The sequence below is a fragment of the Stenella coeruleoalba genome (assembly GCF_951394435.1).
Source record: "Stenella coeruleoalba genome assembly, chromosome: 2".
In the NCBI taxonomy this organism is placed as follows: Eukaryota; Metazoa; Chordata; class Mammalia; order Artiodactyla; family Delphinidae; genus Stenella; species Stenella coeruleoalba.
The window spans coordinates 133190535-133260169 of NC_137147.1; the positions used below are offsets into that span (position 1 = coordinate 133190535).

Below are 69635 nucleotides of genomic sequence, written 5' to 3' on the forward strand. Positions count from 1 at the left end.
ATCTCCAGTCGGGGAGAGCCCACTGGACCAAGGTGTGAGGTGAGCCTCTCCCACCTCTGCTTGTCACCTGTCAAGGTGAGCCATTGCCAGCCAGAGGGAGCAGGTCTCACAGGCTGAGAGGAGTGATGCTGTGGCTGCCTCATATCCACTTTCTTGGAAGGAAAGGACAGAAGTAAGAGAGGACAGAGAGAGAAGTAGAGAGATTTCAGGAGAGGGAAAGGGACAAAGAGGAAAGAGAAAGTGGTGCGGGAAAAGGGACAAGGGGAGGGGGAAAGCATTGCCTGAATGAGGGTACTGAGGCCCCCAGGGGCCAGGAAGGCAGACTTAACCAAACGTGGTGACGCTGAAACAAGAGGTTCAGGCGGCCGCTTGTCACCACAGGGTAGCTGCGTTCAGTGGTTCCAGAGGTGCCCAGATCCTCTCCTGGGAAGGGGACAATAGTCTCTTCGTGGTGTCACCACAAATTATGTTACTGATCAGGGTTCTTGGCCCACAAAGTATGTTACCGATCAGGGTTCTTGGCCTCCTTAATCAATAGAAGTTGATCAGAGGCCAAACAAGAAATTCAGGCAAGGCTTTATTGGGGCTCCTGCCACAGCAGGGGGGGAGCGAGAACAAACAACAGGTTCCCTTACTTGCTCACTCTGAGGTGGAGCGAGCAGGTTTCTAATATGGGGTGAGGGTAGGGGTGTGACAAGGGGTCGGGCCAGAGGGGTGGCTTAGGAGGTTTGCCCATCCCTTTGGTGGTGTTGTGTGCAGGGGGCATGTGCAGTCCCCTGCTTTTGCTGTCAGCTCTTCAGAAGTGGCAGTTGGGCTTTTTGGTCTTTTGTATCTCGTTGTCCAGAATTTGCCCCAACTGTGCATGCATGCAGTTATTTTTAGTCCCTTATATTGATACTTCCTTTGCATTTTGTTGCTCGAGGAGATGTGTGTCCAGGTGCAAGCACTGCAGCACTGAGCAAAGGGGCCCAGGTCCCATATATATATGTGTGTGTGTGTGGTGTGTGTGTATATATATATATATTCTTTTCCATTATGGTTTGTCACAGGATATTTCTTTTCCATTATGTTTTTTTTCATATTCTTTTCCATTATGGTTTGTCACAGGATATTGAATATAGTTCCCTGTGCTCTACAGTAGGACCTTGTTGTTTATCCATCCTGTATATAACAGTTTGCCTCTGCTAATCCCAAACTCCCAATTCTTCCTTCTCCTACCCACCCCACTTCAGCAACCACAAGTCTGTTCTTTATATCTGTGAGTGTCTTTTTGTTTTGTAGATATGTTGATTTGTATCATATTTTAGATTCCACATATAAGTGATATCGTATGGTATTTGTCTTTCTCTGTCTGACTTACTTCACTTAGTGTGATAATCTCCAGGTCCATCCATGTTGCTGCAAATGGCATTATTTCATCCTTTTTTATGGCTGAGTAATATTCCATTGTGTATATGTACCACATCTTCTTTATCCATTCATCTGTCGATGGACATTTAGGTTGTTTCCATGTCTTGGCTATTGTAAATAGTGCTGCTATGAACATAGGGGTGCATGTTTTTCAAATTATAGTTTTCTCTGGATATATGCCCAGGAGTGGGATGGCTGGATCATATGGCAATTCTGTTTTTTGAGGAACCTCCATGCTGTTTTCCATAGTGGCTGCACCAATTTACATTCCTAGGGGTACTGCTGCACCTGTTCCAGGATAAGCTGCATGGCCGGGTCATTCATTATCTGCTGCACCTCAAGGCAGCCACGGCCCATCACTTCACATCTTCAGGCTGTCGTGTTGGTTGTACTGGGCCATGAGGTAGCATTGGTAACCATCTGCTGCTTCCTTTACAGTTGGAGTCCAGGTCTGATGCCTTCTGGTAGACATCTGTGGCCTTTGGGTAGTCTTTCGTCACTTCTAGGGCAGCTGCTTTCCATGTATAGCCCTTGATGAACGTTGGCTCTAGCCGGATACATTCCTCACAGTCCTTGAGTGCCATCTGAAACTCCAAGAGTTTGCTATAGCAGGAAGCTTGACTGCTGTACCATTTACCATCTTTTGAGTTCTGTTTGATGGCTTCCATTTAATGCTTCCTGGCCTGGGGATAGTTCCTTTTCTGAAAACATGCATTGCCTTTATTCTTCTCCTCTAAAGCCCACTCAGGGTTTATGTAGGCCAGTCACTCTTGCTCCTGCAGGATTTTCTCTTCCTGTTGGCATTTCTTGAGCACATCTGGGGTTCAGTGCTCTGCCAGAGACTTGTTGTAGAAATGGATGGCACCCTTGTACTTTTCTTTGAAATAGGCGTTGCCAATTTGAGCATAAGCTCTGGTAGTCTGTCGGTAGTCTTCTGGGCCAACTTCAATGGCCTTCTCAAAAAGCTCCCGGAATTCACTGTAGTTGCCCTTTTCAATGTACACGGCTGCTTGGTTGGTCACAAAAGTAATGTTGGTGGGGTCCAGGCCTGTGGCTGTGTCATAGAGCTTCAAGGTTGCGTCAGAATCTTTCTTCTTACAAGCATCATTCCCCAATTCTTTTCCTTTCAGTGCCTGCTTCTTACTCTCCTGAAGATCTTTTTCCATTGGCTCTGGCTTGGTCTCCTTTCTGGGAGGAGGTGATGGTGGAGGTATTGTCCTGGGATCACGCTCCAACTTCTGGTACAGACTGGACATGTTGGAAGGGGTCATGACTTTCCTGTCTGCCGGCCATGCCTCCATATACTCTGTAAACACTCTTTGAGCTGAGGATTGTTTGCTTTGTGTTTTAAACCCTCCTCATACGTTCGCTTGGCTTCTTCAAATGGGTTTAAGAACTCAAGAGCTTCTGCTTTTCATGAATAGCACTTGCCCCAGTCAGGCTTGAAGGCAAGAGTTTTGCAACCATCCTCTGAGAGTGTTTCTATTTTTTTTTTTTTTTTTTTTTTGTGGTACGCGGGCCTCTCACTGCTGTGGCCTCTCCCGTTGCGGAGCACAGGCTCCAGACGCACAGGTTCAGCGGCCACGGCTCACGGGCCCAGCCGCTCTGCGGCATGTGGGATCTTCCCGGACCAGGGCACGAACCCGCGTCCCCTGCATCGGCAGGCGGACTCTCAACCACTGCACCACCAGGGAAGCCCTCTCCTCCTGTATCTTGCTCTAGGAATTCTTCACTATTGTGTTGACCCTCTGACAGCTTCAAGCAGATTTTTGTTTCTCTGCAGCCAGAGTTTTTATTAAAGGTAAAAATTGCACTTTTTCCAATTTCTTCCTTGGTTAATGGGCAGTTCATACTGCCTACTCCTTCTTGAGACAGGAGCAAAAGCATGGAGTTGGAAATGAACCTGGAAAGGATGAGGGTTCCCACTTAGCCCAAGTGGAGGGTGCTTGCTGGGGAGACATGGAGAAGGGTGAAGAGAGGAAAATCATGAAGGGCTAAGAGCGCCTAAAAGACTGGGCTGCCTGAAAGAGATGCACGCCCCAAAGACGTCCACTGCCCCCACTGAGGGAGCCCCGCTCAGGTTGGCTGAGTTGGGGGCTGCTGAGTCAGAGAAGGGAGGCCGTGCAAAGTTTCTACCCAACACAGGTGTAAAGTCAAGGCTAGGACAGTAAAAAAAAAAAAAAACAACCCAGGAAACCCCAAATAACAGTGGTTTGAATAAGACAGACATTTATTTCTCTCTCACACAAAACAAGTTTGGAGGTGGTGAGTCCACGGTCGGTCAGGTGACTTTACAAGGATGTCTAGGACCTTCCTTTTTTGTTCCACCATCTTCCACTCACAGCCTCTACTTCATGGTCCAAGAGCTTGAGTTTCACATTTCAGTCGGAAAGAAGGAGAAGGACAAAGAGTAACACCTTTTCCTTTTGGGGACACTTACCGTACATCCCTCACGGCACTCATCCTATTGGCCAGAACGGGGTCACATGGTCACACCCACTACAAGGGAGGCTAGGAAATACAGTCCTTATTCTGGACCACCCCATGCCCAGCTAAGAATAAGGGATAGTGGGGACTTCCCTAGTGGTCCAGTGGTTAAGACTCCACGCTCCCAATGCAGGGGGCACGGGTTCGATCCCTGGTCGGGGAACTGAGAAACTAAGATCCCACATGCTGCACGGCACAGCCAAAAAATAAATTAAAAAAAATAAGGGATTGTATTAGTAATGAAGAACGGGAGGAGGAATATTCAGGGACAACTAGTGGTCTCTGCTAGTGCCCTCCCCTTTCCTATCCTGTCCTCCCCCCTCTCCTCCAGGAAGCCTTCCCTGACATCTCCAGTACTTACAGGTGTAAAGTCACTCCCCCATACTCTTCTCTCTGTTCCTCCTGTGAGCCCCCTATTCTGTCCTGGTCAAGTGGCTGGAGCCCTTGGGCCATAATAGCAACACTTCTCTGAGGAGCAAGGTAACAGACAGGGTGGTGGGGGGCGGGAATAAGGTCTGGATCGGGCAGGCACATGACAAGGGGCACATGAGGAGTGTAAGCTGATCCCTCACCCCACCCCCACTCCTCCACCAGAGGGCTGGGAGCCCGGGAGAGAGAGCCAGGAAGGGGAGGCCCACCTTCGAAGCTGGCGAGGCCTTACCTCCGGAAGGTACATAGGCGAAGCTGAGCATCTGCCAGCCCCACTGCCGCTGTGTCTAGGCAAATGTCTGCCTGGTCAGCCCTGGGACCACCTGTCCTGTTCCTCTCTTTGGGGTCCCACCTTGCCCACTGCTGTCATGTTCTCCAGGACTCTTTGGGTCTCCACACACTCTCTCTTCTGGTGCTGGACTAGGGTCACAGGATGACCCCCAGTGCAGACCCTCCTCCTGCCCCAGGAAGCCACCACTCCTGATGATCACAGAGGGAGAGGGCTCCCCTCTGGACTCCGCTGTGTTAGGAATGGGGCATGGGGGCGGTGCAGAGCGCTTACGCAGAACAGTCAGACTATAATCGCGCTAGACTGTGGTCCTCTCAGGGCTGTGGAACTCAGGAGGAGGAGGGAGGCACTGGCACCGGCTGCAGTGCCAGGGAAGGGCCTGGTTGAGGGGCTTGAGCTGCTCCACAAGAAGAGGAATACTAACCAGCCCTTGGTACCAGATCCCCATCCTGCCCCAGACGCTGTGAATCTTCTAAAAGTTCTTGTATTGAAATCCTTGATCTCAAGCTAGAATTCCCACTCAATTTATTTCAGGTACGAGGAACAGTTTATTTCAGGTGTTGGGATGGACATCCTGTTGGAGCGCAAGGGAAGAGCAGCGAGACCCCAGGTCTAGCCCAGCTCAAGTGCAAATTCCAGTACCAGCCCTGTCATAGACTGAGCCCCATCCTTGTGCATAACCTAAGCCCTGATCCTAGACGCAGGCTGAGCCCTGATCTCTAGCTCTTGATTGAGCTTTCTCTGTAAAATTGTTCTTGATCAGCAGGGGTTTGAATGGGGAGAGTGAGCACGTGCTCATCTCCCACCACTGGAGCCTGAACCCAGAGCCCTTGCCCGGTGGTGTGCAGTGGTCTTCAGGCATGTTTCTGTCCGTCATCCCTCTCCTGTCCCTGGGAGCTCCTGCTTTGACCATCGCTGCGAAGCCGGCCTCAGAGCTGAGAGAATCTTCAGCCCTGCCCCCAGCTTTGGCCCCAGCCTCGCCTAGACTGGCCTGGCCTGGCCAGGAGGGGCGCTGAAGGGGCCGGGAGATGAGGACCCAGTGTCCTGGGGTGTGAGTGGCCTTTGCTCTTGGACTGGAGCCATCAGAAATCAAATCTTCCTGGCCCTGAGGGTGCCTGGGAAGGGGGCGGACCTGCCAGCCTGCGCAGAGGTTGGGGTTTCTGCAATCACTCCCTCCTTTGTGGAACACTGACATCTCTGGAGACAGAGGCTTCCTGGCATCACCAGGTAAGACCTGGGCATCCTGGGAGCACAGGCAAGGGAGATGGAATGGGGGTGCCAGAGTGGGTTGGCTGGCCTGGGAGATGGGGTCACAGGCCAGAGTTGGGGCGGGGGGGCCGCTTATGGAAGGGCAGGTGGGAGAATGGGGGCAATGGAACTAGGACTGGAGGTATAAGTTGTCAAAGACCAAAGCCTGCCCTAAGGAGGGCATCCACCTCACAACCTGGCCAGGCCTGGACTCTTAACCTCTTCACCCCGAAGGGGCTGGGGTGCAGACGGCAGCCTCTGGGTGTGCAGACACAGGAGTGCAGGTTTACAAAGCAGTTGAGCTGTGATTGAGCAGAGGGAAAGGGCTGGGCTGAGGGGTTTGCCTGATCCTGGGATGATATATGTGTTAGGGCTGGGTCGGACCGTGGGAGGATTTTTCCCTTAGAGGAAGGCGTGCCTCCAGGTAGGAGTTGCTGGGTGGTGGCAAGAGGCAGGCGAGGAGGGTACGAGTTTCCAGCCTGATTTCCTGCTGTGAAGGGTTCTAGGGATTATCTCCCCTTAAGGGGTTTCTGCGGTCTGCCTGTCATGAGTGACCTGGGACAGACAGGTCACTGACCCTCTCGGAGGTCACACACAGGCCAGGAGCCTGGTGGGAGAGGTTTGAAAGAGCTGAAAACTTCCTCGGGCTGCTGGGGGTGGGATTGGCGGGGGAGGGATGCAGAGCACGGTCTGAGCCCCAAGCCGGGCTGGCTCCCGTGAAGGCACCAGACCCCTGCCCTTCCTGCCCTCCGCAGCTCAAAGCTTCTTAGGGCCGCCCTGGTCCTTCTCCTCCTGTGTCTGCAGGGGCAGGGGGAGGAAGGTGGGTGGCGGGCGGAAAGCAGGAATGACTGCAGCAACCAGGAGGAGGCTCTGGTTGAGACTCCGCACCGTTCTGGGTCTGCCCAGAATGCCAGGTCTGCGGGGGTACCAGGGAAGGACCCCTCAACCTAAAGTCCACCCATCTCCACACCCAACATCCCCAGTCCAGGTCTCTGGCCAGGATTCCACAGGGGCCCAGTGGGGGCGGGCAAGATGGGGACTGTTCTCTGATCTGCCCTCCTCCAGACTCCCCTCCTAGCCTAAGGTGGTGGGAGCAGGGACCAAAGTGCCTCAGGAGCTGGGGCAGGGGATGGGGCATGGCTGTCAGTGTCACTGCCCTCCCCTAAGTCCCATTCTACCTGGACACCAGCAGAGCTCCCACCACGGTTAGCACCTCTGCCATCATCACAGCTCTACCGTGACTGCCACTGTCGCCATAGCCACCCCACCCCACCGTCAGCACCACTAACACCCCCACCCGCGCCCGGATCATCTGCACCACTGAGACCCTCACCACGTCCACGAAGAGCACCCACCTCACATTTGAAGACTGGACAGAACTTTTCATTCTTCTTCAATAGGTTTTCAGGCCTATAACCTCTCGGGCTGTGGGGCTGGCACGTTCAACAGAGTCTGCAGCCCAAAGGGAGAAGGACTTTGCTGGAGGGTCAGGCAGCAGCGGCTGGCAGCTGAGCTGCAGGGCAGAAGTGTGGAAAGGGGCCGGGCAGACGCAGCTCAGGGAGTGGCTGGAGGCTTCAGCTAACCAGAGCTCACAGCTGGGCAACCTTCCTTTTCTGAAGGGGGATCCGAGCGGAGTCTTCCCTCTGCCACCTTGCTTCTGGTCCTGGAGGCTTGGCAGCCTGAGCCGGAGCCATCAGCATGAACGGGCAGTGGCTTCCAGCCGCTGGGCTTCTCCTGGCTGGTAAGTGAAGGTGCGGCCCCTGGGGGTGGGGGGCCTGTCCTAGACCCCGCCCGCTCACCTGGGGGACTTCCATGGCTCCCACATCAGGGCTGACCTTCCTTGTCTTCATGTCAGCCTGGCTTTGGTCAGCTCGGAGGATCCTGAGAGGGGGCCAGGATCCCCTGCTCAGTCCCCCACACTTGGGGCTCCATGAGGGCACTCAGCGTCACCCACTTGGGGGAACCTGGCATGGGGCTGGCCCCCAAGGGGCTCAGTGCACCCTTGTAGCCAGGTGTGGTATTACAGCTTTCAAAGATGGGTCCCCTCCCCATCCCCCCACCCCCCTTCAGCCCTCCAGAAGCATCCTGTGTTCTGGGAATGGAATAAGGTAATTGCCTTGTTTCCTTGCTGGAGGTTGAACAGCACTTCCCAGCATCCTCAAGCAGCCTGGGTCTCACCAGAAAAGACTCCTTTGAGGAGGGGTCCTGCCATGGGGTGGAGCTGGGATGGGAGAGAAGAGAGGGACCCTTGAGGTATGCCCCTTTACCCTCACTGTCCCCCTTTCTGGTGGCAGGGCAGAGTTCCCGTGTCTCTGGTGGGCTAGGGCCAGAGAAAGGAAGTTTCTCCAGAGGTAGCCCAGTGGTTTGGGGCAGAGCCGGGGCCAGGGTTTGGGTCTCCTCAGGCGCCCTAAAGGAGGGAGGAGGCAGGGAGGGCCGGCATCTAAGAGGCTGTGGGCCAATCCCACCCCCTAGCGGCTGGCAAAACGGGCCTCTCCTGTTTTGCAGCTGTCCCGGTGGTCTCGGCTTCCGCCCTGCCCCGTCTTCCTCCTCACAAAGACCTGGGTCCATCTCCCTTGGCTTCTGGCACATCTGCTTTGCAGGGGGACAGCAAGAAGATAGTCCTCCCATCATTAAACGCCTTGGTGACAGTCCTCGCTGGAGTTTTTCCCGCAGCCAAGAGGCCAGGGGAGGCTGCTGGCAGGAAGGGAGGAGCCCTTTCTCCAGAGGCACCTGGGGACCAGCAGGCTCTTCTAGGCTCGCTCCTGGACTTGCCTCTCCACTCGGACCAGCCTGCCCCTTTGGGAACCACTGGGGTCTCAGGCAGGGCCACACCCAGACCAGCTCCATCAGCAGTGGCTGAGCCTGCAGCCCACAGGGCCCCTGAGTCCCAGCCAGTGTCCTACGTGGCTGGACCTGGAGAGGAGATCTTGGTCACCTAGTTCCACAGGCTGCCCTGCCGTGCCCAGCCCCACCAAGGCCAGCAACTTCAGCCCAGGGGCCGCCCCACTTCTGACATTGACTCCAAAGGCCCCAGAGAAGGCCGTGTCCTCAGCACCCCAGGGCCCACTTGCATTTACATCGATCAGTAACACGTTGGCTGCCACAGAGCCTCTTCTCCCTGTAGCAACAGTGTGGTCAGGGCTGGACACGGCCTCCACAGCGCTCACAGCGGGCTCAGGCTCACCCAGAAGTGGTCTGGCGTCCAGTCTGGGCCCAGCACCCAGTGGTCCTTCAATGTTGCCATTGCCCTCAGCGGTACCCTCTTCACAGTCGTCATCAGCATCGCTGCCACTGTCGTCCCCACCCTCATCCCCGTCACCTGCACTAACCTCACCATCACCAGTCCTGGCCCCAGTTTCCCCCTTCACCACCGGAGCCAGAACCTCTCCGGAGATGCTTCTGCATCTGAGCTCCCACCTCCAACCTCAGGCCTTATCTTCAGTGTTTCCAGTGTCCCACCTTCCCTGCCACCTCTGGTGGTTACAGGGATGGCTGCTCTTCAGTGGACAGTCCAGCCTGGGCCGGTGGTCCCTGCCAACCCAGCCCCCTTGACCACCCGCTCCCTCGGATGTGTCTCTGGCCTTCCCACCGGCTGCCCCAGCGTCCCTGGAGGTGCCGCCTCCTCCCAGTTGTCTTTCCTGCCTCACCCCGGCCAGGCTGTCTCATTGCAGGACTCAGGCTCCCCCTCCCCAGGACCCAGTCGAGTGACTCACTCTGTGACCTTCACGATCACCAATGAAGCCTTCTCAGCGGCACTCGGGAACCCTGCCTCCCTGGAGTACCAGCTGCTGAGTGAAAACATCCGACATCAGGTGCGGGCTTCTTCCTCCGTCTGCTCAGGCGTGCTGACCCCAGCCCACCCCCTACCCCACTTACCTCTGAGCACCCAGGCCCGTCCCACCTCTGTGCTTTGGCATGGGCTGTTCCTCCACCCTGGGCCACCTCGCGCCCTCCGCTGCCCTTGCTGCCTGGCGAAGGCTGCCTCCTTGGAGAGGCCTCCCCTGGTGACTCAGAGCCCCTGCCCCGCAGAATTGGCATCCCTCCCTCTGTGAGCTGCCTTTCCCACACCATCCCACCCCAACCTGTGTGGCTCTCCATAGACCTCAGCTCCCTGAGGGCAGCCGGGCACAGGGCTGGGTGCCCACAGGGGCTCTGGAAGTGTGGAGTCAATGAAACTCACCCTGTGCCTCTCCTCAGTGTGGGGAGGAGCATGTGGGGTGCAAGGTGGGAGCCCAAAAGGTAGAAAACTGACCCTGTCCCGTGAGTGACTCCAGCAGGAAGGGAGAGCCAGGCAGAGACCCTTAGAGAGAGTGGGTGTGGAGAAAGCACTCTCCCAGGAGGGCGGGGAGCTGTTACGGAATAAACAGAAGACTGATTTAGATTGCCAGGGTTAAGGGGTTGCCCAGAGAACACCTTTCTTTCTTTTTTTTTTTTTTAGTATAAATTTATTTATTTATTGGCTGCATTGGGTCTTCGTTGCTGCGCGTGGGCTTTCTCTAGTTGCGGCGAGTGGGGGCTGCTCTTCTTGTGGTGCACGGGCTTCTCACTGCAGTGGCTTCTCTTGTTGTAGAGCATGGGCTCTTGGCACGTGGGCTTCAGTAGTTGTAGCACGCGGGCTTAGTTGCTCCGCGGCATGTAGGACCTTCCCAGACCAGGGCTCGAACCCGTGTCCCCTGCATTGGCAGGCAGATTCTTAACCACTGTGCCACCAGGGAAGTCCAGGAACACCTTTCTGAGAAAGGGGAATTTTAACTGGGATGGAGAGAAGGCAGCCAGATAAAATGGGGAGGGGCTTTCTAGACAGAGGGAACAGCGTGTGTGAGGACCCTGAGGTGAAAAGGTGGGCAGATGCTGAGGCCCAGGGCCACGGGACAGAGGGGCTGCATGGAGAAGACAAGAAACCCAGGGTGGGAGGGGGAGAATTAGGAGGAGGGGCTGTCGTCCAGGTGTGATGGCAGGGTGGTGGCTGTAGGGATACAGGACAATTGGATTGGAGAGTGATTTTCAATAAAACGACAAAGAAGGAAAGGCCTGGGGAGGCTGTGTGTTTGCTGGACAGCTGGAGGCGCCCTGCGGTTCTCAGTAGAGGGTGATGGGCAGGTGGTCCCTGGCAGCCACGCGGGAAAGTCTTGGGTGGCCCCCGGCAGTCCAGGTGGCCAGTGGGGCCATTGCAGGGGCCAGACCAGAGATAATGAGAGTGGACGAGGGTGGGCTGATGCTGTGGAGAAGTGGGGGGCCACGATGACCCTCAAATGCCTCTGTCTGTCCTCAGCTCCAGTCCGTCTGTCACGAGGCCTTCTCCAGCTTCGAGGGTGTCGGTGTCCTGCTCTTTAGGTAAGTGAGCGAGTCTTTCAGGGTCCACCACCTGCCTGCCAGCCGGTCTGTGTCTTCTCAGGCCGCAAGAGCACTTGCCCAGGCTGCCCCGCCGTGCCCAGCCCCACCAAGGCCAGAAGCACCTTAGGGGCCAGGAAAAGCCCTGAGCGGGCCGGCAGGAGGCCCACATCTGGTTCTGCCCCTGGCTGCGTGACCTCAGGTGACCTCCTGCCTGCTCTGAGCCCCAATTCCAGCTGCAGAATTTGGGCAGGGGTGCCAGGCATTGCCTGAATGTGGTGGGAAAGGCAGAGGACTTCCCTGGGGCCAGGAGCCCATAAATGACATGTAAACAGATGCAAATCCCCTCTCTGGTTCTGAGCCCCTGGGGATACTGGGGGGACCTAAAGCCAGATTTGCAAGCCGATGCCAGCCCTGCAATCTCATAAAAAAGGTTGAGAAGGTCCAAATCATCACATGTGAACTGTGAGCTCGGTGTAGACCTTGATAGAGGCTTGACTATACCTAGTGACGGGATTTAGATCGCCAGGGTTAAGGGGTTGCCCAGAGAACACCACCACTATCTTTCCAGGCCTTGAGCCAAGTTGGTTAGAAAGTTTCCCCTTTTAATGCACTGAAATCTCTCTCTGAATTCCCTGCCCTGGGTCTGAACAGAAGCTTTGTCTCCCCAGCCCCAGGACGGCACAGCAGAAAACGGGTCCTCAGGGGAAGGATGAAGGAAATCTGGATCCCGAGGCTGCTCGTTTTCAGATCTCTCCCCACAAACCCCTTCAACCCCATGCTCAGGCCAGGCTGCCTCCTCAGGACATGGCCAGCTGGTCCACCTCCTACAGTCTTTCAGAGATTCCTCAGGCCTGTCACCTCCCTCTCTCCAGATCCCCTGCTCCTGTGATGCCACCAAAGATGTTTTTCTCAGTCTGGCTCAGGTTGACGTCCTGATTGCTCACAGCGGCCATCTCCCTGGGCGGGATTCCCAGTGTTCCCATTAGAGCCAGTTTGTTGGGGTGTCCGAGGGAACCTGCTTTCCCGAGCACCTGCTTTGTGCTCTGCCGGCTGCACCATTAGTCGTCACACAACCCTACAGCAAAGGAATCATTCTCCGCATTTTAGCGAGGAGGCAGCTGAGACCCAGAGGGGTGCTGTCACACAGGGACTCAGTCCACGGCTCCCCCGGTGGATTCCCCTTCCTCGGGACACTGGCCTACCTGTGCACCAGCCAGGTCCTCATCCAGCCCCCAGGGCCCTCCCTGCTCCCACTGGACCCCTGGTAAGGATGTGTCTCTGTCCCCAGGCCTGACTCTGCAGCTGTGAATGCCTCCCTTGTGTTTGGGGGCCTCGCCCCGGGCCCCTCTGCCCGTGAAGTCCTCTGGACTCTGTACCGCAAAGTGAAGGCCGCAGGGAAGTTGTTGGGGAACCTGTCCCTGGATGAGAGCAGTCTCGCCTTTGAGGGTGAGTCTCCGCCCGCCCCCCGCAACCCGCTACCTCAGCGCCTCCTCGCCTGCCCACAGATGGCTGGGGGTGCTCCCTAGAGGGGCCCAGCTCCTGCCCTGGCCATGAGGCAGCGCATGGTGGGTCAGGAGGCTCCTGGGGCCTCCTGAAGTCCCAGCCATGGCTCTGCAGGGTCTGACCTGACCGACCTGGCTCTGGAGACCACCAGCATCCATCCCACGGCCATGAGGCCCTTCCAGCCCCCGCTCCTCCTGCCTGGCTCTGCCCGCTTTGTCCTGCTGGAAAAGATGATCCTCCGACAGGTGAGGTGGCCTCTTGCCCTCCCTCCGAAGCCTGGGACACCCACGTTGCCTTCCTTGACTGCAGGCCTCCATGGCTTGGGGGTGAGGCGTGGGGCGGCACCCAGCCACGGCCCTGTGGGGGGACGCAGGCATGGAGGGCACACAGCCCTGCCTGATGGGCCCCCGTTTGAGGGGTGACACCCCGCCCGGGGGTGGAGAGGTTGCCTGAGGGAGGTGACAGCTCTGTCCCAGGGGCATATGGTCAGGCTCTGTAACCAGACACCCCTATCCAGGGCCAGCACTAGGGTAGGAAGTGAGACACCCAGGACGCAATATTTAAGGAGACGCTCAGTTGCCTCACCCCAGCCCTGCCCCCACCCCATCCCACGCTGGGTCTCAGGAGTGACAGTCCCCAGGCCTGCTCTGACCTCCAGGACTCCCCACAGGTCATACTCGTGCTGTCAGGATTCTATACAGCGCGTCCCCAGGAAGAGCCCCTGCTCCTCTTCAGGTGGGTTGGGGTCTTCCCCTGCTGCCCAGCCTGCCCTGCTCCTCTCCTGGGGGCCACCCTGGGGCAGAGGGGGGCATGACTCCGAGCCAGGCCATGGGAGCCATGGGCTGGGGGCCACCAGGGGAGGGCTTTGTCCCAGATAGCTCCAGCTGGCCCTATAACACTCTGCCCTAGGAGGTAGGGAGCCCTAGTGCCTGAGGGTGTGCTGGGGTGGGAGGGTGGATACCTGCTTCTAGAAACATGTGCTGGCGGAGCCTGTAACCCCTGCACTCCCCTCTTGTACTCGCCCTAGTAATGCGGACCAGTGGGCGGGCGTTTACCTCGAATACAAGTTCCAGACCCCCATCGGTACCCACCTCCCAGGCTTGGCCAATCACCTGGCCCGGAACATAATGGATCCTGCTGTCCAGAAATCCAGCATCATGGCCAATGGTGAGTCAAGGCTGGGATCCCTGTGTGTCTCTGGCCAGCAGCCTCTTAATCTCTCTGAGTCTCAATGTTCCTCCTCTGGAGAATGGACAGAATTTCATTTCAACCACGAATACTCTTGTGCTGGGGCCACCGAGAAGAATCAGTTACGGAGCCTCAGATGGGGAGCTGGATAGATAAGCTCTGTGGGCCATCGTAACTGTCACAGCTACTCGACTGCTCCCTTAGAGCTAGAAGGCAGCCCCAGACACTATGTAGACAGATGGGCATGGCTGTGTGCAATACAACTTGATGGATACAGAAACCTGTATATCACGTAACTTTGATGTGCCACAAAATACTATCCTTTTGATGTTTTTCAACTATTTAAAAATGTAAAAACTATTCTTAGCTCGTGGGCTGTACGTAAACAGGCAGCGGGAGGGACTGAGCCTCGGACTGGATGGGGCTGACTGCTGGCTGAGAGCACAGAGGTCGGGGTGAGCAGCCCTGCGGCAGGGCTTGGGCCTCTCCCAGGGCTCCCGGGAGAGGGGGCTTAGGCTGATGCCCACCCACCTCTCCGCCCCTCTAGCGGGGGAAGCAGAGCTGGTGCAGTGTGAAGTGTGGCTGCAGATCCTGGACCAACCCCTCGCCAAGGGCTCGCGGGACCAAAGCAGCCCTAAGTCCCAGAAACTTCGGGGGATGCGGATGAGATGGGTGAAGTGGGGGCGGGGGGAGGGAAGGGAGGAGCAGGAGGCTGGAGGCTTCACGTGTGGGGACCCAACAAGGCTGCAGTACAGCTGTGACCCTCTTCCTCTCCTCTGCTCCCCAGCTGACCACCATCCTCAGGCCTCTGCAGAACTCCGGCCAAGTGGTGGTGGAGAAGCTCCAGTAAGGCCGTGGTGGCTCTGGGGGACCTGGGGCCCAGGGCTGAACTCTAGCGGTGGGGCCAGTGGCTCAGAGAAACGGCCTTCCTGAGACCCCCGGGCTGTCTAGCCTCCTGACACTGGTGAAGATCTTCCCACCAGGCCCGACCCACTGACTGCCAGGGTGGGTGCCACCTTCTTCAGGGCCGCGCCGGCCCGAGCCCTCGTGCAGAACTGCGTGCTCTGGGGTCTGCATGACCTGCAGGAAGCTGAGGGCCTCTCCGTGGAGATGGTCAGCCCAGACCTCGGTCAGTGCCTCTCTCCCGGCTTCCCTCTCTGTATCTGTGTCATCCCGCCGTTTGCATCCTGCCTCAGGCTCGTTGCCTTGCTGCCCCCGCTCCCCCTGCTCCCCGCTCCTGCCCTCCCTTCCTCCTGGACTAGCCCCCAGCGGGCTGCTCTTTAGGGTCCAGGCCCGGCTCCTCCTCTGCCCGGGAGCCCTCCAAGGTGGCCCCAGCTCTACAGCGCTATTCCTGTAGCTCCTTCTGGGCCAGGACCCCTCGCCTGGGACTCCTCTGCAGGCCTGGCTTTGCCTTCTCAGGGGTCTGTGGTATGGAAGAACGGGGACCCACCCAGCCATCATCTGCGCACTTTGTTCTGAAGCCCCAGGTCAGCTTCACACCCCCACCCCCAGCTATGCTGTGGCGCTCATCGTCCTGGGGCTTCTGCTTCTTGCGCTCACCCTCGTCCTGGTGAGTGTCTGACTGGGCCAGGGTCTCTTTCCCGGGAGACAGGCTGGGCCGTTGACCCTCTGAGTCAGGCTGAGGGGTCACTCCCCACCCCAGGAACTGAGGGGCTTCCAGCCAGGGAGCTTGGCCTGACCCCACCCTTCCCGTCCCAGGTGCTGACGCGGAAGGCCTGCTTCGGAGTGTCCAGGTACAGAGGTCAGTTCTCCCTGCTCCCCGGGACGTTTACTCTGGATGGGGTCGGCCTCCCAGCCACCAAGGCCTCGTGCAAACATTTCCCAGTGGGTGTTGACAGAGCCTGAGCGGTACAGTCACTGTGCCCCCAAAGCTCACCCCTCTGTCATGGGGGGGGGTGAACCCGGGGTGGTCAAGCAGAACCCTCTAAATGCGCTCCACTGAGCCCCAGAAATGCTGCAGAGGGTGGGTGGACAGAGGCAGAACTTAGGGCCCCCCATGGCCGGGAGAGCTGGAGCAGGGAAGGAGAGCTGGGGAGGGGAGCGTGCCTCTACCACCGGAGGACCAGGCAGCGACTCCTCCACGCCCCGGAGGAAGTGGGGACACGTGCCCCAACTCAGTGTCCCCTTTGACCCCAAAGCCAGGAGGACGTGGGGGAGGGCAGGTAGCACCATTCTGGGTACACTGTTGCTCCTGACGCCTGGCTTTTGTCCTTTCCCCACCCGGCAGGCGCCCCTCCCCGATGCTGCTCCTGCCACTGAAACTGCACCCCAAACCTCTCCTCCTCCCGGCCCCGCCCCCAGCCTTCCACAGTCAGCGCCTCAACCCTGACAACGAGAGCCAGAGCAGCAAGGCACCACCTGAGGTCACACAGCAAGGGGGGCTTCTTCCCTCCTAGCTCATCCAAGGACTAGACTCCCAGGGCCATGACAGAGGCAGGGTGCGGGGGACAGCACCTCACCACCCCACACCAGGGACACCAGGCATGCTCTAACCACGGCGGCACCCACCCCCCCCCGGAAGGTCTGGAAAACTACTCGATACCATCGTCATACTCAGGTCAGGCTCTGGGGAGCGGAACAGGGCAAGATGAAGGCCTGCAGAAGATGCGGGCAGGGGAAGAGAGCTGGCGCCCTCACACTTGACCTGACACGGTGGTGGGGCTGGAGGTATCATTGGTCTCAAGCCAAACTCCGGTCTTTTTGGGGTACGGAAAATTAAATGACGCAGCGCAATCAGAAGCTGGTACAAAAGACCGCTTTTGTTTCTAGGCAGTCATCCAACAGGAGAGGTTCAGAGCAGAGCCCACAGGAGCAGGAGGCGGGGGCGGAAGACTGACAGGGTCAAGGGTGGGAATGGGGACTCTTGGGGGCAAGGCCTGGTCCCAGCCCCACCTCCGCCTTAGGCCCGGCCACCCTCAGACCAAAGGCCTTGGGGTGCTGGTGGCCGAGGTGAGGCCCGGCTGTGTGCCGGGGAAGGTTGGCGCCGCGGGGCAAGCCGGGCTCAAAGAACAGACCGCCTGGCTGGGGAAGGTCTAGGACGGAAGCTAAGCTGACCACCTCTCAGGGGCGGAGGGTGGGGCTTTGGTGGGGGAGGCAGCTTTCCTGGACCACAGCCAGGGAGGGGAAGGCCTTGGCCCACAAAGCTCCAGCGACTGCTGGGCCCGCTGGGACGTGAGCGATGTGGTGGCACAGGGCCATGGCCTTTGAAATCATGACTTAGAAGGGAAGGGGACTCAAGTGTAGTCTTACCCCAAAGGCTCCCTCGACCTACAGAAGAGCCGGCAGCCCCGGTGAGGGGACCCAGGAGCCCAGGGCCCAGACCATGGGCTTGCCTGGCCGAAGATAACAGCCAGCACCAAGATGCCAGAGAGGGTCAGCAGGAAGGTCACCACGTAGAGGTTGACTGCAGCTGGCGGCCGATTCCTCTGCACTTCTGGAATACGTAAGCTTTCATTCCTACCCCTGAAGGGCCCCTGCCCCCCAAGCCTCTACCCCTTGGTACCCGGAAAGTAGCCTGCTATCTGCACCTATCTTGGGTCAGCCCCCTCTCTCCACGACTTCTGACTCAAGGGCCACGGCAGGCCAGGGACTAGGAGGCAGCCCTGCAAGGTGCTCCCCCAGCCGTCAGGATGCCGAAAACAGCCCTGCTAGTGTTTTTCTTAGGGAGGGAGGGTTATGCCAGCCTTCTTCTCCCGAGCTGCCCCCCTTACCATGAGAGTCCCTGTAGGTGATACAGGAGAGAAGGGGGTGGGATAAGCAGGAAAGAGCCTGAGGGCCAAGGCTGGCCAGTGAACACTGAGCCCCTCTTCTCTTCAGGCTTTGGTCGCCTGGCCCTCCACAAGCCAGGCTGTCGAGCATCACGTGAGGCCTCGCGTGAAGATACAGTTCAGACACACCTGGTGACCTCTGTGGGTTTGAAGGAGAAGGTACAGGGAAGGAAACCCACACGTGGGGACCTAGCATGGTCTCTCTGGAGGTGAAGTGACAGTATACCTGCAACACATAAGGAGAAAGGGTCCACCTGGCAAGGTGAGCCAGCCGTGCGGACACCAGGCTGGACAGACATCACCAGGGTCTACAGGAGGCGGAGGGGCCTGGCAAACCAGCACCCTCACGCAGACGAGTCTTTCCTAAGCAGGTCTTCCCCATGGGCCAGATGGGGCCTGCAGGACACTTCCCACGGCCCACCGTTACGCGGACTTTAATTCTCAGCAGCTCTGGAACTGCGCAGTCCCATTCTCCAGCTGAATAAACAGAAGCTCAGAGATGAACACGCAGTGCTACCTTGATCGCTCCGCCTGCTGCCTCCTCCAGAACTCAGTTCATTCTAAAAACCTAACACTCATCAAGCACCTGTGACTAGGTGCTATTCTCCCCATCTCGCAGCCGAGGAGAGGGAAGCAGAGGAGTTAAGTGACTTGCCCAAGGTCACAGTCACAGGGCCCCAGAGCCTGCATTCCTGACGACCACATGCCCACAGCAGGGCGGTGCTAGCATCTGCACCTGAAAGGTGGGAACTCTGCTGCCTTCTTGGACAGGGCGTGCAGCCCCAGGTTTTGGGAGGTGGCAGTGCAGGAAACAAGCCGGCCCATTGGGCCAGTGGTTCTCCAGGGTCTGAGGGGCAGGGAGAGTGCTGTGAGCCACTCCCCCACCCACCCCAGCGACACTCACTGGGAACCTTGAATCAGCACCTGCCAGAGGGCGGGGAAGGGGCTCAGCCCCCGCTGCACCTGGAGTGGGAGGTGGGCAGGGATGGGCACTCTGCCCCCAGGCAGCCTCAGGCGGATGAGAGAGGACCAGACCTCTTGCCTCACCCTTTCCGCCCACCCCAAGGTGCCCTGCAGGGGAGAAGGGGCAGCTGCCCACCAGGCCATTGCGCAGATGGAGAAGAGCCTATGGGAACCATGGGGGCTGTATTCTAGAAGGAGAGCATGACCTCCTGGTTACTCCAAGGCCAGGCCCAGGCCTACCAAGGTGGCCACGTCTCCAAGGAGGGCCTGGTAGATAAGAGACGCAATGTCCCTGAGCGGTTCCATAAACTTCCTGTTAAGGACAGATGAGGAAATGGGCAAGACAGTCATGTTTGGTGAGAGCCTGGCAGGTAAAGGAGGGGCCAGAAGCAGACAGAGGTCAGCTGGGCCCAGGCCTGGCCCCTGGAGGGACAGCAGGCTGGGGGAGGGGTGTCACTCACCAGCCACAGCGAGGGAGCTCAGGTCCATGAGCAGCTGGGTAAGGCCATCAGCACCTGGGGACCGTCTGCCGGACCTGGCTCTGCACTCGGGCTTCTGCCTGGAACCACAGGCGCCTGACACTGGCCTGAGGTAGGGAGGGTGGTAGGAGAGGCACCTGTGGCCAAATGCAGGCACCTCAGCACGGGGGCGGGGGGATGATGGGCCCAAAAGAGACTACCGGGGTCACGAGCTTAAGCGAGTGTCATCCTGGGACATCTTGTCCACGTAAGTCAGACCTTATCCCCACCCTCAGCTCACAGTCTGGTTGGGGCTTGACAAACAGATGTCAGTGCTGTGGAGAGGGGGCCTAGCCAGCGTGGGACATCCAGCAAAGATGTGTTTTGAATCTGCCAAGAAGATCCATCCACAACAGGACCCTCAGGTCCAAGTCCACGGCCCAAGAGCTACGGGCTAGGTGTTCACCAAGGGGCTGGAAGGTGGCAAGGCGATGGCCCAAGGCTCCAGCAGGAAACTGCAGCGGCCAGAGCCTGTCTTGGTGGGGCAGCCCTGGGGATGACCGTGCCCGGCATCCCCCAGGGCTGGGATAGGGGACTCCTCCAGGGGAGGAGTCTGAGGACCTCTAGGGAGACAGACTCAAGGTGTCCTGGGCACCTGGATCAGGAAGCATGTGAGGGCATCCTGCCCAAGGCCAGCTAAGAACCCGGGAAATGCCTTTCTAGTCTAAGCCACTCATGCTGCAGCCCAGATGCCATCTCTCCTCAAATAGGAGATGAGTTGGCCGGGAAGGCACCCTATTCCCTCCCTCCCCCCTCCCCCCTCCCCCCAACCAGATGTGAAGGAAGGTGAGAGGCTGTTGCAGGACCCAGCCCGCCTGGGTTCTCTAGCACCTGGAGTGGGTGGGGAGAGAAAGTGCAGCTGAGTGAGAAGAGCCAAGGTCCCACCGCCCCCTCTCTGCAGGGTGACCTTGGACAAGCTGCTTGCTATCTCTGGGGTCAGGAGACTCCCAGGGGAAGGGCCAGGTTTGGAGGTCCCGATCCTGGAGCCCAGAGCTACCCCTAGAGAGGACAGCCTACGGAGCCCTGTCCTCCCGATTCTGCCCCCGCCCCTGGGAACAGCATCCTCCCAGCTCAGAGGCCCTGGAGGTGGAGGGGCTGCACCTGCTTTCAGATTGCTCCATAGTGTGAGTTGGCCTTCGTCCTGAGCAGGGGGCTGATCCCACCGTCACCCAGGTGATGGGCAGCTTCTCAGGCTACAGGTGCTCCGAGGTATACCCTGCAGGGCACAACACCGGGAGGGTGTAGGTACATTGAACAGGGCCCCCAGGCCACTCTGGGCCAAGACCTGAGCTCTGTTTGTCCATGGAGACTCTGACCTGCGGCAACCCCTGCTGGGCCTCAGTCTTCCCCGCTATCTCATGAGGATGTCAGTATTGCCTTGGAAGGCAAACAAGGGCAACCTTAGCTCCCAGCAGGCCCAAGACCAAAGGAAGCAGGGTTCTGGGTTGTTCTAGAAGGTGAGGCTGGGGCAGATGAGGGCCTTGCTCCGAGGGAATCACAGCCATCTGGGTCCTAGTCTAGACCCTCATAGGCCATCTCATAAAACCCAACCCTAATATGAACCCCTACGGAAAGCGTTAAAGTGTGGGGTCAGGAGGGTGGGGGGTAACCCTCCAGGAAAAGGTTCTTAGGCCTAGGGGAAGGTTTGAGCTGGCCCACAGGGCAGTCAGAAGGGTAGGTGACAGGCATCCTCACAAGATCAGCCAGGGAACCCAGGAGGGACAAAGGTGTGGTGGTGGGCATGTTCCAGAAGAGAGCGGGCATCCCCCCACTCACCGCTGGGGCTGAGTGAGGCCAGGCCCGTGCACCAGGGGCAGCAGGTACCCTTGCGCTGGCGTGCCTTGGCTACCACGGTGCTCGGGAAGTCTGCGTTGGCGAGCAGAATCTGCCTCCAGCCTCCAGCTGGCTCTGCACCCACACCGACCTCTGGCTGCAGGGAGCCGGTGCAGTGGGGACTCAGCTGGCGCACTAGCCACCACCGGAGGCCGGGGCCCCTCCCCAGCCTGGAAGGGGCCTGAGAGGCGGGCAGGGCCCCTAGGCTTAGCAGCCCACGCAACACCATGGAGCTGAAAAGACTTACTAGAAACAGACTGGATTTTAGGAAGCAGGCATGGAGGACAGCAAGCACCTGAACCGAGGAGAGGGAAGCCTCTAAGCGTGGACTCCATCGGGCATGACCACCCGGGAAGGGCTGGGCTCCACTCCACCATTAAGAGCTGGGGCCGTGGGGGAACCGTCCACTTCGCTGCCTCAGTTGGCCCCCTTTGCTGAGGAAAGGAGGGATAATTGCCTCTCACGTGGACCCTAGGACAAAACAAAGCGTCAGTCCCACATGGGTACATTCTAGGGAGGGAGAGGCCAGGGGCAGCATTGTGTGTGCTTGGGGCAGGGTAGGAGATACGGAGAAAACTGCCTTCTTTGAGGGCCTAGGAGAAAGGAAGGTAAGCAGAGAGGAACTCCCAGACATTCTGCCTCAGGCCCTTTTCCAGCCACCCTCTAAGCAGCTCCGCCGTAACTTGGGTGGCACTATTCTTACCGTCAGTATGATTTCCAGGCTGAGCCGGGGGTGAGGGAGAAGCAGTGCATAGGTGACGTGCGTGAGACAGAAGTGGAGAGGAGCATGGCTGCCTTGGAGGCCTGGCCTGGGGCTTCCGCCACGGTACCTGCCTTGCCCGTGCTGGAGCAACCTGCCAGCTGTGGCCTCCCACTCAAAGGTACCCAAGTGCCAGGACCGGAGCCAGACTCCCCTCAGGGGCAAGAGACAGAGTGGGATGGGACACAGGCCACCCAGCCATTATTGGGGTTTAGGGCCTGCTTGCCAGCTGGAAAGACAGAGGGACTCTGCTTGAGGGAAGGACTGGGCCTGGGCCACTCAGACCTACCTCTGCGACAGGGGCAGTCCCATCCTCCGGTTAGACTCATAAGCTGACCAGAGGGGACCTGTAGTCCCCCCAGAGTCCCTACCCCTCCCGCCCAAGTGTTCACCATAAAAAGGGGTGCAGAAACACCAGGCACTCCTCCCAGCTGGCTGTGGCTTCCTGGGTCAGGACCCCTGAGTGAGTCGAGTTGGGGGTCCCAGCAGCCAAGGTGGGAGGAGAGCCGGGTCCCCCCGATGGATACCGGATAGGAACACAGCAGAAGCTGTGAGAGCTGGTTCCTCAGGACTGAGCACCTCTGCCCAGATGTCCTCAGAGACACTCCCGCTGCCCAGTTCAGCCCAGAGAGCCAGGGCCCGGTGCCACGTAGGCTCTCTGCTTGAGAGGAACGTCCCGGGAGTCATTACACCTCTCTACCCAGAGGCTCAGGTATCCAGGCTCTGGGTGGGCCAGCAGGCAAAAAGAAGGGGGCTGTGGGTCCCCCAGCAGTCAGAGGCCTTGGTGGCCATAGAGCCAATGGGTAAGGGAGAAGGGGGACTGGGCTCTGCCCCACTGAAGTCGGTGGCACCAGGCTCCCGAAGGGTCCCTGGGAGGAAGACCAGCGTGAGAGGAAGTATTGCAGAAACCTCAGGCACCTCCTCTGCAGGGTGGGCCCAGCTGGAGGGCCCAGATCAGGGAGGCGGGCCTTGGGGCTACAACAGAAAGGAGTGGCTGGTGCCGCATGGAAGGCAAGTCTAATGCAGGGCGAGGTCTCCCTGAGACAGGCTTGCACCTGGACACAAGCCTCCTCCAGCAAGAAAATACAAAGGAAGTATCAATATAAGGGACTAAAGATAACTGCGTGCATGCGCAGTTGGGGCAAATGCTGGACAACGAGATACAAAGAGACCAAGGTGTGGGCACACCACCTGAGCCACCCCTCCGCCCGACCCCTGGACACACCCCCACATAAGGAACTGGCTCACCCCACCTCAGCTAGCGAGCAAGCAATGGAACCTGTTACTTGTCACTTGTTCTCGCTCCCCGCTGCTACAACAGGGGCCCGAATAAAGCCTTGCCTGAATCTCTTTTCTGGCCTCTGATCCATTTTTACTGATTAAGGAGGCCAAGGACCCAGTCGGCAACATCCCCACCAGTCCTGAGGAACGCTGGAAGAGCCCGGGATGCCAGGGGCTGGGGCCAGAGGTGCCCGCGACCAGGAGAGGGGTCTGAGCTACCTCCAGATGGAGCAGCCCCAGGTCCGGAGAGGCTCCAAGCTGGACAACCGGCCAGGGCTGGGGCACCAGAAGCTGGGGGCCTGGGATGCACACTGGGCTGGAAGGCAGTGTTGGGGAAGCACCAGGCAGATCTGGTGGGGACCTGGTTTAGTGGCTGGGACTCGTGCCACCTGCTAGGCTTGGCTTTACCAGGGTGGTGACGGACAGGGCTGGGGAAGATGCCCCTGGAAGCTGGCGTCCTCAGGACCAACAGGTGGCAAGCTGAGGGGTGGCAGGCAAGGCTGGTCAGGGCTACCCTGGCTCTCCCACACTGAGGAGGCGCCAAGTTTTGCGGAAAGGCAGGCAGGGCCCAGGACTGCCGGGGCACCCAGGCCTCCCCGAGCAGGGTCTCTTGCTCACTCACGGCAGAAGGGAGCCCAGGCCTCACTGAGGACACTTCAGAAGGAAGGGCCAAGGCCTCAGCAGGCAAGAGGCTGGCGGAAGCCCCTAGCTTCTCTGCCGTGAGGCCCCAAGCCAAAGCCCCAGTCCCTCTGACAGCGGGGCTTGGGGAAGGGAGGTCGGTAGGGTCTGAGGACAAACAGCCGCCACGGTTGGAATCGCAGGCTGTGAACTATGGGGAGGAGACAAGACCGCCCCGGGCTCACCACCCGCACCTGAGAAGGAGAGGGGCTTGTAGATGATTTTATCTGATGGCTGGTGGAGAAAGGAGCAAGGGACACCCCCTGCCAGGCCTAGTAATCATTGGAGAGGCCTCTTGAGGTCCTTCCACGGAGCACAGGGGCTCAGCACATCATTCCCAGGAGCCCAGGTTCTCGCTGCCCTGAGAAGGCACAGGGGCCTGGGGGTGGGGTCCCTAGAGGACAGAGGCAGCGGTGCAGGAGGCAGAGTGACCAGTTCAGGCTGAGGCTGGGGAGGGGTGGAGGGGGTGTCAGATGGGGTGGATAGCGCCGTCGACCGACGTACGAGCCTCTGGGTGGGCAGCGGCTAGGACGCCCAGAGTTGGGATCCCCAAGGAGGCAGCAGTGTACCCAAGGAGCCCCCCATCTACCTGCCAACCTCAGTCCAGCCAGGGGAGCGAGAGGAGGCACTCTGCAGCACCTCCCCTGCCCTGGGGCCTGGAAGGGCTGCATTAGACTGGGCTGCGGCACCCCCTGGGCCGGGGGCTGGGGGAGCTGCCCGAGGACAACAGCCAGAGCAGAGCCCAGCGCCCACCGGCCGGAGCGCCCCTGCAGCCTTCCTCACACCCACACCCTCCCCAGGCTTCTTCAGCTGGGGCCGGGCCTAAGGGGCAGCAGGCACCACTCCCACTTCCAGAGGGGCCTGGGGGGGTCAGAAGAGGCACATTCAGTCAGGTGGGAGTTGGGCCCTCCTCCATTTCTCCTGCAAGGGGCGGAGGGAGAGCAGCCCGGTCACTCCAACCCCCTCAGTGACAAGCCAGGGAGGAAGCCGTGGAGGTTACCGAGGGGAAGGGGGTGTCCTCGTACCCCTCAACCCCTGCATAGCCTCGCTCTCCTCCTCCCCACGACACCCGCTCGAGACAGAGCTTCCCCCTCACTCACCTCTTTGCAGGCTTAACTCCTGGCAGCAAAACTAGCTGGTTGGGCCGCTCAGCCTTTTGTACTGGGCTGGGGAGCCAGGTGGGGCAGCCAGGGGGCAGGGCCTCACTCAAGCTGGAGGCTCACCTGAGCGCCCTCCTCCATTTATTAGGGCAAGAGGTGCACGTGATGTCTAGAAAGCCCACCTGGGTGAGGAGAGAAGCCCAGCCAGGGCAGGTCTGAGCCAGGCCAACAGGGGGCGGAGCGGAGCCAGGTACAAAGGCTCCTGGCCTCCCCGCTGGCCCAGAACCCTCAGGACTGGCTCTAGGTGTTAACACAGGCCCCGACTTGATGTGACCATCAGCAAGTTCCTGTACCAGTTTCCCCATCTGTAATCTAGTGGGAGTAGTAGTCCGTGTTACTGGAACACCTGACTCAGCATCACCTTCAATTAAAACCCAGGTTCCTGGGGGCTTCCCTGGTGGCGCAGTGGTTGAGAGGCCGCCTGCCAACGCAGGGGACACGGGTTCGTGCCCCGGTCTGGGAAGATCCCACATGCCGCAGAGCAGCTGGGCCCATGAGCCATGGCCGCTGAGCCTGCGCGTCTGGAGCCTGTGCTCTGCAACGGGAGAGGCCACAACAGGGAGAGGCCCGCGTACCGCAAAAAAAAACCAAAAAAAAGCCCCAGGTTCCTGGGCTCTGCCCAAGACCCTTCTCAGTGGGGCCCGGGAAACCATTTCCCAGGTGATTGTTTGAAAAGCCCTGCCTGGGCACAGCCCAGCCCAGGAGCCTTAGCCGGTTACAGGGAACGGTGGGGTCAGAACCAAAGCAGAGTGGGCCCCACTCCAGTTTCCTTGAGGGCTGGGGGGCACCCAGCACACTCAGCTCCACACCCCACCGCCCCCTTCCTTGCCCTCAGCTCTTAGCCGTCGATATCCCCACCAAAGAATGGAACAGGCGTTCTGAAAATCTGTAAGGGGTGACAGCACTGCCTCCCTGACAAGAGTCCTGGGGCAGAGTTCTGTTCCCGTCCCCTCCACCTTAGGCTGGGCTCCTCCTTTAACAGACCCCTCAGGCCAGGGCCAGGTCTCTCCCCTCAGACTGGGCTCTCAGGACACAGTTGTCCCAAGGGACGCAGCCGCCTCCCCCTACCAGCTCCAGCTCTGCACTGCTCTCATCCAGCCTCTGCACCATTACGGCCCTCTAGGGCCCCAGGCGGACTCGGGTGCGGAGTCCTATCTCGAGGCCTCAGATCCTGCCAGGTAACTGTGAGCAAGATGCACGCCTGGCACGTGACAGGGACACAGCAGGTGTACAAGGCAGGCAGGAAAGGAGGGAAGAGGGCAGAGGAAAGAAGGAAGGAAGGAAAAGAAAATTAAAAGCAAAGAAGGAAAGATCACAGCCAAATCCAGCAAGGCCCTGGTAGCCGGGTGGGTGAGGCTGGCAGGCTGCAGAAGCCCAGGGCCCGGGGGTTCGGAGTGACCTCGCCTACGATGCAATCGTGTCTCTCCCTGCCTACGCTAGTAGCCCGGAGTGATTCAAACTCTCCAACACTTCAGCTTTCTGTAAACATGAACCACACCCCAGCTCTTCAGGTTGCAAGACAGAGTTGACGTGGTAGGAGCAGACTGGATCTGAGCCTTGTTTCCGGGCCCCGCCTCCTCCCATCTCATTCCGGCACTCCAGCCACACCTGTTTCCTCTGGGACCCTGCACATGCTGTTCACCTGACTCAGGAAGCACTTGGCACTCATTTACCCACATCTTCCTACTTGGCTCCAAGGCCCACTTCAGGCAGCACCTCTTCTGGGACCCAAGGACACCTCCTCACACCCCGGTTAGGCCAGGTCCCTTCTGAGCTTCCATGGCACCCTTCCCCCAGGTTCTGCACTGCAGTCACCACATGTGTTGGAGTTACCTATCTCCTGGCCTGTCCCCTTCCCAGGCCAGGGGACTCCAAGGGCCTGTGTGGATAGAGTACTGGGGGCAACGGGTCTCCACAAATAGTGTAGCTGAGCTCAGTGAAGACCCACAGATATTAGGATAGATGCTGGTAGGTGTGACCAGCCCTCACAGACTGGCTCTGCCCAGACTGAGTGGGAAACCACGGCCAGGAGGCAACCTCAGCAGCCCTGAGAACAAACCTCTATGGGAATACATGCCAGCAAAGGCAGGGCGTCTGGAGGGAACCTAAGCCCAGCTAAGGTTGTAAGAGGGGCCGGCCCTCAGTGGAGAGATGGGGACAGCTCTGTTTTACCCAGCCCTTGGCAGGCACATCCTCGGTCCTGGCAGAGGGGCACACAATAGGGTCTGGTGACCAGCATTCCTCACTGGGCAGTGGGCTACATACCAGCGACCACCAGGACCCACATGGGTCTCAGGAGGGAGAGGCTTTGCCTGAGCAGGGAAACGGCTGCACCGTGGGCATGTGGTGAGGGCCCGTGTGGCCGGAGCTAGCGGGCACAGCGTGCTTGTCGGCCTCAGCATCTTCTGGGCTGGGAGCAGGGAGAGCTGCAGCCTCTGAGTGAAGGGCTAGCGAGGACATCACCTGGCGATGACATATGAAATCTATGACCTCCCCCCAAGACACAGTCAGGCCCCAGGTCCAAACACAACCCAAATGCTTTTATGTTTAATGGCCTGCCTCCAGGGCCCACAGCCTTATTACAGACCTTAACTGGGCCAAGGGCCTGGCTTGCCAGCCTCTGGCTCAGTTCAGCACTCTGCAAGAAGGTACCCCACAGCAGGCCTGGCTGATGCGGCCCTGGCTTGGGGAGGGCCAAGGTCCTTAGTCGACATCTTCGGAGACCTCCCAGGACCGAGTTGTCACTCAGCCTGTTCCTTTTTTAGTCCCTGAGTCCCTGCAGCTGCTTGGCTTCCGGCAAACACACAACTTTCCTGGGAAAATGCACCAGGTTGGGGCGGCACCTCAGGGAAGTCACTGGTGTCAATTCAGCACAGGCTGGGGCCTCCCAGGGGTGAAAGCAGCAGGCCCAGGACAAGGATGCCAGCCCCAGGCTGTATCCCTGCACCCCCTGTAGCAGGGGATGGGAGGGGAAGGCTCCCTCAAGGAGCTCCAGACTCGGGGGTTAGGGCCCAACCCCAAATGCTGGGGCTGTATGTAGCCCTAGGCTTTCCTGGGAAATGACTCTAGAAAGTGTGTGAGCCATATACACTGGACAACATACCACTCTAAGATGACCAAGTCCTATGACACATCAAGACTTTCTAGAGGAAGGTTCTGCGGGCCTCAGCCTCCTATTCCAGGCCCTGGCTGAGATCTAGGCTCCTGTCCTGGGCAGGAAGCAGAGAGCAAACCGTGATGGGTGTGTGTCAGGCATCACCCCACAACAACCCTGTGAGGTAGGCTGTGTTGTCCTATTTTACAAATGGGGAACTGAGGGCGCAAGAGAGGAAGTGGCCTGCCCGTTTACACAGCAAGGAACAGGAGCCAGGATTCAAGCCCAAGTCTGTCGGGCTCCAAAGCCCACACGTTTTCTCTAAGGAAGAAATAGGAAGTAGTCCTTTCTGATAAAGGCCCTCAAGTTAAAAGTTCAGGGGCTCTCAGCCCAGCCTGGGGTGGGGGGCGGGGGCAGGGTAAGAGCTGGAGAAACCCCAAGGCCATGTCCGCTCCTGGCCCTCAGCAGCTGGACCGGCAGAAGCGGGGCACAGAGTGATCCCCAGATCTCCAAACAGCAGAGGCGACCAAGGCTACAGCTGATGACTCTGGCTGCCCAACAGCTGCGGGCGGGGCGCGGTCCGGTCGGGTCCTGAGGCCTTGTGGCCCCAAGTGGGCAGAGCCAGGCCATTGAGCCAGGCGGATTCGAGCAGGCTGCGGAAGCGCGCCCTCATCGCGGGGCCGGGCAAGCTGGCACCAGCAGCAGGGGTGGGTGAGGCACCTCGGGACCCTCCTCCAGCAGTTGCCTCTGCTTTCTCCAGGCCAGGGGTTGGTGGCTTCCTCCCCGGCTTTTTGGCTTTGGGGGCAGACAACTTCCAAGCCAGGTCTAGGCTCTCTGGCTCCTCTCTGGCCACGGTGGGCTCTGAGGAGGGCACAGATCCAGCCTCAGTGTCAAAGTCACCTGGAAAATGAACATACCGTCAGGCTGCAGACCCCCAACACCCTCAAGTCCCATCTCCAGGCCTCCAAAGCCATCTAGACCGGTGGTTCTACTGTCCCAGGTCAGGGCGGCCCTGGCAGGGTCACAGACATCATGACCCTTTCCCAGCATGTGCACACTGGCCAGACCGTCATGCCCGTCAAGCCGAAAGGGTGTGCTTCTCCTCGGGTGATACCAGCACTCTATCTAATGGGGGCACCCCCAGGAACCCTTTGGGTGCAAGGACAAGAGGAAAGGGGCTCAACAGGCCAGAAACCATTGGTCTGATCCAAAAGGCTCACTGAACAGGTGGGGAAACTGAGGCATACAGAGAGAGGACCCTGCCACATATAAGGGTACCATCATTCTTCTGTCACATCACCCCCAGAACCGGAACAAGAGCCAGGCAGGGACTGCCCAGACAGCAGTGCCCGGAGGGAGGGAGGGAGTGGAGGAAGGGGTGGAGGGAATGGGAGGGGCCTTCTGACCAAGAGCACACCTACCTGGAAGCGGGGCTGTCAGGGGAGCACTATCTAAGGACACCACTGAGGAGTGGCCCCATAAGGATACGGGAGGGAATGGGGACGGGGGCACCAAAATGCAGCCAGTGGTAGGAGGCTGGGCCCCAGACTCTCGTAGGCTTGGTCAGAGCAGGAGGGGTCTGTGATGTGCCTGTGACCCACTGTCCAGAGGACCTGTCCCTCTCTGGGCCCCAGAGAGCCCAAATGTATAGAGAGAAGACTGGCTGGGGGGCTTGTGAGTGAGGCATGACACCCACCTTCACTCTTTCTCACCCAGGAATAGAATGCTTGTACTTGCATTTTCTTTGCACCCCATTAGGGCAAATGCCCCAACTTTGTAAGTGCTCAGCAATGCTCATCGCCCACACCCCAAACTCCACATCAGCACCTCGCTGCCTCAGGCCCCCTCTCCACCCCGATATGGAGTCTGGACCAGGGCAAGACTGCCAGGATGGGAAGGGGACAAGAAAGTTTCTGTGGAGACACAACCAGAGGCCTGGTGGACGTAAGGCAGGGGGACTACAGAGCGGGCCTCTGGCCTCAGTGCCAGATGTCCTGAAGTAGGACAGGCAACGACAGACACCACTTGACACCATCAGCAAAGCCGCGGCTGAAGAAGAGTGATCCTGATGGTACCCGCCGTAAGGCACTACAGCCACTCCCCAGAGCAAGGTCCAGCTACCTGAACGGAGGCAGAAGATGCTCCCAGACACAAAAACAGCACATTGGAGAACACCGTGCACAGATTATTTGGTAGGGAGAAGCAAACCACAAAATGACGCTCCGACTTACAGGCAATTTCTGTGTGTGTAAATATCTGGGAGGACTGGGGAATTACACATTTAAAAGTGTTCCGGGGGGGAGGGTGGGACCCCTCCCCCTCCCAGGTTTGGGGTACGAGGTGCTGGATGAGAGCAGTGCTGCTGAGACGGGAAAGATGGGGATGGGAAGCGAGCTCAGGGGAAAGGTCAGGAGCGTGGTTTGGGAGGAGCTAAGGGTTGAAGAGCCCCCAGGTGCAGAAGCCCAGCACGCAGTCAGGTATTTGGGGCTTGAGCTCGGAAGAGGGGAGCGGGGCGGGACAGACACAGGGGGAGATGACCTCAGACAGGCACAACAGAGGATGAGGGGGGAATCTGGGAGGGTGCTGTGCCAGGGAAGGCCAAGTTTTCCTGGGGACAGAGCAGTTGGCATGTTCAGAGACTTACAAAGGAGGCTGTGCAGGCACTCATTGATGCTGGGGGTGAAGAGGGATGCGGGCACCCACAGAGCCTACCCTGGAAGGCCAGCCCCCTCCCCAGGCACGAGCTCTTTCCAGAAGCCCGGGAATCCCTCAGCCCCTGGCTGTGACCACTCACACAGCCCACACACCTGTCACTCGCTCACACAGCTCCGGTGGCTACTGGGGCTGCCCCATGCTCACCCAGCTGGCGGCGTACACAGTCTCGCCACTGAAGGCCCAGCAGGTCAGGGTAGATGTCGGGCAGCTGGCGCAGCGCCAGCAGCTTCAGCATGCGCGACGTGCAGCCGTGCAGGGCGCGCTCCCGCAGGGCCCGCTCCTCCGACAGCGTCGTGGGCCGCAGCTCCACGCGATGCTCCTGCAGCACGTGGTCCACGGAAGCGGGTGGCAGCCGCGGGAAGAGCCGCTCCTTCACCAGGTGGATGGGCACGAAGATGGCCCCGGCCCGCACCACGTGGGGGAAGGGGCACTGCTGCGTGCACACGAAGCTCTGCAGCTGGGACAGCAGCTTGCTCAGCAGCCCCTGCACACCCTGGCAGTCCTGCCACGCCGCCCGGCCCCAAGGCCCAGACGTCTCAAGCCACTCGCGCAGCTTTTCCGGTGGGGAGTGGGCCACTGAGCCCGAGATGGCGTCACAGAGGGAGGCATGCAGTCCTGCAAAGTGTTGCTCTGGGGAGTCTGCTGTGGCGGGAGTAGACGCTGGAGCGGGGCCTACAACTGGAGCCAGAGCCGGAGCTGGAGCCGGAGCCGGAGCCGGAACCGGAGCCGGAGCCGGAGCCGGAGCAGGTGATGGAGCCGGAGCAGGGGCCGAGGCGGGGGAGGTCATGGCTACAGCTGGAGGGCTGGGCAGCGCCAGGTTGAAGCAGGCCACGGGCAAGGGCTGGGTGAGAATCTGTAGTCCAGCGGGCACAGGTGTGGGGGTGGGTGCAGGCTGAGCAGGGGCTGAGGTGGGCACAGCTGGGACCACGGCTGGAACCACAGTTGCAGGCAAGGGTGCTGGCCGGAGGATCTTGAATTTTCGGAACATGAAGGCTACAGAGCTGTGGAAGTTGGTCCTTGGGGTCGCCTCTGTGGTCACTGGCACCCCAGGCAGGTCTGGTGCCTCTGTGACTACCTTTTTCAGGACTTGCCGATCTGAGACTGTGTCCCCCACACCTGGCATGTCGGAGACTGTGTTTCCCGCACCTGGCACATCCACAGCTGCAGTGGGCTTGGCATGCCCTGCGGGATGAGGGACCTTGGTAGGGGGGGCCTCTGCCGCGGTCTTCTTCACACTCAAGTCCAGTGCCACCTCCTCCTTAAGTGAGGCGTGCACACTCGAGGGGGCTTCCCGGCCAGGCAGAGATCCCCTGCAGTCTTTGTCATGGTTCTCACTGGGGGCTGGGGCCGGGTCTGGCTCAGCTGTGGCCTCAGGTGCCTGCACGTCCAGGTAGTCACGGTAGGGGGCCAAGCTGAAGACGTTGTCGATAATGGGCATGGGTGGGGAGCTGGGTGGCAGTGTGCCCTCGTTCTGCGTAAGAGACTGGCGCTCCTGGGCACAGGGCGGGAGTGCCGGTGGGGTGCGTGGAACTGGACTATCTCCGATGATGATGGGCGCCCCAGGGTGCTCATCGAGGTGGGGCTGGGGCTGCTCTCTCCTGCAGCTGGGCAGCCACATCTTCTCCTCAGCTTCCTGCACCGGCTTCTCTGCAGGCCGTGCAGGCTCTAAGCATGGCTGGCTGGCAGGCAGAGGCTGGCACGCCCGCTGGAAGGCACCGGGCTGTGGCACGGCCTGCACACTGTTCTGGGAAGGCGGCGTCCCTCCGAGCCCTGGGGATGCTCCATAGAGAGAGAGGTCATCCCGGGCGTAAGGAAAGCCCAGCGTCTGGGGAGCAAAGTCCACTGGGCAGCGTGGGGCGAGAGGCGGCTCCAGCCTGAGGCCTGGCGAGGGTGCTGGGAGGGGGGCAGAGGGGTAGGAATAAGTGTCCAACCCCACTGGGGGCATATAGGGTGTCTGAGCTGCCTGCTGCCTCAGGTAGGGGCTGCTTAGCCCACTAGCTGGGTACCCGGCCCCCTTGTGGGCTCCCAGAGGCTGCGGTGGAAGCACTGAGCCATAGCTGCCCTGCTTCTCTGGGTGGCGACAGGCTGGAGGGCAAGGGAGGGCCTGTGCGGGATGGGGCAGCGGATAGTGGGTGGGCACTGCATCCTGGCAGGCTGGTCCCAGAGGTTGGGCCAGCTGCGTCCAAGGACTGGGGGGTCCCTCGGACAATGCCTGCTTGGGGTCCCCAGAGTAAGGACCTGCATACTTGGAGGCCAGGAAGCCCGTGCTGTGGATGGTCCGATACTTCTCCAAGAATGCCTGGCACGGGGAGAAGCTCACCGAGGAGTCTTTGCCAGACGTCCCAGCTGGCACCCCACGCAAGAAGGTACCATCCAGGGACTGGCCCTTGCCAGGAGCTGGGGGCAGAGAACAAGATGGGTCGGCGGGGGGTAACAGGGATCCAGTCACCAGCGTCCAATCAACATCCAGGGGCCTCTTTGCTGCCCCTTCCCCCAGGCAGGTTGAGAGCCCATAACACAGAGGGTTGCGGTAGACAGGTTTGGGTGCCGCCAGTGGTGGGCCTGGGTAGGAGTGAGCCTGGGCACCGAAGGGTAGGAGCTCAACCGGGCCAGAGTCCTGTACTTTCTCGGAGCTTTCTGTGGGTGGGCGGTAGAGCAGGCAGCTGGTCAGAAGGTTGTCTGCCCGAAGTGGGGGTCCTGCCATGCTGGTGGGGTACAAGGGTGGGTATGGGGTCCAGGATGCCAACCGCTCAGACCCTGTCTTCGGAGGACCCCCCATGGGGCAGGAGAAGTAGGCACCTTTGTAGCTGCAGGGCTCCTGGTTACCAGCAGAGGGGGGCAGGCTGTGCCCGGGCCCAGAGTCTGCCTCTAGGCGGGGCAGCTTGCCATACATCACGGGCCCCAGGGTCCCCAGTGGCCGCTTCTCCGCCATCACTGTGAAGGCTTCAAGCCCTCCAGGGCCCCAGCTACTCAACTGCTGACCTGGGAGAGAGAGGGAGAGGCAGGGGCTGTCAGAAAAACAGGTTACAGGCAAGCAACAGAAGGCTGTTGCTCTTGCTGGCTCGTTGCCATGCCCAAGAACTTGGCACTTAGTAAATGCTCAATAAAGACTGTATGGATGAATGAATGAAGGCATGAGCCAACTTTATTCTGTAAGCTGCAGAACCCTCTGTTTAGTGAATTCTTGTACAGCAGCCCTAACGTACCCCCGCCCCCACTCCAGGAGCCCCTTCTGTTCAGCTTTCCTCCACATGACTCCCAAGGCCCCTTCCACGATTTCAGACTTTGTAGAACACAGTCTGAGGATCGCTTCGCTTGGCTACTCCTCCTGCCCACACCTCCACCCATTTACAGATGAGGAGACCCATTCATCCCAAAGTCACTGATGAAAGACATGGGAGGAGAGGCAGGCTTCCTACCTCTCACTACAAGTTCTTATTCCAAGATGCCACAGTGATCTCTAGATGCCTACAGCAGCCAAGACGTGGAATCAGGCACTGTCTACAAATTCAGATTTCCTGTGATACTCTAGATCTCACTTTCTGGCCTGCCAGTCTCATCGAAAATAGCAGAGCCAGGCCTGGAACCCGGGTCCCTCGGCCCAGGAGGACAGATACTGGGCTTAGTTTTAGGGGGCAGTACCCCAGCACAACCCTTTGTATAAGCCCCACCCCAGACCCACCCCTAGGAGGAGAGCAAAGGCTGTCCAGCAGATGGTGCTGTGGCGCCAACAGGAAGCTCCCAAAAGGCGAGGGGAGGAGAACCTGTGCCCATCCCAGCCCCCAAACTGCAGCTATTCCAAGAACATGGGGGCAGCACAGGACCATGGAGCAGGTGGGGAGGCCAGAGGATGTGAATATGCAGGGAAGGAGCTTCCAGGGGTCACAACGTGCTAGTTGGCAACGACCCCCATTGTATTGATGGAAAAACTGAGTACCAGAGAAAGACTAAGGTCCTCAAGCAAGGCCAAGCAAGGACTGGGACCTATAGGCTCAGAGAGGTCAAGTGTGGCTTTCCTCAAGGCAGCAGGCACCCAATGGCACAGGAGGGGGTCATCTGAGGCCAGTCTACTAGGACCACATTGACCTGCTTCTACCTCCCCCAGTGCCCTGTTCCCCGAAACCCTCAGGTGGCTTAGAAAGGATGAATCAGCTCAATCTTGCTATCATTAGGCCATGGGACAGGTGTCACAAGTTTCTATCACCAAGCCAAGATCAGCCCTCCCTCTCAGTCTTCTCCCTTCCGGCTGGTGGCCAACGACACCCACATGCTCAGAGTTAGACCAGCACATTCTGGGGACAGAAAAAGCCGAGGGTAATATGGGGGCCAATGCCTACTCTCATCCCAGCCTAAGTGCACCAAGGAAGCCAGACACGACTCAGAAGGAAAGCTATCTCATCTCCGGGCCAGAATCCAACACCTCTGGCCAGCCTGGAGAAGTGGGTGCTCCGAGAAGACAGGAAGGAGCACCAGAGCAACAATACCGACAGCAGCGCCCTGTGACAGGGCCCTGCACCCCAAGCGGAAAGCCCCCACCCTGCTGCACAGCAACTTTGCAAGAAGGGGTTGTATGGTTTGGGGAGTGCTGAGCCCCCCTGCCCTTGGGGGGCTCTGGGTTAATAAGTGCTGGCTCTAGTCTCACCTCCCCCACACACTCCTTGGGGCCTTCTCCATACCCACCCCCGGCCCCAAGAGCCCTTCTCTCCTAGGCTCTGCCCATTGCATGCCCTTGACCCTGGAGACTTCCTGAGACACTCCCCTGGGACTTAGCCCAATAAAGGTGAGGCCACTTGGGACCCCCAAGAGTCTTTGGGGGAGAGATGGGGGCTCCAGGGAGCCGGCAGAGGACTATGAAGGGTATGGGGGTAACATTACCTCCGGCTCTTAGGAGATGGGGAGAGCCCAATATTTTACACACTCCACTCTAAACGGTAGCCAACATGTAGGTGCCTCCTTCCCCCCCACACACGCAGCAAGAGGCAAGCAATTGTTCGGAGAAGGGCGGGACCCCAGGGGGCAGGGTCACATCACCCTTTGGGCCACCGAGCTGCTTGCTGGCTGAGGTTGCAGCTGGGCTGGGAGGACCAACCTCGAGCAGCACCCAGAAGAGCCCAGCACCGCTGTGCCATCCCTGCCCTACGCAGCAGGGGGAGCAAACAGCTCCGTGGCTCAATTCCCTCTTCCAACGCCTAAGGGGTCTCCGGATGGACGCTGGGCAAGACCAGGAAGAAGAGAGCGATCCTGCCCAGCTGTGGCCAGCGCTTGGACTCTCTGAGAGGGCTGAATCGGCTCCCCTTCCCGTGTTCTCACACCTCCCCCAGCTGAGGCTCTGGGCCCTGCCCACGCTACAACCGCATCTAGGGGCAGCCCAGGCTCCCGTGGTGGGGGAAGGGTCGCGGGATCCGCTCCACCCCCTTTCCCCTACCTGCTTGGCCCATAACTCCGGTGCCTGGGGCCCTCAGTCGACCTAGCTTTGGGGCTGCCGCCACACCCGACCCCGGCGGCTTCCGGGTGTCCCCATGCCCTGACCTGCGGCGCTGGGGCGCACGTGCACCCCAGCAGGCCGATACACAGGCCGCCGCCACCCATGCAAACCCGTGCCTGCAAGTACGTGCCTGGCCCATATCTGCACACACGCCCCTCCAGAACTGCGTTCTCCCCTCGTTCGGGCCCCCGCGCACCCAGCCCCACGGACCGACACCCAAAGACTGGCGGGAGGGCGGGGGCAGGGGGCGGCCCGGCAGCAGAGTCCGGGCAGCCACCGCCTCGGGGCGATCCCGCCAGCCTGGGCTGCGGCCAGAGGGTGAGTCAAGCCGTAGCGAGGAAACCGCAGGGCCGTCCCGTCCCAGTAGGGCGCGTCCAGGGCCCCGCGGCGCCTCAGTGCCAGACGCCCCCCAGGCCAGCCCCCCGCCGCCCCCTCATCTCCGCCCGGGCAGTCCACGTGAGCCAGGCCCCGCGGGAGGCCCGAGGGCTCGGCCTGAGCTCCTCTTCGCCAGCCCCAGGCCGGAGGATCGGGTGCCGGGGCCCCGCCGGGGCTCCAGAGAGCTACCAGGCCCCGGGGGCCTCGAAGTCCGGGGAAAGTTGGGGCAGCGGCGCGACCCCTGCCCCGCAGCCCGCCAGCCGGGGGTCCGCGGCAGCCAGGAGCCAAGCCACCTCAGCCCAGGCCCAGCGCGCTCCATCCCCGGGCCGGCCGGCAGGGGCGCCCTGGGGCAGCGCCACCCGCCCCTTCCCCACGCGCCGCCCGCAAACTCGGCCCAAGTTTCCGCGCCCGCCGAGTGGGCGAGCTCCTACCTGCAGGGCACCGGGGTTCCCGCTGCTGCTGCTGCCCGGGGCCGCGGCCGCATCCTCCAGCGCCGCCGAGGCCGCGGGTCCTTGTCCTGCCGGGCCCTGCACGGGAAGTCGCGGTGAGCACCGAGCCCGGAGCCACCCTCCTCGCTGCCTTTCGCGCCGCCGCCGGGCGCCGTCTGCGGTCCCAGGCGGGGCGGGCTGGGGGCGGAGCGGGGGCGGGGCGGCCCGCGCGGTTGGGGCAGAGCCCGGCCGCGCCTCTGGGAGCTTGCGCTCCCCTGAGCCCCGGGGTGCGAAAGGCCTGCCTCTGCCAGACCTCTGGGGGCCGGGCCGCGGGCGCTGTGCACGGTCTGTACCCACCGCACTCTGCGAACCATCGCCTGGCGCGCCCATCCCACGCCTTCATTCAGTCACTCCGTTAGATCATTCATTCATTGTCACTTTCTAGCTATGCGGCCTTGCGCCCGCCACTTGACCTCATGATCTTTAGTTTCCTTATTTTAGTAAAACTGGGATTATATCATAGTGGTTGTGTCGTAAGGCTTAGAAGAGTTTGTATTAAAATATCTGGCTCTCAAAAATATAAAATAAAGGGCTTCCCTGGTGGCGCAGTGGTTGAGAGTCCGCCTGCAGATGCAGGGGACGCGGGTTCGTGCCCCCGCGTGCCCGTCCGGGAGGATCCCACATGCCGCGGAGCGGGTGGGCCCGTGAGCCATGGCCGCCGAGCCTGCGCGTCCGGAGCCTGTGCTCCGCAACGGGAGAGGCCACAACAGTGAGAGGCCCGCGTACCGCAAAAAAATAAAAAATAAAATAAAATATCTGGCTCTCTTGGGCTAGTACAGTTGCATTAGGAGGCTGGAGAAGGGCTCCTTAGTCTGTCCCCTCACCTCGGTGCAGCCAGTGAGGGCAAATTCCAAACAAATGTATATCAATTCCTGTTAGGGCACCATACCTGTCTGAGGAAGGGGTGATTTCCCCATCTCTGGGGTGAGCCAGGAATGAGGATGCTGGGAGGTTTGTTAAGTGGCCTCTGAACCTTTAGGACAAATCTCCCTCAAGCCTGAGCACGTGTAGCCTGGGAGGTGGGATGGGGTGGAGCATCCCCAGCCAGGAATGGCCTGTTACCAAGAGAGGGGCTGGAGTGGTGGAAGGGCTTTCTCTATTTGCCCTCTCTGGGCCATCTGATGTTGGATGAGAAGCCCCTTGGTGCTGCTACCTTCTCTGAAAAACCTGGTCCCTCACATTTCCTGGGCTTCCCAAGGACTGGGGACAGGTGTGTGCAGTGGAGGGAGGGAACAGGTGAACATGCCAAAGGTCAGAGCAAGTTCATGGGGCAAAACCACCCAGGCCACTTGCTCAGATCCCGAAGGTCAGGCCTGCCTGAGTCAAAGGGCAGAGCAAGCGTAAGGCCACAGGTTCCAAGAGTAAGGAAGCAGCTAGAGCAGCAGGGGCTGGGCACTGCAGGGAGGAAGAGGAAGTGAAGGTCACCTGGGGGCAGCAGAGAGGGTGTCACTTAACCGAGAGCTGGAGGGTTCTTAGAAATAGAGTTCGGAGAGAGCTGGCAAGCAGAGACTCAGAGAAGGTTGGGGCTTTCCCGAAGTCACACAGCAGTCTGGGATCAGGAAAGTGCATCTGTGTGCTGACAAGGAGTCATGGCCAAGCCTCAGCTCACAGGCTGTTCTTCCCCACTTTTGCTCTTCACCAACCTGGCCTCCCCTCCACGACACCCATTCCCCCGCCTCGGCCCTGTAATTAGGGGTTGGGTGGAGGGCAGTGTTCTCAGCTCTTAGGGTCTAGTCTCAGAACTCTCGGGTTGTATGCTCAGCGGGCTGGGTGTTCCCTTCAATCTCTCTGAGCCTGAACGGAGCCCACCCCGGCCAGGATGAGCCTGACAAGACCCCAAGGGGGCCAATTAAGAATCTTCAGCCCAGGACTTCCCTGGTGGCACAGTGGTTAAGAATCCGCCTGTCAATTCAGGGACACAGGTTCGAGCCCTGGGCCTGGAAGATCCCACATGTCGCAGAGCAACTAAGCCCGTGTGCCACAACTACTGAGCCTGTGCTCTAGAGCCCGTGAGCCACGACTACTGAGCCCACGTGCCACAACTCCTGAAGCCTGCATGCCTAGAGCCCGTGCTCTGCAACAAAAGAAGGCACTGCAAGGAGATCCCCACGCACTGACAACGAAGAGTAGCCCCCACTCGCTGCCACTAGAGAAAGCCCGCATGCAGCAACAAAGACCCAACGCAGTCAAATAAATAAATTTATTTATTTAAAAAAAAAAAAGATTCTGCGGCCCCACTGAGTCTTGTCTTAATTCAGAGACCACTTCACAAAGTATCTTCACTTAATCATTGTCTTTTCCATTCCTTTTAGGCATCACTTAGACACCTTGGACTACAAAAGAGATATCACAGGGCAGGGGACTTGGGAGCCACTTTGTAACTTTCTGAGACTCAGTTTCCTTACTTGCAAAACAGGGACCATGAAACCTGCCTCACAGACTGCAGTGAGTGTTGAATGAACAAAATCAGTGTGGGAAATTGCTTGTAAACCATAAAAAGTTTGTAGAGTATCAGCTGACTATGAGCTCCTGAAGGCATGACCTTGCCCTCTTCTTCTCTATCCCAAGGTCATGTGCAGAGCCTGGGAGAGGTGCCTATCAAGCCTTTGTTGGATAAAAGAAGGTAATCAGTACAAGGTGGCTGCCTTGGGAACCCCCCCCTCCTCGCCCCGCACTGTGTGTTTATTAGGCTGTGGTCTTGGAGAGGAGGAATGGTATTGTGGCTGGAAGAAACAGTGTGAGCAAAAACAGAGAAGGGAAGAGTCTGCCCTTATGTGGGCTTCCTGGCTGGTGTTAACAAAGAACAGTGGCATAGAGAAGGCTGGAAGGGAGGTTTCACACTCACCACCCCCCCTCCAACACACACGCCAGGGCTCCACAGGCTCCACAGGCAGATTCTCCCCCTCCACCCCACCCCAGACAGACACTGATTACTCCTCCTGGCTCCCTGGGAAGGCGAGGTAAGAGGTCAGCTTCCTGAACCTATGCTTGTTACCTACACATGGCTATTAATAACAATGCCATTCTCTCTAGTGAGGCCACCCCTGCTACTTACAAATTTCTTTCCTCAGAGGAGCTCCTTCTCACCCCAGGGGAGGGAGATGTGGTGCTGGTAGCCACCCTACAGGCAGAGAAACAGAGAAGTGTGGTGCCTTTTCCCAAGACACACAGCAATGCTCTCCCCAATCCTTTCAGACCTGGCTATAGACATTGCCTCCTTCAGGGAGGCCCCCGGATTGCTGTTATGGCACTCTCTGTCCTCTCTACTTCCTCATCCCTTCCCTCCTCCTGCCCAGCAGAGGAACATCTCAGTGCTGGTGGGTGGGCAAGGCAAGAAGGCGAGGAGCTCCACCTTGAACGTGGCCCTGCCGTCCATCGCTTGATAGACATGATCTCATTTAATTCTCACAACAAACATATGAGGCAGGGGTGTGAAAAACAAGTGAACTGAGGTGTGACCTACTGAGCTGAGTCACCTTAGACAAACCCCGTAACCTCTCAGTTTGCTCATCAGTCAAATGGGCATGATTAGAAAATGTCACAGGGCTCATGGAGATCCAAGGAGTTCACAGCTTGTTTTTTATAGTAAGTCCTCAACCCGTGGTAGCTCTAGAGGTGGAGGGGGAAGCGGCTTGCCCACATAGCCAAGAAGTGGAGGAGCTGGGACTCTCCCCCCTGCCCAGGACTCTGTGACCCCAAACCCTTCAGAGAGAAGGGTGGTCAGGAAGCCTCTGCCACTCAAGCCAGCAGAGCCTGAGGGGTCCCCTGAACCAGGGGCTGTCAGCCTGGGCTCAGGGCATCTCAGGGGGTCTGGATTAGATAGGACCTGGGGTGGGGCAGGTTCATCAGCGTGTGGTGAGCCACTTCCCAGAGATGTGCTGGAAAACCAGGGTTTCCTTCTGCAGGGAGGGCCAGGTTGGGGGCGGGGGGAACCTGCTACTCCTCCTGGGTGAGCAGGGAGTGGGGACCCTCCCCCTGCAAACTCTGGAGGAGCCCGACCCCACCTCCAGAGGAAATCAGTCTCTCAGAGGGGGATCCCAAAGACCAAGAAAGGGAGAAGACTTCACTAGGCCACTCTGAAGACCATGCCTGCCTTCTGGCTAGAAGAAAAGCCCGCACACAATAATTTGGGGACCTTACTGCAGGAGAGGGAGGACGCTCTGATTAATTAACAGCCAGGGTGGATTGACTGTCCTTCCCTTCCTTCCTTCCACCAACTCCTGAGGACCCACAGGCTTTATGCTGGCAGTGAGTGGGACCCTGGTGCTGTTTCCCTGGCCAGTGAGAGAGATGGATAAAAAATAGACCGTGACACTCCAGTGTGATGTTTGCTTGTGTGGGGATGGGGCTGCTGTGGCCTGATAGAGGCCTGAGGGATAGGGTACTGGGCCTTGAGTCAGGGGAGGGTCCCCCATTCTGGCTATGATAGAGCCCAGCCACTGGCAGGTGGGGTGGGGTAGGGGGTCTGGCTAGGTGCTGGAAGCAGTGGGAAACATTCCCTTCCTGACTCCAAAGAGGTCTTTCTAATGCCCACATCTGACCCTGTCATCCTCCCTGCCCCCAGCTTGGAGTCTCCCATGGCTCCCCAGTGCCTTCAGGATCCAGTTTCCTACTCTGGCTTCTGCCTGCCTCCTGACTGACCCTCCCCAACCGGCCTGCCACTGCAGCCCCCAGAGCCAAAGCCGGGTCACACCTCCATGCTTTGGAATATGCTCTCCCTGAGCTTTGGCTGCCTGTCCAGCTCTTTCTTTGCTAACTCCTGTTGGTCTTCAAGGCTCAGCTCAGACCCCTTCCTCCAAGAAGCCTTCCAGAGCTCCAGGCTCAGTCTGGTCACCTCTTCTGAGGCCTCATAGCATTCTGAACTTATCTCCATGCTAGCCATGAACTTATCCCCATTACCTAGTTGCAAGCCTGGCTCCCATACTAGCCTGGGTCTGCCTGAGCACTGGGACTCCAGTGCCCAGCACAAGGCTAAGTCAGGCCGTGGTTGTGGAGTGAAGGGTTCATGGCAAAGGGGGACTGTGCACATCTGAAAGGGAAGAAAGGCAGAAAAACCTCCCCGGGCCCAGAGGTGAGAGCCTAAGAGGAGCCTCTGCTGCCAAAATCTTCCCTGAAGCCCCTGCATTTCCCCTCTCAGCCTCTCAGGACCCAAGACCGCAAACCCAAGGCCAGAGGCAGCCTGCCGGCCAACATAGGAAAACTGAGGCCCAAGGAGAGGGAGACCCTGAGAGAAGGGGAGAGGCTGATGCATTTCCCCCTCGGTGTCGCAGGAGGCTGCTCCCCCCATCCTGAGCCTGGAGTCCTGCCAGCCTCCCTAATCACCTCCTTTCCTTCCCCATCCAGGGCCATTCTCTGGGGATCCCCACCCCCGGGCCTCTGTGCCCTGGGCAGAGCAGCCCAGCTGTTTCCAGGATGGTGGTTTGGGCCTGGGCAAGCTGTACCCACAACCCTGACTCCTGCCCAGTGCTCACCGCGCTTTGGTCAGGCTTTGGCCTCCATAGGGAATTACCTTCCCCCAGCTCCCCAGTTCAAAGGTCTTGGGAGGCTGCCAACCCAGCTCCTCCTGGCCCTGCCTGGGCCCCGTCCCCCAGTGCCGGAGCACCCTCCTGTCCTACCATGGGCAGGCCGGGTAGACTGCCCATTGAAGCCTTCCTAAGGCCGGCTGGGGCAGTGGGGTTTGGGCCAGGTGGTTAGCGCTGCCCCCACGTTAGTGGCCCCCTGGGGTTTCCATCACTTAGGGCTGGTTACCAGGCAACTGCATCCGAGGGCTCGGCTCTGGCTTTGGGCTGGCACAGCTGCTGCTGCTGACCGGGGAGGCTTGCAGTCAGGCCAGCTCGGGTCATGGTCAGGAGGCCTCATGTGCCTGGGCGGGATGGGGGTGGTGCCTCAGATCTGTAACCTCGGAAACTCCTTATCATTTTCTCAGCTTAGACCCATAGCCCTGCCCCACGAAAGAGGTCTCCAGGGTCTTCCACACATACACCCACACTCAGAGCCTTCAGGTTTCTGGGAGGTTGAGGGGAGGCTGAGTGGGAGCAGAGAGGGGCACTTTTCCCTCTTTAGGGACTGGGGGTGCAGCCCTATGGCCTTACTGACCAACACTCTGTGGCCTGAGGTGGGGTCCATGAGGGGAATGATTTCCCAGGTTACAGGCCTTGGGCTTTGGGTCTAAATCCTGCTCTGCCTCTCAGTGGTTGTGTGACCTTGGACATGCTGATTGCCTGTCTGAGCCTTGGGTTGCCTCGTCTGTAGAATGGGATGGTAACCCCTGTCTCATTAGGCAGTGTTTAGCCTGTAAAATGCTAATTAAAACTTTGGCTCCCCTGGTCCAGGAAGATCCCACATGCCGCAGAGCAACTAAGCCCATGTGCCACAACTACTGAGCCTGCGCTCTAGAGCCCGTGAGCCACAATTACTGAGCCTGCGTGCCACAACTACCGAAGCCCACGTGCCTAGAGCCTGTGCTCCGCAACAAGAGAAGCCACCACAATGAGAAGCCTGCACACCGCAACGAAGACTCAATGCAGCCAAAAATAAATAAATAAAATAAATTAATTAAAAAAAAATTTTTTTGGCTCAGGGAGACCCCCTTGGGGCAGGGATTGCCTCAGTCAGCTCCTTTGGGGAGGTCCCCTAATTGGACCCCTGAGCCCTAGTAATGATGCAAACTCACCAGGCAGAGGATAACAGGCAGGGAGGGAGGGGAAAGGGGGAAGGAAACAGGTTGGCAAAAAAATAATAACAACCCCCCTCCCATTGTGAGGGGAGGGACTCGAGAGTCCCCAGATTGTCACTTAGTTGCTGTGTAACTTTGGATGGGTTGCTTGACCTCTCTGAGCCTCCAATTCCTCATTGACAAGTGGAGATAATAGAAACTCCAGCCCCAGAGTGTTGCTGTGAGAAGATATTCAAGGAAAGTACCTAGCACAATGCCTGGCTCAGAAGTAGGGACTCAGAAAATTGGGACAATTATCATCATGTTATTAAACCTCTATTACTACCAATGACTGTTCATACCCATTATCTCATTGAGTTCTGAGAGGACCCTCAGAGGAAGGAGAGTGGGGGCAGGCATTCACCTGGGGGAGGTGTTTAGCCTCCCAGCTTTGTCTCCTGATTTCCTGGTCTGGGGGTCCTGGGCCCCCTGAGGGGTGTGGAGGGGCCGGGGCTGCAGATCAAGCAGAAGGTCACAGAGCAGTCTGGGATGCAGATGGAACCAGAGCCTGCAGAGTGGGGAGGACTTAACTAGGCAGAAAGGAGCAGAGAGGGTATGCTTGGTGGGGGAACAGCCCACCAAGCCCACCAAGCAGAGTGGGTCAGGAGCCACGGGAGCCAATGGCAGGTAGGCTGAGACACCTAGGCCGATGTGAGTGACAGTCACATACTGCCCTGCTGAGGCCTGGGGTCTGGCCCTAGGCAACCAAAGACCCCCTTGCTCCAGGGTGCTGAGAATGACTGTGCCAGAAAGGTGGGCTGTGAAGAGGGGAATCCTTTCTGGTTGCATCAAGGTGGCCACACTAACTCGCCTGCCCTCTGTCTGGAGGTCAATCTCATCCCCCATCTCTGAGCCTCCATCACCACAGAGCACAGATCCATCTCCCTGGGCTCTCCAGCCCCCTCGGGAGGCCACACAGGCCTGTTCTTGAGGGACAGAGCCCAAGCCGAGGTCCAGAAAGAGCCAGGGCTGGCATGGCATGAGCCCAGGCCCTGCCAGGATGACCCAGCTCAGTGATGTCACCGCTGTTCTCACAGGCAGCCTCAAGGGCCCCCAGCCCCACAGCTGCCACCCCAGAACAGGGGTGTCCTCCCTCCTCCTCCAGTCTCCCCTGGAGCACAGCGCTCTGACCCCCAGGGCTCAGTGAACCCTTCCAACAAGTGTGGCCTCAGAACACAAGTCTTCTGGTGGCAAGAGAGCCAGGGCCAGGGCTGAGGCGTGGAGGAGACCAGGACGTTGCAGGACAGCTGGCCAGTGCTGGTAAATCAACAATTCCTGAGCAAACACAGCCCGCTCTGAACCCGGGCCTCCTTCCTCACCCTCTGCGGGCAGCCCCCTCCCCTCGTGCAATCCCTACCATCAGGCCATCTGTAGCTGACTCCGCTCCAATTAGCTCAGTAATTAGCACCTCATCGGCCTGTCTGCCTTTGAACAGCTCCCCTGGGAAGGGGTTTGAGGAGGTCTCCATGACCTCAGGGCCCAGGGCTGGGGCAAGTTCATGCAGGCCCAGGGGCCAGGCTGCAAGGCCCCTGTCGGTCTCCCTGCACCCACAGGTGGCCCCAGCATTCACTGACGTGGCATTCCCAGCACAGGGCAGCGGAGCCAACTGAAGAACCCCTCTGGGATTGGAGTAGGGGGCTGGGAGGCAGAGGAGCCCCTCCCAGGACAAGCCTTCTCCCCACAATCGCTGGGACACTTCTCAGCACCCCCACACACCTCCTCACCAACTCTGCTTACTCAGGGACCCCTGGCTGCCAGGGATATCAGGGTGACAGGCAGGGGAAGCGTGAGAGGACAGCCAAGTCCCCAAAGGAAGGAGGCAAAACCGGTTGGGGTCAGATGAGGGAGCTGAGGTTGGGGTGGGGGGGGTGGGATGGCCTGTGGCTGGTGGGGTCAGAGAGGGCCTCCTGCAAGAGACAAAAGGAAGTGGAGAGATGTGAGAGGTTGTCAGAGTGTGTGAGGCCACAGCACAGCGCAGGGGCTCTGGCGTGAGGGGCAGGCCAAGATGTCCCCTGACTGACCTCAATTTCCTCATCTTTTTTTTTTGGCTGTGTTGGGTCTTCGTTGCTGCACATGGGCTTTTCTCTAGTTGCGGTGAGCGGGGGCTACTCTTCGTTGCGGTGCATGGGCTTCTCATTGCGGTGACTTCCTTTGTTGCTGAGCACGGGCTCTGGGCGCGCGGGCTTCCATAGTTGCAGTACGCAGGCTCTAGGGCGCATGGGCTTCAGTAGCTGTGGCTCGCGGGCTCTAGAGCGCAGGCTCAGTAGTTGTGGAGCACAGGCTTCGTTGCTCCGCAGCATGTGGGATCTTCCCGGACCAGGGCTCGAACCCGTGTCCCCTGCATTGGCAGGCAGATTCTTAACCTCTGCGCCACCAGGGAAGCCCTCCACATCTTTAACAGAGGGACAGTCATAGTAACAGCCCCCAGGTTCCGGGGAGAATTACGAGATGTGGGGTGTGGGGCGGAGCAGCAGTGCTACGGAGGTGAGAGGCAGGTGGCAGCGGCACCCAGGCTGTGGGGCAGGAGGTGAGCATCACAGGAAGCCAGCTTTTGTCTCCCTCCCCAGAGTCAGAGAAACACTGGCCCAGGGAGAGAGGCCTTGACAGGGCTGCGGGTGCCCCCAAGGTACGGCTCAGGCTTGGGGGAGGGTGTGAGGGAGGGCATGTCAGGCCCAGGTGAGCAACCAGTGTGAACGGCGCAGGAGACCCAGACAGGCGGGAAGTCAGCCCCACCCCAAGCCAAAACCCACAGGTCGGGGCGACCTGGGGCTGACATCAGTCTGTGGTCAGCCACGAGACTGGAGCCCTAGCAGCTGCAAGGGCAAACAGGGTGCAGCCGGGGAGGACACTTGGCCAGGGCAGGGTCTGCCCCTGCAGTGAGTCTCCTCCGGTTCAGTCCAGAAAAATCCCATTGCTGCCTCACTGTTCTGGTGCCAGAAGTCCCTGTAAGTGTCTCCTTCCCTGGGATAAGCATTACCTTATTAAAGATGCTCTGGTGAAAATATGCCACCAGCCACTTAACCCAGTCCCAAATCCCAACTTGCCACTCATGGCTGTGGGACCTCAGGCAGGGCTCTTCACCTCTCTGAGCTACACGGTCCTTGACTGTGGGATGCTGATCCTGCCCCAAGTTCATGGTGAGGCTCAAGCGGCCAGTGTTCTCAGGCACTTGATTGGGCCTGGCAGGCAGTAAGCACTCCGGGAGCCTGTGTTCCCCCTCCTTTCTCAGGCCAGTTCCTGAGAAGGCCTTGGGACCCTGAGAAAGCCGAGGTCCGCTTTCCCTTCTCTAGAAAGGAGAAGTTCTGTGAGTCATGGCGGAAAGGCCAGAAAGACAAAACTGCCTCCCCAGTCCCTTCTCCCCCCAGAGGCTCCATGCTGGAGGGGAGCGGGCAGGCAAGTCCCTCCAGTAACATCTCCTGCTTTCAAGCCTCCAGCTCCCGGCCCAGCTTCACCCAATCCTGGCTCCCAGTTCCAGTTCTATCCCCATTCCTATCCCAGTTCTGAGGCAGCAACCAGGAAACACAGTAGGACCCTATCCTAATAGGGTGAAAGGCCTTGAGGTGGGTTTGTTCAATTAAGGGAAAGGGACTTGGAAACCATGGCTCCTTGCCTCCAGTGGGCAATGAGGGGCACCTGCTGCCTCTGGCCTGGTCCTCCTTGCCCACAATGATCTTCTGAGTGTCAAACTCAAGTCCACGGGGGCGTCCTGTGACCCACACCACGGGTGCTGACGGTGGGGGGCAGAAGTATCAGGCTCTGGTCAGCCTGAGCCCTGCCTGTGACCATGGTCCCTGTCTGTCCCCAGAAGGGGCATCATAAAGCCTTGAGGGCAAAGCGTTTGTGAAGTCATTTAGGGGCAACTGTGGAGACTGTACTTCTCAGCTGGGAAGGGGGTGCTGAGGGAAGCAGCAGGGGAAGCTGGTGAACCCAGGAAGTGGATCTGGCTTGGACGTGAAAGGCCTGGGCCTCTCCCTGAGGCCCACGTGACCACAGCCATGATCAGTCTTCTTTACTTCTCAGTCAGGGTCTGCCCAGAACCAGGGCCACCTCTCATCCACTCCTGCAGCCCCTTCGGTCCCAAGCACCCCTGTGGACTTTGAGGGGCTCCCTGATTGGCTGACTCCGTCAGTGCGGGTAGAGTGCTAATCACCCCCCAGGGCTGTGGCTGGGAGCCAGTCCCTGGGGATCCAGGACTGTCACCGTGACCTGATAGGCTTCTACCAGGATGCTGGCCTCCCCACCCCGTGACAAGTCGAGACAGGCCTCACAGGGCAGAATGAGAGCCCTCCCTGAGCTTGAGAATGTGCTTCCGGGGCCACGGGACTGGAGGGCAGGGGCCCCACACTCTGGGCTGGAGAGGCTGGGGGGAGATGGGTGCCCTGTCCTCAGCTCAAATCCTGCCTCTGCTGCTTCTTAGCTATGTTGCCTTAGGCAGGTCACTTCATCTCCCTGTAGCACAGCTTCTGCAGGTATATTATTAGGATAATTGTCACCCACCTCGTGGGACAATCAGGCAGACTAAGTGAGGTTGTGAATGTGAGGAACCCAGCGTGAGCTGGGGCTCAGCAATGCTCAGTGCTTCCTGGAGGTGAACCCGACGGGTGGAGTGGACCGAGCTGGGCTGTGCAGCCGGAGGTGCATGTGCATGTGGGGGACTGGCCTGGGACAACCAAGAGAGCCCCCTGTCCCAGTACAGGCCTGCACCGGGGTGTCCACTGCCCCCCTCCCCAGCCCTCATTCAGCCGGACGCATTCCCTCCTCTACCCGTCCCCATTTCCTGTCCAATCTCCTGTCCACCTGGCTGCCTGTGGACTCTGGCCAGGACTATTGACTCTTCTCGTAATGAGGACATCAGTCCAGAGCCTCACAGTTCATGAAGCTTAGCAGACTGTAGTGGACGGAAGTCTCCCGAGCTGTGGGTTAGTAGGCCAGTCGTGCAGAGGCAGAAGCCCGGGTGAAGTGACCTGCTCAGGCTCTCACTGCCAGGAAGCAGCAGATCCAGAAGCAGACCCCAAGCTGTGGTTCCTCACTCCCAGCCCTGTGCTCCTGACACTGCGCCTGGAATGGAGCTCTCCCAGCCAGGCCGGACTCACAGGAAGGAGCTCAGAGGACCAGGAGGAAAAGATGTTGCAACCACACAGGAGCACAGCCCCTCACAGACAGACACACCTTGGAACATGGCTTTTCGTTCATTCTTTCCCCCATTCATTCATTCATTCATTGGCTCACTCCTTGGTTTTTTTTGGCTGTGCTGCATGGCATGCAGGATCTTAGCATCTTAGTTCCCCGACCAGGGACCGAACCCGTGCCCCCTGCAGTGGAAGCGCGGAATCCTACTGGACTGCCAGGGAATTCCCCCCTTGTTCTTTGTGTCCTGCACTCTGCCAGGCCTGTTATGCCAGGGTATGCGTGCCCTGTGCGTGTGCCCACAGGACCCAGTAGTCACCCAGGGCCCTAAAAGCCCCCCTGGCCTCTCCTTTCTGGTCCAGAATAAAGAGGTGTTGGGGGGAGGATGTTCAATCACCCACTGCCCCCGACTCTGGTTTTGCTCCCCCACCTCCGCCCCCCACCCTCCCCCATCCCCAGCCCCTGTCCCTGAACTCACTGCTTGAGTTCCTCCACCAGACTAGCAAAGGCAAGTTTGCACCCTGGCTGCCCCCCAGCCGAGCTTTGTGACCTCAGGCTAGTCACTGGACAAGGTTGGCCAGTTTTCTCATCTCTGAGATGGGGCTCATACGCCTTTCTTCCTTTTTCATCGTGGAAGCAAACGAAAAGCACTAGCACAGCCCTCACTGGCTCACCCTCTCCCACTTGAAGCCCAGGCTGCCACCACCCCACCCCTACCAAACGGGAAGACCTGTACCATCTAGACAGGGGCTGGGTCGCAGCTATTCTTTGCCTCTCAGTTTCCTCATCTGTAATTTAAGAATAAAAACACCTAATGGTATGTTGTGAGACTAAATTAGAAAATCAATGTGTCTGGTGTACAGATTCATTATAAACAACAAGAATGAACGGATAAATAAACAAACCTTTGAGTCTGCTCTATCTTCTTCAAAACCAAACCAAACCAAACCAAACGCTGATGAGCAAACTCAGATGCTCTATTGCTCATAGCGTATCACTCGGGACTCCCATCGTGGGCCCCATCTCTGTGTCTTTGAGGTCCCACAGCCTGGACGCATTTGCAGAGGCAGGCCGCCCAGAGGAGGTTGGCCTAGGGTGGCCCCAGAAAGAGGCAGGAGGCTGAGTCTGAAGTCAGGATGAGGCCCTACGGGTCTTTCTCTGACTCAGGACGATCTAGCAGCAGTCCAGGGCTTGCACTATGCGCAGGACCCAGGCGGCTACTGTCCGAGGGGCCTCAAGTCTTTAGCTTTCAGCAGAGGCTCCACACAGGGCTGCTGCCAGCCCACCTGGACTGGGAAAAGGCACCACTCGGGGCAGACAGAGCCCTGTGCCAGGGCGCCTGACGGGGGAGCAGAGCATGTGCTGGATTTCAGGGGCTGGACACCCTTGTGCATTGCCCAGCCTGCAACTGGCAGGGACCCAGTGACCCTCCAGTAACTCTGAGGCTGGCGGAGTGGCTTCTGTTTCTCCAGGCAGACTTCCCACCCAGCAGCTTGCCCTGCGCCCATGGCCTCCAGCCCACTCCTCCCCATGCTGGACCCCCACCCCCTCTCCAGCCCTTAGCCCCTCAGCACTGACCGGCGCAAAGCAGCGTTGGTGTTAGGTTTTGACCAAAGGTCGGGACGATGCAGAGGAGCAACGTCACAGCTAAGCAGGTCAGACAATGAAACGGTGGCCATCTTGTCTTCAAACCCATCAGCTGCTCCCGACTCAGGTCACAGCTTGCTGACATCTTCCAGGGATTCCCCCCTAACCCCCGTCTGAAATGCTTGTTCTCCCATCCTCATTCCTAGCAATTTAGCACCCCACCCCAGCAAACCAGCTATGTCTCCCCATTTCTGAGCCCGTCCAGGCAGCTTGCTAAACTAAGGGCACCTATCAGCCCAGGCCTCACAACCTTCCGCTGCAGTGTCTCTTTTAACAAGCTACACCCGTTCTCAGACAGCGCTTTCTTGCCCACCCACGTAGAGAAATGGACAAAGAATGATAGGAAGATTTATTCCTCGGGCATTGTTTTTCTTCTTCCCCATGAGTTTGGTCACTTTTCTACCTCATCATTTTTAATCTGTGAAAGCCAATCTCAGACAGGTTTTAGATGGTGAGCACGTGTTACAGGTTTATCATAAACTGGTTAGCAAAGGAACCAGTCAAGGAAAACAAAACACAATAGATTCCTCCAGTATCCTGGGAGAAGCTGTGTAATAAAGTGACTTGCAGCACAAACACTAAAGCCAGACTACCTGGTTTCAATCCAAGTTTCGTCCCTTTCTAGCTGTGTGACCTTGAGCAAGGTGATTTAACATCTCTGTGCCTCGATTTCCTCACCCGTGAACAACGGATAATAATAGCACTTACGTCAGAGCAAACGTTGTTGTTGTGCCTGAAATCTAATTGAATTCAAATTACGTGAATTAATTTGTGTAAGCTACTAGCACAGTGCCTGGCACACAATAAGCATGAAACACTGTTAGCTATTGTTATTATGAGCAAGTTTATACAGGAGAAGATAAAGGAATGTTAGATAAGGTTGTTTAACTATGTACAGGTCTGGTTAGCCTTACCGGGCCCGTAAAGCTGTCACATTCGTATCAGCTGCGTGGGTTAAACCTGGGTCATATCAACTAGGACAGCCCTCAAATTACCAGGTGTGGACTGTTAATCAGAAATACCAGCTGCAGAAGTTGCGTGGGGTTTTGTGTGTGTGTGTGTGTATGTGTGTGAGTCTGGGATATCTTTCTTTCCCAGACTTCAGCCTGCAGCCCTGTGATTATCAGGAACATCTTTTAATCAAGCAGAGCCTGGGGAATGGGAGGTGGCAGAGGAGAGAGCTAGGGAGCCTGTGCCATCACTGCCAGGTGGTGCTGGCAGGGCTTGTAGAGGGCTTTGCTGCCACTAAGAGATGGCCAGGAGGTGCTGCTGTGCAGTGAAGCCTGGGACTGGGCAGCTGAAAGGCTCCTCTGTGGTCCTGGCTATGGGAACAGCTCTCAAGGGCCAGCCATGGTTTCTGGCCACTGGCCACACTGTCTTCTGAACCCTTGGCCTGTGTGGAGCTCCTTCCCTGAGTTCCCAGAGGCCTGTCAGGCTCCAGAATCCTCTGCCCAGCGTTCTGCTGGCCTGAGTGTCCTGTGGAGGAGGGGAGGCAGGACTGCAGGAGGACCCAGCCAGGCTGAGCTGGGAGCCAAGAGGTGCTTGGCAACTTGTTGAGAACTGGCACAGTGCCTCCGTGGCAGCCCCCTACTCCACCCAACCCGCCTGAGCCGCTCAGGACCTGACACAGCATTCAGTTAATGAAGCCGTGTTGATGTTGCCTGGTAAAAGTAAACCCAAGACACAAGGTCACCTGACATTTAGTAGTTCTATCCAATAGAAATATAATACCAGCCATATGTTTTTTAAAAATTTTCCAGTGGACACGAAAAAAAGAAGAAAACAGGTGAAATTAAATTTTAATATATTTAATTTAACCCAGTTTATCCAAAATATTGTTTCATATGTAATCAGTATATGAAGTTCTTAATGACATATTTTACGTTCTTTTACTTCAAGCTAAATCTTTAAAGTACCCACAGGATTTCACAGTTCTTGCACATATTCATGCCAACTAGCCACTGCACGGGAGGGAAAAAATCTTCCTTTACCCTCCCAGGTTCAGCTGCAGAGGCCAGAGAATTAAACGGACAAAGGACAGATTAACAGGAGAAAAAAGTGTATTTCATATGCACACAGGAGCCAACAAAGGAAGTAACTGGCTCATTAAATGATTAAAGTTAAAGGTTTACAAACCTAACTTACGGAAAATGGGGGGAAATAATAGCTTCTATGGGGGAAAAAATAGATTTCTTTAGGAATGATAAATGGGTTTTTAGGAGAACCAACATAAGAAAGTTTGTGATAATATTTGTCTATACAAGTGTGAAAGGTCTCTCGTCTTCTTCAGGGCCGTGAAACTCCCCTGGAGAGGGGATTTATGGTAGCTTCGTTTTCCCAGAAGTTGCTGCTTTTTGTCAGATAAGAGAAGCTCCCAGGAGGCTTTTTTCTGCATCTGCTGAATCTCAAATATCTTCAGCTTAAAATGACCTTCATGCCAACTCTGGGGCTCCAAGTGAGTCCCCAAACTACACTACAAGTGTTCAACGGGCACAAGTGTCTAGTGGTTACCTTATTGGACAGCGCAGGTGCAGAATCACCAAATCGCTGGGTGCCGGGACCGGGCAGCTCCTAGAGATCGGGCAAGCATCCCTTCTGCTGCCTCCGTGACCTGTTCTGGCCCACGCTCTGCTTGAGTGTCCCAGGGGCGGGGGCCCACAGCCTCCTCAGGCAGCCTGCTGCTCGGATCAGGCTCCGAGGTGCAAGCTGTCGATATTGAGCGGCAATCTCCCCCACTGGTTGTGCAACCCAATACCTTTTCCAAAGCGCTGGCACAAACCCGCTGTGAGGGTGGCGGGCAGGTCTTCCTGTTACCCAGAGGGTCGGTGTCCCGCAGCAAGTCGGGAGAGGGAGATGCTAGGATACTACAGAGTCATCCTTGCTCTGCGCGGCTGAGTGGTCTCCCAGACCCCTTGGAAGGGAGGGTCTGCGTTCTGGGACACCTGGCTTTGCGAGCACCCACTACACCGCTAAAGTAGAAAGCCCGGCTCCAAGCCACAGCCAGCTCGGTCGGGGGCGGCCCCTCGCCCTGGGCTCAGGGCGCACCTCTTCTTCCCCCAGCTGGGAGGCACAGAACCCTAACGCAGCCCCCTGGTTTCACAGGTGGGGAAACTGGGGAGCAGTTCTTGTGCTGCCACGGCGTAGTTCCTTCCCTCTAGCTGAACCGGTGTCAACGAAGTCCCAGGGGCCTCCGGAGAAAACCTGGAGGCCTTCCTGGCCTGGGGGGGCCCGGGGAGGGAGGCTCCTCGCCGGCCCACTGCTCCTCGGACACAGGCGGCAGGCAAGCGAGGGCCGCGGGGACCTGGCGGCCGGGGCGGGAAGCTCCCGGGAACCGTGATGTAACTCGGCGCCCGGCTTGTAGGCGCAGCCCCAGGCGTCGCCTAGGCTTGTTTACCCAAGTCCGGAGTTTACCGGGGGTGGAGCCATAGCTGCCTCGGCCCCGCCCCCGGCGTGCCCCGCCCCGCGGAGCCCCCATACCCCTTGCTGGGCGAGCGAGGCTCCCTCCTCCTTGGGATTCCGAGGGTCCGGAGCCTCGGAACTGAGATACAGGTCTTTGGTCTTCTTTCTGTCTTAGACGTTTGAAGACCCGACGCAGTGGCGGTGCCAAAGGGGTGACTCTGAAAGGGCCTGAGCCCCCAAAGCAACTCAGAATAGCATTAAAACTAAGTAAAAAGCGGGAGCTTGCTCTGCCCACAACTTCAACAACTTCAAGAAGACGGCCCGTCTACCTGAACGTACTAGCGTCTCCCCTACAGTGGTAGCAAGTCCCCGCATCTCTCTAGGTGTCAAGTCTCCTCATCTCTACGATGGGGAGCAGGCTTCTTCCATACGATGCATCGCCATGACAGTCTGATTCTAGGCATTGTGGCGAGCGCTTCTTTGGGCCTTCCAAAAGTCGGCCTCCGGGGGAAAAAAAGCTCCAGTATTTCTCGGGCGCCCTTCCTAATTTTGCTGCCATGGAGATAGAGTTTGCTCTTGATTGGGAAAAGTTGCTAACACCCTGGAGGACTGAAGGGCAGAACTGCCTAGGGGCTGGGACTCAAGGTGGCCTCCAACCTCTCTAGCTGCAGCCCCTCCCAGCCCCATTCCCAGGCCTGGCTCGCTAGGGCCAGTGGAGTGCCTGTGTGCCCAGCACCCAGCCCAGCTGAGCTCTCAGGCCAGACTCAGGCCTCCCACCCCCAGAGGAGAGGCAGAAGTCGAGACAGTGTGTGGCTGGATGACAGTGGGTCTGGATGGAGCCCAAGGTTGGGGTACTGCTGATGCCAACAAGAACTCCAGCAGCTGTGACCTGTGCTCACTGCCAAGGTTTTCCCACCCATACTCTCAGTTCCCTGGTGAGGCAGGCAAGCTGAGTCCAGATAAGGCAGCTGAGGCTCAGAGAGAACAGGGTAGCCCCACAACACCCAGTGAGCTGGTGCCAGAACTGCAACTAGGCCTCAAACCCCTGTTTTACTCCCACTCCTGAGAAGGACCCAGACCCCTCATGCTCCCACTCCTGAGAGGGCATGAGCCCTGTGAGCAGGAGCAGTCCAGGAGGGCTTCCTGGACTGGAGGCTGGGTCCGAGCTAGGTAAGGCAGGAGGGTCAAGATTTGAGGAGGGTGTGAGATAGGAAGTGCTCCCTGAGCTGGGAAGTAAGAAGAGAGGGGAGGTTCCCCTGGGGAGAGAGCAGCCCTCGGGAGCTGTAAGAAGCGAGGGTATGGGAGGTCTGGCCAGAGAGGAGGGTCTGGGGGTCAGTCGGGGACTAGCAAGTAATAGTCCAGGCCAGTGAAGTTCAAGGGCAGTTCTTGAGTAGGGCTGGGCAGCAGACCAGATGCAGGATCGAGAATGTCGGTGTTGGGGGTAAGCTTTACCATCCTGCCTCCACTTCAGGCTCTCCCATTTCCCAGCCCTTGGGCGTGTTCTCTTCCCTCTGTGGGCCTCAGTTTCCTCATCTATAAAATGGGGGTCACCTCCCTATTCAGCTCACGGCTGAGAAGGTGCTTTGTGATTGGACTTTACATACTTGAGGGTGTGAGGGACTTGTATACAAAAGTGACAAAGCAAATGGGGTCAGGGAGGACTCTCTGAGGGGCTTCTCCTTCTCCTGGATTCCCTGGCTCCACAGGAAGAGGCTCCATACACTTGCTTCCCTGAACCCTGCCAGCATGTCTGGGAGGCCCCTGGGCTTAGCAAATATTTGTGCCTCTGATCTAGTCGGTGGCTGCCAGAACATTCTGTCCTGCCGCCCATTCGTCTAGGCCTCTGCCTCAGGCCATGAGGATCCTGAAAGAGGACAAAAGTGTAGGGTTGGGACTTCTGGGTCCTTCCCCCTCACCCCTCCTGCCTTATCCTCCTGAGCCCCTCATCCCAGTTTAGTCTTGAAGTTCATAACCCTGTGCTAGGCACTGTGCAAGGGACAGGGGACAGGTGGCTCTAAAGAGCCTCTCCTAAGATCTAGGACCACGGGCCCAAATTTGAACTCAGTAGCTGTTCTGCTGTGTGGTCTTGGGTGAGTCCATTACCTCTCTGAGCTTGTTTCTTCATACCTGAAATGGTGGTGAAATGGTTTGGGTCAGTGCCTGGACACTTAGTAAGTTGTTTTCTTCCCTAGCCTTCCTTCCCTGGCTCTGTATTGTCCCCCTAGAAGTTTGGGCCTGCCCAGTTTAGCCAATAATAATAACAAGAGTAAGACGTTTCCAACATGATTGAGTGCTGTGTGCAGTGGTGTGCTGGTAAATGTTTAACAACCAGCTCTAAGAAAAAAGTCCTGGTTTGCAGCATTTGCCTGATTTCTGTCTTGTTAATATTATCACCAGGCCGCTTTCAAGCTTCCAACATGACATCACTGAACACGGAGCTGGGAGCCGGTGAGAGCTGGCTCCAGCACAACACTGCATACAGGATTAGCTACGTTATTCGCCAGGCTCAGTGCAAAATGAAAAAATCACAGGGTCCCTTGTTCGAAAAGCAGGGAACAAGCTAACGCTTTTTCCCTTCTTTCTGCGATTTCTCTCTCAACCCATCCTAATGCTCTTTTTTTTAATTTAATGTCACACTCCTTCCAGCATGGGGATACTCACAGGACAAGTGCAGACCCTCACAGGTGGGCGGTGGGGTAGGCAAGTCCCAAGACGTGGCACACACGTATTGGATCCACCGACTACCAGGTTGTCCCTCATATCAGCCACCAGGCACGTGCTCCAGGAAGTCCAGTCAGGCATGTTGCCTTCCCACAGGCCCCACCCACGTCCCAACCTTCAAGCCAGGCTATGTGAGGCACCCATATGGGAATGGGAAAGAGGCTCGTCCTGGCCAAGCCACCCCACGGAATGCACCATATTGCTGCCTGACCAGAGAAAGGTGGCCAGTGGTTGCAGGGTAGAGAGGAGGAGAAGGCCAGGTGAGGCCAGGTGTACCAGAGGATAAGAACGCGTTCTAAAGAGGCAGGAAGGTAGCAGGAGTTAGGACAGTGCTGTGAAGCAGGAAGCCCCAAGCCCCTAGCACTGGCTCCATTACCCCCCTGGACTTCCCTTACGAGACACAAATTCAAAGATAAAATTATGAAAAATTTCAAGATGCCGATCAATCTCAGTGCATTTAACCAAGCTAGGTGTCCTGAGTGCAGGGCCCTGTGGGCTGTCCTGGTCTCAGACCCATGAAGCCAGCTCTGACTGTACGTGTCATCCAAGTGAGAGAGGAATGGCCCTACGGGGTCCTCCCTCAGGAACTTCAGTCCTCAAGTCAAGAGATACCTGGGGATCCTGGGCCAAAGAGAGGCCAGGGGGACTCGCAAACCCTCCCTCTTCAGAGAGCAATCTCCACCACCTTGGGGGAAGCTTCACAGGGCATTGCAACTGGGCAAAAACTTGTTCAACAACAGCAAAAATACAGCCTGTTATGGAATATTTACCATCAGTGATCTGCATGTCTCTTATATGTGCATTGTGCCACTTTCCTCTTTTTGTAAAGACTTTATAAAAATGTGTCTTTTGCTTCTAAGCAAGTGAAAGATAACATTTTCAAACATCCAATTCACCGCCCATCTGAACAACATATATTTGGTTGCATTCATTGATCTGTGGAGCACCCACAACTGTAAAAGTTTTCTCTATACTGACATTTGACCTGGGGATTGAAGCCAAATATTGACTCAGTTTTAGCAAATTTAGAGCAGCAGCTTCTTGGCTTAAAAAAATATTTCCACTTATCAAGAATGGTTGCTTGTTCCTTTAAGGAGAATGACCATGGGGTCCCAGGCCTCTACTTCCTGATGATGAGAATTTGGAAGGGGCACTTTTCACACCACACCAGCCTCAGACGAGGGTGTTATGGTTTAATTTCTCAGGAGTGGCCATATGCCCCAGGGGGCGGCTGCTGGAGGGCACATCTCACCAGGGAGGAGGGCCGCACAGTGAGGGCAAAGGATGAGAGGACCCCACAGCTCTGTCCAGGTGATGCCCCATCATGGGGGCCCAGGCTCAGCCCATGAGCTCTCGGGCTACGCTGCACTGAGGAGGGGCAAGGGGGCCTCACTGTTCCAGGTGAGCCCTCACATGCACGCACAAATACAGGCAGGAAGCCACCCAGATACCTTAGCCTGGAGTGCATTGTGGTGCATTGGCTATAAACTATAGCATATTGAGAAAACCTGACGATTAAGGAACAATGGGCATCACTCCTAGCACGTTCTTCGATTGACCTCCTCATAGAAATTCAAACCATAGTGTTTTGAGTCTAACCCAGGGCCCTCTTAACACACTGGTGTTCTTGGGCAAGGTCCAGAACACATCTGAGCCCCTGTTTCTCCATCTGTAAAATGGAAAAGTGATGCATGTCTTCAAGGTTGTGGTCAGAATTAAACAAGATGCATGTGTGTGTGTGTGTGTGTGTGTGTGTGTGTGTGTGTGTTTATGTTTATATGCCAGACACAAAGCTGGTGCTACAATAAAAGATGGCAATACGGGTGGCTATTATTATTATTACTATTGGCAATCAAATAGTAAAGACAGGGTCTGATTCACTTCTGGGTCCCTGGTACACCATAGGTGGTACTGGGGAATGTGGGCCTTGGCTGGGCTACGACTTGAGAATGGCTCACGGGGGTGTGGTCACAGGCAGCAGAAGATGGAGGTGTGAGTGAGCTGTGCTGGGCCACCAGCGGCCTTTCCCCCCTAAGAAACAGTCAGAACTGGAGTAAGGAGGCCTATAGGGGAAAGGTCATCCTCAGCAAGCGCTCTCATTTCACACATGGAGAAACTGTGTCAATCTGCCATGAATGTATTACACTAATTCCACTGGCTTCAAAGTAACTTTGGAATCCAAACAGAATAGCATCTGGGGGTACAAATCTTGGGTGCTTGCTCAGATTCCCCTAACAATCTGCTTTATTCCACCTTTCCCAGCCTTACTTCTCTTTTCTTCACCCTTGCTACCCTGGGCTTGCACCTCCCAAATAAAGTATTAGCATCTTAATCCTTGCATCAAGCTCTGTTTTTCAGAGGACCCAGGATAAGATGGGCAGCATTTCCAAATTATTTGTATTTATTATAGGATTATTCAACATAAAAGATCCCCATATAGAATTATTCCATCTATTCAGATAAAAGTCTCTATGAATACGTACACCACACATACACATTTCTTTGAGCAAGAGTAGAAAGACCACAGTACCTTAAGCTCCGGGTGGATGCCTGTGGTGATGCACTTGCTGGTACAGATGCTCTCTCACCAACAGTGGTGGCTGCCTAGAATGTTATTCTGCATCAGATCTCATTTGAAGCTCTTCACAGCAATACGCAGAGCCTCCTGCCAGAGATTTGCCTTTTATTTCAAACTTTTTTTGCATATTTCTGATAAATAGAGCAAGGGGGTAAGAAAGCTCTGGGTCCTTATACTCTGCAGTTGGGAACTCTCTTTTTGTAATTGGTTCCTATGGAGTTTTTTCCACACCACCAACAAATTCTCCAATGCCAACCGGGTGCCCAACAATTTAATGCAATTCTGACACTATCTACCTGGAGTTAGTGTCAGATCCTACAAGTTGAAGGGCTTAGTCCCATAAGATTAACCTACGTGAGATGCCAGTTGCAAATGGGGTGCCTGGGGGTACCCATACTTCTGCTGGGCTGACTACAAATTCAGGAGTTCCCACAACTCCTCTCTCCCAAGTTCAATAATTTGCTAGAATGACTCACAGAACTAAGGTTTATTTTAAAGGATCAAATAAACCAAATGGAAGAGATGTATAGAGCAAGGTATGGGGCGGGGCGGGGCGGGGCGGGGGTGGGGGTGAGATGAGAGCTTCCATGCCCTGTCCAGGGTTGTCACCCTGCCACACCTTGATGTATTTACCAACTTGGAAGTCCTCTGACCCTCACTGGGTAAGAGTTTTTATAATCCAATCACCAGGGCCCCTTCCCCTTCCTGGAGGTGGGTGGAGTGGAAAAGTCCCATTTCCTAATCACATATTTGATCTTTCTGGTGACCAGTCCCCATCCTGAAATTATCTAGAGGCCCTACACTGAGTCACTGCATTAACCTGAATTCAGGTAAAGTCAAAGTAGCTTATTATGAATAATAAAAGACATTCCTATCACTCAGGAAATACAAGGGTTTTAGGAGCTCTATGCCAGGAATAAATAAATATATAGATATATTTAAATTTATATGTACATTTATATAAAAATATATTTAAATAATAAATATATATAATTTAGAGATATATTACATGTATATTATATATAGAATATTATTTCACATATGAAATATATTCTATAATATTATATGTTATAGTATAAATATCATATATAATACATAGTATTTTTATCATACCACAGTTCCCCTCAGGGCACTGCCATTCATTTGTTTGTTGGATTGGCTACATGCAAATTAACTAAGCTTTTAGGTGTGGCTCTTGACAGGTTTAGCGAATATATGCTGGTTCTGCAACCCCTTCACATTTGGCTGTAGGTCTGATAGATATGCAGATTAGGCAGCCCTCGTATGTTGATGTTGATAAGATGTTGTGATCACCATATCACTGGAACTTGGGAGTCATAATTCATGAACTCTTATAGTCCACATTTCGAGTATACTCTATACAGTTTACACCCTCTCCTTGGATCCTCTAGACTGAGGATCAGGTAGATGAGAGATGAAGGCACTGAGACTCAGAGAAAGCAAGCAACTGGCCCAAAGGTCCACAGCAAGGCTGTGGCAGAGATGGGTGGAACACAGCCCAGAAGCCCTCCCTCTGCTGCCAGTGGCTTTTTTCTGTCGCATGACATTCCCTCTGCTAACCATGTAGACAGGTCACACTCGAGCTGGTCTCCTTCTTGACAGCCCATGTCTTGTGATGGAGAACTGTCAGAGCTAGGAGAGAACTTACCAATCTGCTGTGAAGACAGGGAAACAGGCCAGTGGAGGCGGAGCCAGAAGTGGGACTCCCAGTGCCTGTGGCTTAGCCCCCGCTCATAGGCTTGAGCTCCGGGAGTATGACTAGGTTCAAATCCCAACTTCACCACTTATTCTCTGGGCCTTAGGCAGATTAACCTCAATTTTTGCATTTATAAAGTGGGACTAACAGCAGAACTCACCTCAAAAGGTTACTGGGGGGCTTCCCTGGTGGCGCAGTGGTTGGGAGTCCGCCTGCCGATGCAGGGGACGCGGATCCGTGACCCGGTCCGGGAACACCCCACGTGCCGCGGAGCGTCTGGGCCCGTGGCCCATGGCCGCTGGGCCTGCGCGTCTAGAGTCTGTGCTCTGCAGCGGGAGGGGCCGCAGCGGTGAGAGGCCCGCGCACCGCAAAAAAAAAAAAAGAAAGGTTACTGGGAGTGGGCTTCCCTGGTGGCGCAGTGGTTGAGAGTCCACCTGCCGATACAGGGTACGCGGGTTCGTGCCCCGGTCCGGGAAGATCCAACTTGCCGCAGAACCGCTAGGCCCGTGAGCCATGGCCGCTGAGCCTGCGCGTCCGGAGCCTGTGCTCTACAACGGGAGAGGCCACAACAGTGAGAGGCCCGCGTACCGCAAAAAAGAAAAAAAGAAAAAAAAAGGTTACTGGGAGGAGGATTAAATTAGATAACACATATAAAGCTTTATAATAGGGCTGGCACACAGTACACACTCAATATATTTTTATTTTTAGTACTATTTTTATTATAATCACGGTGGGGAGGACAAACTTTTCCTCTGCCCACTTAGATTAAGTGACTGGGCACCTGTGAATTAAACTAACAAAAGACAGGTTAACATAAGAAAAGGTAAAAGTTCATTTACATACATACAAAGGAGCTCACAGAAAACGTGGCTCAAAGAAGCAGTTAGAATTTGGAGCTTATATACCATCTTATTTTGTTTCCCGACTTTATTGAGATATAATTGACATCACACTGTATAAGTTTAAGGTGTACAATGTGTTGATTTGATACGCATACATTGAAAATGATTACCATGCAGCATCAGCTAACACCTCCATTACGTCACACAACTACCATTTCTTTTTTTGTGGTGAGAACATTTAAGATCTACTCTCCTAGCAACTTTTCAGTATGTAACACAGCATTATTAACTATAATCATCATGCTCTACAGTAGACTCCCCATAACTTATTCATCTTATACAGGGAAGTTTGTACCCTTTGACCATCATCTGCCCATTTCCTCCACCCTCCCAGGCCCTGGCACCACCACTCCACTCTGTTTCTATGAGTGCAACTTTTTTTTTTTGCGGTACGCGGGCCTCTCACCGCTGTGGCCTCTCCCGTTGCGGAGCACAGGCTCCGGATGCACAGGCTCAGCGGCCATGGCTCACAGGCCCAGCCGCTCACAGGCCTAGCCGCTCCGCGGCATGTGGGATCCCCCCGGACCGGGGCACGAACCCGCGTCCCCTGCATCAGCAGGCGGACTCTCAACCGCTGCGCCACCAGGGAAGCCCAAGTGCAACTTTTTTAGATTCCACGCATAAGCGATATTGTATAGTATTTTTCTTTCGCCATCTCTTCCACTTAAGCATAATGTCCTCGAGGTCCGTCCTTGCTGTCACAAATGGCAGGATTTTCTTCTGTCTCATAGCTGAATTATATTCCATGGTGTGTATACACATATACCACATCTTCTTCATCCATTCATCTGTTGATAGACACTTAGGTTATTTCCATGTCTTGGCTATTGTGACTAACACTGCAGTGAACATGGGGCTGCAGCTATCTCTTCAAAATCTCACTTTCATTTCCTTTGGATATATGCCAAGAAGTGGAATTGCTGGATCTTATGGTAGTTTTGTTTTTCATTTTGTGAGGAACCTCTAGACGGTTTTCCACCAATTTATATTCCCAAGAACAGTGTACAGGGGCTCCCTTTTCTCCACATCCTCACCAACACTTGTTATTTCTTGTCTTCTTTTTTTTTTTTTTTTTTTTTTGCGGTATGCGGACCTCTCACTGTTGTGGCCTCTCCCGTTGCAGAGCACAGGTCCCGGACGCACAGGCTCACGGGCCCAGCCACTCCGCGGCATGTGGGATCTTCCCGGACCGGGGCACGAACCCGTGTCCCCTGCATCGGCAGGCGGACTCTCAACCACTGCGCCGCCAGGGAAGCCCTATTTCTTGTCTTTTTGATGACAGCCCTTCTAACAACTGTGAGGTGATATCTCATTGTGATTTGGATTTGCATTTCCTTGAAGATCAGTGATGTCCAAGCACCTTCTCATGTACCTTTTGGCCATTTGTATGTCTTTTCTGGGAAAATGTCTATTCAGTTCTTCTGACCATTTTTAAATTGGACTGTTTGGTATTTTCCGTTTGCTTTGGGTTGTATGAGTTCTTTGTATATTTTGGATATTAACCCCTTATCAGATATTATATACCACCTTAATAGGGAAAGAGGAGAAAGGGCACTTATGGGAAAACAAACAGCTTTTAGGAAAGATAAGTGGGCCCTTAGGAGAATAGCTGGGAGATGTGAGAGGTGTTGTGATAAGGTCTGTTTAGGTGAATTCTTATCCGGGTCTCAGGTGACCGGAGTCTGTCTTCTCTGGTTGTGAAACTCCCAGGAGGGAATTTATGACATGTGAATTCTTTTGGGAGGCTCTGCTTTTAGGCAGATAAGGGGAAGTTCAGAGAAAGGCCTCCTCCTGCATCTGTTGATTCTCAGATATCTTCAGCTCAAAATAATCCTTAGGACACAGTGGTAGATTTTGTACCCCTCCACTCATTACAGGAGAGAGGGTGGGGAGGATGGGAGATGCGGGCCTAGGTTGGAGGGCACCTGTCGGTTTTCAGGACACCTTCCAGACTCTCGTCCCTGGCTGAGGACTGGGGCACTGGTGGCCTCTGCTCCTTATCAGAGCTTGCTCAGGGCTAAGCTGGAGCCATTCCATCCTCCGCCCCTCCCACCTGGGGCAATGGGGTGGCTGCAGGCTACACTAGGGAACTTCATCCACAGGTGAATAAAGCTGGGATGGGGGAGGGGGCACTACTGCTGGGCTGCAAAAGTCCCCAGGCCATCCCTCTACGAGGGATGTGGCTACTTGACAGGTTTAGCGAATATATGCTGGTTCTGCACCCCCTTCACATTTGGCTGTAGGTCGGATAGATATGCAGATTAGGCAGCCTGCCCCATGACGTCAAGGTCCCTCAGGGTAGAGAACTTGCCTGGTCCCCCCTCTGCAGAGCTGCACGAGCCAGCAGCGTACTGAGCACATTTGACTCATGGTGGACCGTTCTTTAACACTTCCCTCCTTTGCATTTATCAAACAAAAATATTACACCTCCTACTTGGCTCTAATTTCACAAATAAAACCTCCAAGCTGTCACACAGCGTGGCAGAATGGAAACAGAACCCTCAAGTTCTGTTTCTTTGCCTTTACAATCACTGTGCTGTCCTTGCTTATTGAGAATCCACTGTTTAAATGCAGGAATTTGTGCTGCAGGGACTGGAGATGGGGTGGCCCGGTGAGGAATGACAAATGAAACTGTGCTTGGAGCTTGGCCGGCCTGTGTGTAACAGGGAATTCTCTGAGTGAGCTTTCCTGTAGAACCCAACATTTATTCATGAATATGCAGTAAAAGTGGTAATTTGAAGCTTATTTATTATAAAAATTACAGTAATTGGAATAATTGTTTAGAATATCAACTAATAGAAGACTTTCAGAGGCGAGTATTTTGCCACTGACAGGGTTTAGGACTGCCAGCACATGGGAGAATAAAAGGCGGATAGACTTTATTCTGTTACTGTTTTAAAGTTCTCTGCATACATCCCCCTCCCCGCTTATTGCCTACACTTGGAGTATACAGCGTCCACCATCCTGACCTTTGCATATCAATAGCACAAGCTGTCTCCACCCTCGCGACCACCCTCAGGCTCATCGCCTCTCACCCTTGAGCCAGAAGTTGGCTGGCCACATTGCTGGGATGTTACACCTCAAGGCCAAGATGGCTTCCTACTTTCTCTGGCCTCCAAGACCTCCCCATCCCCTACTCCACCCCAACCCAGTCCTGGCTGGACAGCCTCCTAGACCTCAGTTCACTTGAAACAAGCTCTTAGACATAATTCAAGTGGGCAAACTGAGGCTGCAGGAGGGAAAGAACCTCTCCCGGCGTGAAGCTGAGGGTCCCAGCCCCCTTAGTGACTGCTCAGCCCCAGCTCGGCTTCCCTGCAACAGTCAGGCAGGAGGAAGGTGAAGGGAGGCCCTGGGATGGGCTGGGGCACCGCAGGGTTGATTTGCATCTCATCTGAATAGGCCCCTGCATCTCACACCCAGAGCAGCCCCACTTATAGAATCCCAGGGCTCAGGAAGATCCCTTCTGGCCCCCACCACCTCCCCTGTGCAGTGTCACTGAACCCCATTCCCTATCGGTGCCCATCCATGACACAGCCTCGCCCTTCCTGTGCCTGGTTGTGAAGCAGTTCTCTCTGGGAGAGGTGAGCAGCACGGGAGGGGCAAGGTCTATTGGTTCAACCCCAGACGCTTCACCTGAGCAGCAAGCAGGTCTGGGCCTTGAGAAGGAAAACCCATCACTCACCTGGGTCCAAGAGGCACTAGAGGGAGGTAAGGCCCAGCCCTGAAGAGCCTGAGGGGACTGTGGTGCTTTGGTCTGATGCTGGGCAGAGATGACCTTTGGACGCCAGTCCTGCTTTCACCTGGCTGTGAGAATGAGTTGAGTCAGGTGACAGGAGCTGGGACAGAAACAGAGCTGGGGGAGGAAGCTAAGGGCCAACTACTGATGCCCACAGGAGAAGCCCATCTGAGAATGGGATATTCAGGCAATGCCCAACCCTCCAGTCCCCAGCCTTTGCTCAGACAGCCTGGCTGGAAGATATCCTTCCTGGCCATGCTCCCAGAGAAGAGTCTCATCCCATCACCCGGGGCCCCTCTGGGGGCCCTTCTGGAAGCCATCACAGCCCTGCTGATGCCCACTGTCTACTTGTACTCCTCCAGTGACAGAAAGCTTACTAGTTCCCCGAAATCGTGATCATGGCCCCTAGGGCCCTAGTGAAACTGCGCAGGTCCCTATGGGGCTCCTGGGCACGGAAGCCTTTCAGACAGTTGCTAATCGGGGAAGGAAGGGGATGCAGAGACAAGGGAGGAGCAGCAAAGAAACAATAGTGTAGCCTTGGGGCAGGGTCCTGGTTCCACCTCAAGGGATACACATAACAACATCTTTGAGCTCTTTACAGAGTTAAAACCCCCAACAAATGGAAGATGTTAGCATTCTTCATTCCAGAAGGGCTCATCAAGGGACTACCTGAGGCCAGATTAAAGGAGTACAGGCCCTACACACACCCTAATCCTTATTAGCAATCCCTCCCTTGAGCCATTGCTATAAAACTCCTCACCAAATCCTCCCCGATTGGGACACACGGTTTTTGAGGGCACAGAGCCCGCTGTGTCCCCCTTTGCCTGGCAAAGCAATAAAGCTATTCTTTTCTACGTCACCCAAAACTCTATCTCCGAGATTCGATTCAGCACCGGTGCACAGAGGTCAAGTTTTCGGCATCACTAGCTCTGTTGGGAAAAGTTTCTTCTTTTTGAGCTGGAACTTCTCTCCCTGGAACTCACGCCATTGGCTGGCCTGGCCCCAGACACTGCTGTAGGGGCGGAAAACTTTTCCCTTTTTCCCTTCTAGGCTCTTTGGCTGGATTAATAATTAAATTGACATAGGACAGATTAATAGGAGAAAAACAAATTTCATACATGTGGGAGCCCCATAAAAATATGAGACTCCCAAGGGCAGTCAGGAGTAATTGAGGCTTACATACCATCCTGAGCTAAGGAGAAGGGGGTAGGGGTCGGGGATAAGTCTTCCTGATGTGAAAAGTTATCCTTCCTGGTACAGGCCCCTCTAAATTCTTTTAGGCAGTTAGGGAGGAAGTAAAAAGCTCTTCCTGAGCCCTCCGGGAGCCCACTGTCTTCAGTTCAAAATAATCCACGTGCGAAATTGACACCTCCTGGGGTGGCATATTCTGCTTCCCCTCACTGTCAAACCTGCCAGTGGTGTGGGGTGTGCCCCACAAGTTCTGATTTACGATCAGTTCCCTCCAGCCTCCCCACGCCACCACTTCTAGTCCAGTCTCGAAGTCTGTTCTGTTTTTTATCACCTCATACTCTCTGGGGGGCATAAGTCACTAGAGGGTTGCAAGCCAAGGCTAGAGGCCTGCCCATCAGAGGTCTCATAAGTGTCAGGACCTCCTGGGCTCCCCAGCCCTGGGGGAGGTGGGAGGAGAAATATGGGAGCGGGGAGTTTGGAATCACTTCACACTTGGGGAGGTGAGGCTCAGAACCATTAGTCAACTCCTTCTTGTCTTTGCTTTCACCTTTCCCAAAAGGAAGTGAGGAAATACCTCCTGAAAACAATGGCCTGCCTGCCACCTGCCAGGGTTGTGTTTGTCCAGTGAGCTCAGGCCTCTCAGACACGCAGGGAATGCAGAAGACCCAGCCTGGAATAATCCAGGAGCACCTCCACACACACACACACACACACACACACACACACACACACCCCCAGCCCTGGCTCGGCACCTCGCCACACACGGGAGGGCGCTCACCCTGCACTTAATTTACCCCCCATTCTGCCCACGTGGGCTTGTGGACCACCGCCACCCAACTGCTAGAAGAGGCCAGTGAGCCGGGGCACGCTCTCCTCCAGGTAGACTTAAGGAAACACTTTTTTTTTTTTTGGCCACGCCACACGGCTTGCAGGATTTTAGTTCCCCAACCAGGGATTGAACCTGGGCCACAGCAGTGAAAGCGCCAAGTCCTACCCACTGGACCACCACGGAATTTCCAAGAAAACACTTCCTGAGGCCGCAAACAGTGACTCAGGCACTATGGGCTTCCAGGCTCTGGATGAGCTTTGAAAGCAGGATGGATGCCCAAGGGGTCAGGCAGGATAAAGCTCTCTGCAGAGTGAGGAACAGGCAGGGCCGAGAGAGGGGGAAGGTCGCCCAGTGCCTGAGCAGGTACTGAGGCCTAAGCATGGAGATGGGGGCACACGCCCACACCCACTGACAATGCACGCCACCCCCAGGTCCTCCACAACACAAGCAGATCTTTTACTGCCTTGTCTCTCCTGGTCTCACAACAGTCCTCCTTCACAGCTAATTCCTATCAGAGACCTGGAGACCTGGAGTTTAAACCTCATGCTTCAGCCCGGCCTTCCCCAGAGCCTTTCAGACCTCTCTGGGAAGGGCCAGGTAATCCCCAGGATAGGCTGTGCAGGGGTCAAGTTCAGCTCAGGGTTCTGGGTTTCACATCAGCATTTAGTCCCAATCACTGGCCTGCTTGGTTGCCTCTGAGGGCATGTCACTCCAAGATTCCTTCAATGTGGTTTCAGTTCCTGGGGTGGGTGGGTGGGGCGTCCCCTCTGATTCTTGATCCTGACATTGATCTCACAGTCCCACCTATCTCAGACCCCTTCTTATCTCTTCTAGCTTCCCCTCCAAGAGGGGTCAGGGGCCAGGGAAGGGGGTGCCTAGGTCAGCTCAAGGACAGACTCAGAATTAACAGCTTTTAGGGCATATTTGATAAGATTTGATTTCAGACTCCAGGGGCCTGAACACTCCCAGCAGGGGCTCCAGTAAGGCAAGTGAGGCATCTAGGGGGCAAAAGTTTAGGAGGCTCTCGCCCTCAGCGTCCTGAAAGTGCAGGGTCAGCACGGAAGAGTGAGTGTCTCTTCAAAACAGTCTCTGACATAAATTGTACCAATCTTTTCTTAGGTCAGTCTCCCAGGCAATAGAAATAAAAACAAAAATAAACAAATGGGACCTAATCAAACTTACAAGCTTTTGCACAGCAAAGGAAGCCATTAAAAAAGTGAAAAGACAACCTACGGAACAGGAGAAAATATTTGCAAATGATGCAACCGACAAGGGCTTAATCTCCAAAATATACAAACAGCTCATACAACTCAACAACAAAAACAAACAGCCCAATCGAAAAATGGGCAGAAGACCTTAATAGACATTTCTCCAAAGAAGACATACAGATGGCCAGTAGGCACATGAAAAGATGCTCAACATCACTAATTATTAGAGAAATGCAAATCAAAACTACAATGAGGTACCACCTCACACCAGTCAGAATGGCCATCATTAAAACGTCTACAAATAACAGCTGCTGGAGAGGGTGTGGAGAAAAGGGAACCCTCCTACACTGTTGGTGGGGATGTAAGTTGGTACAGCCACTATGGAAAACAGTATGGAGGTTCCTCAGAAAACTAAAAATACAACTACCATGTTATCCAGCAATCCCACTCCTGGGCATATACCTGGACGAAACTATAATTCAAAAAGATACATGCATCCCTATGTGCATAGCAGCACTATTTACAATAGCCAGGACATGGAAACAACCTAAAGTTCCATCTGCAGATGAATGGATAAAGAAGATGTGGTACATATATACAATGCAATACTACTCAGCCATAAAAAAGAATGAAATAATGCCATTTGCAGCAACATGGATGCAACTAGAGATTATCATACTAAGTGAAGTAAGTCAGAAAGAGAAAGACGAATACCATATGTTATTACTTATATGTGGAATCTCAAATCTAAAATATGGCACAAATGAACCTATCTACAAAACAGAAGCAGATTCACAGACATAGAGAACAGACTTGTGGTTGCCAAGGGGGAGGGGAGA

The 69635-nt window shown here is 56.5% G+C and overlaps 1 protein-coding gene and 1 pseudogene across 3 annotated transcripts; both read right to left on the reverse strand.

Annotated features, from left to right (window-relative positions):
* Positions 1-1680: 1680 nt before the first annotated feature.
* Positions 1681-3857, reverse strand: LOC307182376 (stress-induced-phosphoprotein 1-like; annotated as a pseudogene). Its single transcript has 2 exons — positions 3851-3857; positions 1681-2892 (listed from the first exon to the last, which is right to left on the reverse strand). The product of its transcript is annotated as a stress-induced-phosphoprotein 1-like (transcript).
* A 23042-nt stretch (positions 3858-26899) lies between these two features.
* Positions 26900-37264, reverse strand: LOC307182279 (uncharacterized protein C15orf39 homolog). 2 transcript variants are annotated; one of them, XM_079913521.1, is made up of 4 exons: positions 36970-37099; positions 33478-33660; positions 30823-33075; positions 26900-28863 (listed from the first exon to the last, which is right to left on the reverse strand). In XM_079913521.1, exons 2-4 carry the CDS (start codon positions 33608-33610, stop codon positions 28496-28498), a joined length of 2754 nt encoding a protein of 917 aa, XP_079769647.1. In that variant the 5' UTR covers positions 33611-33660; positions 36970-37099; the 3' UTR covers positions 26900-28495. The 2 variants fall into 2 exon arrangements, with proteins under 2 accessions (XP_079769647.1, XP_079769646.1); XM_079913520.1 differs by having other exon boundaries at positions 30823-33660; positions 36970-37264.
* Positions 37265-69635: the final 32371 nt, after the last annotated feature.

Excerpts from the sequence above, each read along its gene's own strand:
- LOC307182279 (XM_079913520.1), bottom strand. The coding sequence starts at position 33,610 with ATGGCGGAGAAGCGGCCACTGGGGACCCTGGGGCCCGTGATGTATGGC. Across the intron at positions 28,864-30,822 it reads CTGTGTACGCCGCCAGCTGG|GTGACTTTGACACTGAGGCT; the intron begins GTGAGCATGGGG and ends TTCATTTTCCAG.